Raw genomic sequence first — 70958 nt, 5'->3', positions numbered from 1 at the left:
AGAGTTAGCTGAAACTGCTGAATATTTTAAAAGAGAGTTTGAAGTTAAAGATTTAGGTAAAACCAAACTTTGTCTTGGTCTAGAGCTTGAGCATAAAGCAAATGGAATAATCGTCCATCAACCAGGATACATTGAAATATTGCTTAAACGTTTCAACATGGACAAAGCTCACCCATTGAGTACCCTTATGGTTGTAAGGTCTCTAGATCCCCAAAATGACCCATTTCATCCTAGAGAATCTGATGAAGAGATACTTGGTCCTGAAGTACCATATCTCAATGCAATTGGGGCTTTGATGTACTTGGCACAATGTACGAGACCAGACATCACTTTTGCAGTAAATTTATTGGCATGTTTTAGTTCTGAGCCAATTCAGAGACATTAGAATGGAATTAAACATATTTTCTGTTACCTTCGAGAAACCACAGATTTTGGATTATATTATTCCAAGGATTCCACTAACTATGGTTTAGTTGGATATGTTGATGCTGGTTATAGATCCGATCCACATAAGACTCGCTCTCAAACCGGGTATTTATTTTGTTATAACGGCACCGCTATTTCTTGGCGTTTTACGAAGCAATTGCTAGTAGCTACATCTTCTAACCACTCTGAGATTATTGTTTTACATGAAGCTGGAAGAAAGTGTATTTGGTTAAGATCCATTATAACACATTCATAATTCTTGTTACTTAATACCGGTTACAAATTCTCCCACTATAATTTATGAAGATAATGTTGCTTGTGTTGCACAAGTCAGGGGAGGATATATCAAAGGTGATAGAACCAAGCATAACTCGCCAAAATTATTCTATACTCATGAACTTCAAGAAAGTCGACAAATTGATGTTAAACAGATTCGATCCATAAATAATTTTGCAGATCTTTTTACCAAATCATTGCCAACATCAAGTTTTGAGAAATTAGTATATGGCATTGGTATGCGGCGAGTTCACAAGATGCAAAATTGATTAGCCCCATAGTGGCTACATGGCTTAATTGAGGGGGAGATATTATGAACTATACATTGCAGCATTGATATGCGGCGAGTTCACAAGATGCAATAATGATTAGCTCCAGGAGTAGCTATATATGCATTGCACTCTTTTTTCTTTATGTCCGGTTTTTTCCCATAGGGTTTTTCCGGTTTAAAGTTTTTAACGAGGCAATTAATGCATCCATAAAAGGGAGAGATCATAACATTTGTGCTCTGCACTCTTTTTCCCTTTTGTCCGGTTTTTATTCAACTGGGTTTTTCCGACTTAAGGTTTTTAATGAGGTAGTATCATTTGATACACATTCGTAATGAATATGATGAATATTCAAGGGGAGTGTTATGAAATACATGAATGAATATTCATTATATTCATCTTATCTAATATACTTATTATGGTACATTTGTATCATATATTCTAAGTACATCTCTCTATACAATGAATGTTCATTTCCCTTATCCAGTACATGTATCATTCGATACATTGATATTAATGATTAGTACATTCTTGTTCTCCTATAAATAGGAGTTTAGTTTTGATGTACAAGAACAACATAGAATAACAATCACAATACAGTGAAATATCTGGCTTTCTCTACTATCTCTAATGTTCACTTGCTATCCCTTCTTAATATGTTTTCTATTATATATTCGCAACGCAATATTTTACAACAATTAGTTTCGATTTGACTTTAGCATTGAAAATTTTGCAAAAATCAATTAAGAACATTGTTTTTCGAATTTTTTGGTTTTAGGTTTAAAATAAGCCAAAAATAAAATTACTTCCGTTATAGTCATAATTAGGCTTAGTTCATTCTACGACATTTAACCTAGGGACCATTAGCCATTCATTCATTCATTCAGTTTTGAGAACGGTCATGTCTTTTTCATGATTCACGAGCAGACACTTACATTCCCATCATTTTCTTGAGATAAGTTCGAATCCAGGATCCATTTTAGGAGATTCATTTGGGAACTTTTCAATTTAAGGAATTCAGCCTTCTTAAATATAGGAAAACCAAGCTAATAACTTTAATTAAAGAAATTTAAGTTGACCCATTTGAGACTAAGGTTTAATTTCTTGAATTAAGGTTCAATCTCACCATTAAACCTTGGTTCATTTTTAGCATAAGAATCGTGGTATCAATTCACAGTCAATTTGGACACAATTGGTTACCCTAAGTATGGACAATTAATCCAATAGATTTCTCGCGATATTAATAGAATTCAATTTTGATTAATTTGTAATTTCGATCTAGAAATTACATGAAATAGTCTAATATGGCCTAGAAAGTCCAATTGCATATATACATGGTATAGGTCCATTATTTTTCATGTTAATAAAGTAATTAGGTCAATAGAAAATTAGCAGATTGCTTTTATATGATTTAATTAGCCTAATCTCTTTAGAATCGAATAGTTTTTCCTCAAATTGAACAAGTTTTCCTTTCACTTTGGTCCTTAAGGAACGAAATTGCACAAAATTTAGAATCCCAATGGCCAAGCTGCCCAAATCATGATTGAACCGTTGAACTAGCTTGGACTAGTCAGGCCCGTTCGATCGATCATTGGTGGAGGAAGCCGATTCAGCCTTCTACCGGTCGACTCTTGGAGATTGGCGGCCACCGGGGGTTTTTTCATCGTGTATATTTTGTTCCTACGCTCTCAACTTTCCATATTTGGCAAAACCCCTGGATTTTGTGAAATTACAAAATTGCCCCTAATTACGCCTTAATTGCAAATTTAGTTTAAATTTTCGATTTTGGTACATCGACACCATCCAGATGATCATGTGATACATTTTGACCATGATTAACCCCTAATGAATTTAATTAGGCCAGCCAATTAAAGTGTCAACCGCCGGATGCAACTGACGGCCGAGATTTGATCTTAAAGGAGAAGTATATAAGCATTTTTCCCTCCAAAACTTAGGGGGATTCATTTTACACATTTTCTAGATCTAGAAACTCAGATGTTGTCTCAAATCTCTCTCTCTCTCTCTCTCTCTCTCTCTCTCTCTCCCACCTCCGATGCCCTCTATCCCTGTCATGGTTGCCGTCCCCTCGACCCTCACTTTGGATTTGCCTAGCCAAGGCCGATCCTCCTCTCGGCCAACAATTCCAATTGCCAATCCAGCATTTATTTCTTGCTCTTGATGTTAATCCTTGACAATTCATGAGGTTTGATGAAGTTTCGATGATCGTTGATCGGCGATCATTCAAGCATAATCGTTCATGTTCAAGCTCAAGTTTAAAGGTAAATAATCTAAATTTGAATATGATGAAGCGAAATTGAGATAGTTGATCGGGGCTAGGATTTGAATCCTAGGACTATATCTCATGTTTAGATCTATGACTTGAATGTTATGTGATGAGATTTGATGATGTTGTGTTGATTAAAGATGAGATTGAACATGATTTTACATGTTTTACTTAGTTTTGCAAAAATCATATGCTTTGGAGTGACTTTCTGTTAGGGCTGATCTGAGGTCCTAAAACTCATTATTTGGCCTCGACATGTTCAAGACATGTGATCTACGTTCAATAAGATTCAATTCGATATGTTACGAGCCTCGAATGGAGTTTGTTTGATACTTAAAATCCATCTTGGAATTTCGATGATTTTGTTGGATATTCATGATGTTGTGGTTTTTGAATGGATTGTCTATTTGCTGATTTTCTATTGATTTGTATGTTGAGATTTTAGAGATGGTTTCTCATAAAAGTTGTACGAAATTGTGTTGCTCATAACATATCTTTTTTCTAGAATTTTTGGAGTAGAGTTGATTAAGCAAATCTTCATAAAATTGTCACTATATCGTTCTGTCATATTTGAGTCCGGCTCATGTTTGCTCCGAAATGAAGTAATAAACTTGTTCGATTGGATTTCCATCCTTCACCAATCATAGAATGCATCATAAGCTTTCTAACTAGATATAATTCATGCTAAATGATCGTCGTTTTTTAGGTCAATCGCCTGTGTAAAGACATGTTCAAACTGCTGCAATTTGAAACATTGATTGCATTGTGCTGTTTTATCATTTTCGCGTAGGCTTTTTGTGAATCAAACTAGAATTTGGTGTTTTCACACAAAAAAAAAAAAAAATCATGACATTGCATTCTACATGCAGAAATTTTCATACAATTTTACCATGTGACTAAATCATCGAAAACCATTCATATTTTGTGTAATCCTTGCTACAATTGCGGCTGATCATGTACCTATAAAAATATCTTCGTTTGAGCTCCTTTAGAGTGAAATTAGTGCATGATATCTTCTAGGCATATCTAGAGCATATCATAAGTTTTGTAATGATGTATGGCATGCCTCATTTGAAGATCGTTTACTATGTGAAAACCATACGCCAAGTTGACATGTCACGACTGAAATTGTTATGCATGTTGTCATAAGTGCTCATTAATGGTAAGTCACTTATCAATATTAATGAATTTGTGTAACTTCTTGTACATTGATTTAGGGTTAAATGTCTTAACCAAACTTGTTCATCACATTCAATCTTACGTCATGTTCGAATTTCACAATTTTCATGCATTGTTCAGGTAGCTTAATAAGCCAATTATCATGCATCGTGTTCAGCCATGCTTATGACTGATTTGCACACTTTTGCGATTGTCATCATTTGACCATGAATTCAACCCTAATTGAACTTGGCATCTTTCAGAAAGTCTTAGGGCACATTTTAATCTTCCAATGACGCTAATTTTGCACCATTTGCATGTCATTTGTCTCATTTGCCATTTTTGCAAAATTTGCCTTGAAGTTTGCTATGAGTGAAATTCGGAATGCTTGTTCTGCCCTTGTTGAGTCAGACCTCTTTTTATTTTTCTGTGGATTTTTCGGTAAGGATTTTGAGGTCGGTTCCTCAACAAAATTTGTTTTTCTATCTCATGATTATGTCATGGTGAAATTTCAGAATTTTTGGACATTATTTACTTGGAAAAATTGTTGTTGATCTGCGATGATGTCTTGCTGCCCTGTTCTGTTTCTGATGTGATGCTATATGTTCTTGAATTTTTATAAATTCATCTTTGGCTCATCTTAGGAAACTTCTTTCATGAAAATTGTTCTTTATTGCGTGCTTGATGTTCTGTAATTTTCTTAGAGTCAATTATCCATAGATTTTATTCTATTTGCTTTGATCTTGGTTACCATGTTTGATGATTTCTGTTGTAATTTTCTGCTATTATTCTTTTCTAGGATTCTTTAAAAATGTTTTGCATATTGAATTCAGACTACTTGTCTTCATGAGTTTGATCCTCGGTTTCTGAACTTCGTATACACATGCCCAAAAAATAAGCGTGAACTATCAAGAAAAGTCTTCATATAATTTTAGTAACTCTTAAAACATGATTAGTAACCTTGAGCTAATAAGGTTCAGCCCAACTAGAATTAGTAACTACTCCACACCATACCAATTTACATGTACATCTCAACAATCTCTTCCTCAAAGTGTGAGCTTAGTATTAGTTTTGTTGTCATCTGGATGATTATGGGATTCCTTCCTTGAGACATTTACTATACATTGGATCAGATTGGAGCCAGCCAATTAACCATTAGTTGTGATATCACTTATTAAGAATCCAATTCCGAGAAATTGAGCGTTTCCTGGGAACTCCTTATCAAAACTGGGATATTCACTGAAAAATCAGCCTCAGTGACACTACAAGCGTGACTTTTAACATGCTGCCACAGTGCGTGCCGTTCCAAATTTTACTGGATGTCTCTGATGAGACATGCTGCCTCAGTGTGTAGGGATGAGGAAGTAAGGGCATCCAATTTGCTGGAGGAAACAGAAAAACACTGGGACTCAAAAGGCTTTTCAAAGACCTTGATAGACATGAGCAAAGAACTGAGAGTTTTATTCATCTTAGGAGTCATTATTTCACAATTCATTGGTCATTTTGGCATCTGCGAAGTGGAAAATCTTCTTGGACTATTTGGGCCATACTATTTTCTGGAGAGGCAATCCTGAACACGGTAGCATCCTAGGTAAGTGTGTTTCGGTGTGGAATGTACGTGGAATTTGTTCCATTCTATCGCCTTCAATGCTTTCATCACAAACAATTCTCAAGTCAGGAGAAGAAAGCACAGTGAAGTTGAAGATCTTATTGAATGATTTGGTAATCCTTCAGGTCCATAGAGGGAGTTGTATGTCCTCATCACTAAAACAGTGTGATGAGATCATTTTGATTTAAGAACTGGGTATACAACAACGCTAGATTGGTGTTCCATTTAACCAGCGACTATAAAATTCCAACGCCTCTTGTGGCTTGTTTTGAGGGACCGTGTGCCCAGCTCCCTGCACCAGTGAGATAAGCGGTAGAATCGGAAGGTTTATGTCTGAAGATTTTAGAAGGAAAAAACAAGGCAATTGTATATATCGTGCGGCCTTCTATGAAGTTCCTTCCTCTAATGGAATTTCACTCGCTAGTTGGCTTTCAACAAAATCATAAATGATGAAAGAAGAATACTTATAGTGAGAGTTTTTTGTACATAACCTTAATTGTTAAGAATGTGAAGTTGTTGTCATATCCTTGCAGATACCTGAAACAATTCAAGAAAGCATATATAATCTTGACCAGCATAGATTAGTTCCACTACAAATTGGAGTGCTTAACAGTAATGGGTAATGAAAGGAAAAGGTTTGACGAGGAGTCCTGTGGGCGAGGTGACTGAAAATTATCTAGGTCAAACTTACCCTGCGACTTGATCATTGGTCATCCAAGGCCTCCATTCATCAATGATCTTGTATCCCAATTGATCTGGTCCAAGCTTGAGTCCCAGTGAAAGGTACTCTTCTATCATGATCTCCACTACCAGTACACCAATTTAAGATTAATCCAAATCAGTCAATGCGTAAACAAAATTGTATTGATCTATCCTGTTAGCAAAATGTAAAGATGCCACAACACTATACTAAGTTGGTGTCTAGAAAGATCCATCCTAGATTTCTGGTCAGATGCTGATAATTGATGCTCTGTTTTAGCTCAGTCGACAAAAGTTTCAGGTCACTACTAGCGTCCTTGATTCACAAAAAGTTGGACATTTTTGTGGCCCTCGTACCAGTCTATCTTCACAGTATGAATTTAATTTCAGCCAAGTCCTCCTCAGCTAGTAAAAAGTGTATATATGCGGTTAAATCCTACCTTTTTTCTGGAATCCAATGGGGTTCATGTTACCATGTGCAGGATTATTCTGTCAGGTATCTCACCTGTATATGAGCACTCAGTATCCCTGGAAGTTAAATTTTTGTGGTAAGGGATCATGCTTCCAGTATCTTCTGAATAACTACCCTTGACTCTTGTGGCACATAGCCACCACAAACCTGCAACGCTTGCCTATTGAATGTATTCCATATTGATCAGTTATTTGACACTTGATGCAGTGATAGGAAATGAGGAAATTATTTTTATTACCGGTGCGACATGAATAGCTTTGCAAACTGCTTCATCATTCAACCATGCAACTGCAACTTCATCATCCTGTACCATCATAATTCAGCATATAAAACTTGGTAAGTACTGGAATCAAAGGGAAGATTGGGAGCACCAAGTGAAGCCAAAGTCTGGTGAGGCAATTCATTTTTTCTCCAACGATCCATAGTGTTTTGTTCATTGTTCCCAATCCCCTTCCACCCTCCCAAACCCCCGAAAAGGAAGCCCTCGAAGAGTGCTGATAAAGCAAAATCAGATAATACATAATAAAACTTTGACTAACTCACCACACATTTAATGTGAAACTCATCTGGTGATTTGGTGCTTGAAACTCCAGCGTCTCTAAGAGTCCAAAAAGGTGAAGCTCGGCCAAACATTCCTGTTCGCTTAGGGAGAGGCTCCTTATTTACCACCTCACGAAAGCCCAACGGCATACTTGTGTTCCCACTTTCATACTTGGTCTCTGAATTTCGGAAGCAAGGTTCAAGAATGTGATCCAAGTTTAGACCTGAGACAGGCTAGAAAGTGGCCAAAGCACTTGCGAAAATTAGCATCTTGATTCATTTATATCTACTTGAGTACTTATCCTCTTCCTTAAAAATTTATAGAACATGTACATAGAATTCCAGTATAAGAAAGTACAGTGACATTCTCACCAGATAAACTTTCTGAATATTTTCCTCACAAGCATCACTAGGAGGATCATAAAATTTCCCACCACGTGGATTGGCACGCCTGAAACAATCAAGTATGATCCATAATAAGCTCATTGTTAAATAGCATAAAGATTTCTTTTGGCATCACACAGTAATCTGAACAATTAATGCTTGATCTGAGGTTAGTTTTTGTGTGGCAGAATTAGTCATGCAGGTGTTAATTATCTTCCTACAGCAGCTTCAGTGCACTAAAATCTGTGAGTGAAATCCCTGATCAAACCAACCTCATAGATGTCATTTGAGATCAGCCCCATTCCAAAAGCAAAAGGCACAAGAGCATTGCCATCAAATTTTTCATCTGTGAGCCCGTTTCCCACCTGAAACCCTGCAGTAAGCCATTTTTTCTGAGATCCTAACTCTCCATATCAAATCTATGATCATTCAACAATGCAGTGCCTAAACCATTCAGTATAGAGTATGAAGAACATACCTTGAAATTGATAAGAGGCTTTTCACCAAGTTGAATTCCTGCAAGGAGGGGTAGTAAATCTCCGATTACTTATTCAATCCAACACAGGGACCTGGCCTTTTGTGAGTTAGCATGTGTTACCTTTTACCACTTCAGAAGCAAGAGTTGGCACACAAACTCTGGCATAAGACTCTCCCGAATATAGAATGGATTTGAAAGCAACTCTGGATAAAGTTCAAACCACTAGTGGAAACAAGGATTTAGTTTTAGCAGTGACATATTTTTTGGCGGGCTGGTTTCTCCAATGCTTTTCTAGATCAATTCAGGACCTTATTACCTTGAGAAGAAACGCATGTGAATCAGAGGCTGTCTGTAGGTCTCCCGTCACATAATTCTTTGGATTGTCAGAGTAAGATAAACCAACGCCACATGGCGAATCCAGATATATTATGTTGGAAACCTGAAAGATGTGCAAGAATATGGTATTATAGACTGCAGGAATGTGTTACTGAGTGTCCAGCCAAGAAGATGATTGATATTAGATGTTCCCATTGTATTCAATCCATGAGTCAATGTGTAATGCTTGACCCATATTGTTCAGTTTTAATCTGAAGCAAAACATACTGCTTAGTTGCAACCAAAAAGATTAAGTTTTTGATGACCTTGGACCAGCCAAACGTGTTGAGGTGCAATACCGGCAAGCTTCCGTTTAGCTTTCGTGCTTGGAAATTAAATGGTCCTCGAAAAAGGCACTAAGTTTTTAAGCAGTGCACGACATGTCCAAGTGAAATATGCTCATCTCATAAAATATGATCACCAGGGATTAACTTACGTACCATGTTCATAGATGAATCCACCAAAGCTGGAGCACCCTGGTCCACCATTAAGCCACAGTACTACGGGGTCTTTTGAAGGATTCCTTTCTGACGCAATGAAATAATAAAACAAGTTCTTTTCTCCAGGACTTCCATCTATAGTCACATACCTGCAAATTCCAAATTTTAAACTCTTGTAATAACAAAGAGTCAAGTTGAAAAACAGCTTCTCACAAGTACATTTATAAGGTGACATACCCTGCATGATGTTCAGAGGGTAGAGTTCCATTGGAGTTGAAAAACAGCTTCTCACAAAGTACATTTATAAGGTGACATACCCTGCATGATGTTCAGAGGGTAGAGTTCCATTGGAGCCTGGTAACGAAGTTATGAGAGATTCCTTAGGAGTTGCTCTAACAAATGAAACATTGAGAAGCAAAGCCAGTGTTATGCTGCATATGAACTTTAAGATTGTCATTTCTGCACGAATTTAGAACTTCTCAAAGCTCATATATCCTGTGTAACCTATGAAAATTTTATAGATGGAATCAGGAGTCGAATTAGAATGTGTTGTCACGAGAGAGAGAGAGGGGGGGGTGGGGGAATTTATAGATGGAACCAGGAGTCGAATTAGAATGCGTTGTCGTGAGAGAGAGAGAGAGAGAGAGAGAGAGAGAGAGAGAAATAATAGTCCCTGAAATGCTTTGCACTTTCATTTGGTAGGGAAAAAGTACCTTCTGTCCGGGAGATAGCAAGGTCGACTGATTAGGTCAACTGATTAGGTCAACTGATTAAAACAAGGAAGAAGAGAACTTGAAACTAGTTTGGAACAATTAATAGATGAAAGAGACAATCAGAATGAGTTGTTTGACATGCTTCGGTTCAATCGTTCAATTATTTAAAGGAATCGTATGTATCAAAAGGGATGGCAGCAAAGTTGCACTCTGTTTCTGGTTCTAGCTCCTTGTTAGTCCACCCTCATCTGCATCTTATCTGGTATCGATCGTGACGTAGGAAAACTTATGAAAATGACAAATACCTGTTTTTATTTACAATTTCCCCTTGGCCGCCCTTAAATTTTCTTCTGCCTTCTTATTTACAGCCGGAAAATTTTTGGTATGCCGCCAGCACACTTAGGTCCAAACGCAATTCTTAACCACCTAAAGATTCAGGGGTATTGAACTTGTGTCAATCTGGCACTGCACAATAACTTCTCACCAATCAAATTGTTTGTTCGAACTATGCTGCTCCCCGGTGCTAAAAAAAGTAAAAAATAACGAGTTGGCTGGATAGCACATCACCAAACAGAAAATTCAGAGAAAGGTAAAATCGACTATGACCAAAGAAGGCCTTTAACGAGCCCCAGGCGAAACTGAAAGCTGGAAAGTGCATGGTGCAAAAAAGGTAGATGTCTATTGTTTTTGTAAGATTTTGTTGAATTACTATCAACGGTTCTAAAAGCTTAAATTATTATATGAAAGTATGGTTTAATATTTTATTACTCTAACATTCCCCCTCATGCTTAATTTGGTCTTTTGCCTAGTACTAAGAGTAGAAATTAAATTGAAGAGACAAATGAGATCTGGAAATATTTAATTACTTTAGCAATAAATTTTGTTTGTAAAGACTTCATAAAAGTAGTGGTGTGGAAAAACTTATGCTTTCTCCTGCAATTGAATCTATGCTATTACGTACAGAATTGTTACATGCTATGCCACGTCATATGGTCCTTTGAAATCACTGTTACATAGAAGAGAGCTACCTATTCACACACATCATGTTAACAGCATAATAAACGGCAGTTAAGGTGGAAAAAAAAATGATAATGGAATCTTCTCTTGGTGTGTTTGCTTATCTGAGAAAGTAACATAACTTTCTTTAAAAAGAAAATTCTAGTTGGTTGCAATCACACAATATTCTATCCGATTGAATGCTAAAACTCGTAACTTCAAAGATGTATTAACAATGAAACACCTGGGAGACGATAGATGAAAGGATGAAACAAACAATAAAGAGAGGGATGAATTTAGTTTATAGTTTTTTTTTATCGATTAAATAAGAGAGTAGTCTCGCATTCCTATTCGTGGTGCGGAAATGAATTTAACTCGTGATAATCTGGTTGCAAAAAGAGCCGCAGATTCTATATTCTAGCCTGAACTACACTTCATTGAAAAATCTCACAAGCGGAGTGGTCATCAAACAACTTTGCTGCCACGATTTTGATTGCATAAACTGGCGCTTCCCACTTTTGAATTGGACAACGCGAGAGGCCATCGACCGACCATACTAGCTGCCACTGTCTTGAGTTGCCCCGCAGTCACACCTAGGCAGCACATGCTACATAACATGCATACTGCATGTGTCCAGGATATGAGACCACTTGAGAAATCCCTTTTTTCAAATTATTTCCCGTGGCTCACGGCTCTCGCCTAGATCTGGCGAGGGGGCAAGGAGGAGGAGGGGAGGCAGCCAGCAGCTAAGGAGGAGGAAGGAGGAGGAGGAGGAAAAATGGGAAAGGAAGAGGACAAAAAGGGGGAAGGAGGAGGAGGGAGGCAGCCGGCAGCTAAGGGCTCAGCCCTCACCGCCGCTGCCGCCATCTCCCCTCCATCACTGGGTTGGTGGGGGAGGGTTGGCCGGGGCCACCGAGCCCTAGCCGAGGGCTGACGGCCCCAGCCGACTGGTGATGAGGGCCCGTGTGCCCTCGCCCCAGATCTCCGTTGGGGGGACCCTCCAGCAGGCGAGGCCCTTGGGTTGACCGGGCGAGGGCTGGCAACCCTCACCCAAATTTGGGGTAAGGGTATGCAGGCCCTCGTCGCCGGTCGGCTGGGGCTGCCGGCACTCGGCTAGGGCTCGACAACCCCGCCATCCCCCACCTTCCGACAATGGTGGGGAGGCGGCGGTGGCAAGGGCTCAGCCCTCAGCCGCCGATTGCTTTCCTCCTCCTCCTTCGTTATTATTATTTTTTAATAAATAAATATACATTATTATTTTATTTTAAATTTAATTTAATTAAATTTTATATTATATTAAAATTCAATTTATGCCAAAACGACGTCATTTTGGCTAACTATAGAAACGATCTCGTTTTGGGTGAATTAGAGTAGAGTCAACTCCCCGGCGAGCCACCTCAGCGAGAAATATTAATATTTAATTGCCACGTATGATTTCTAACCGATTTCATTGGAAGTGGCACTCAAGTGTCCCGCTTTTCTTAAAATGTGGCACTTAAGTGTTCATTGCTTTTCTTAAAATATGGCACTTAATTGTCCATTTGTGCTAACTTATGGCACTTAAAGCGATCTTGTGCCCTCTCATCTATATCTCATATGGCATGGATAAGCGATGGAGGAAAACTTATGGAAGTGAGAAGTAATCAGCGGCACTCACTTGACCGTCATAATTTTTTTTCCAATCACTTGAATACCATGACTTCTAAAACAACATTCATTTAAGTGTCATAACTTTCAATTAATCACTTGAGTGTCATAACTTTTTAAAAACATTTACTCAATTGCTAGAATGCCGGCATGGCATAACACTAGTGGTAAAAGTTCTTAGAAATGTATGGCACTAAGTGAACAATTAAAAAGTTATATGACACTCAAATGATCAAAAGAAAAATTATGGCACTCAAGTAAGCTACATACAAAAGTTTTTTTTTTTTGGTAAAGAGCTACATACAAAAGTTATGCCACTCAAGTGATCGAAAAAAAGTTATGACATTTAAATAAGTATCGTATAAAAGTTATGTCACTTGTGACGTGCTTTTCCCCTATCTTTTACCATTTTCTCCTCCTCCCCCACCCCCCACCTTAAATTTCCTTTTTTCCTTCTTATTTCAATCCGGAGAAGTTCTGGCGTGCAGCCAGCACACTTAGACCTGAGCATCTTTCTTGACCACTTAAAGATTCGGACGTATTAGACTCGTGTAAATCTGGTGTCGTGCAATAACTGCTCATCCATCAAATTGTTTGTTCTAATATGCTGTTCCACTGTGCTAGGAAAAATAATGAGTTGGCTTGACAGCAGATCACCAAACAAAACTCAAAGAGAGGTTAAAATAACTATGACCAGAAAATGCCTGCCAGGTTAGTGACAACCAATTCTCTTGGAACAGCTGTAGTAAATGAAACAGTGAAAAGAAAGCCACATAGGAGCGTTATGATTCTCATGACCGCACCAATTTGGATAACTTCACAAAGCGCTGTAGAACCATGCAAACCTATGAGTAAGCTGGTAGACGGTTTGTGCATGTGCCAGGGATGGAGAGAATGAGAGAAAAGCACGGACGTTCAATGAAATACATAAAACAGATGATGAAGAAGAAGACAGAGAGAGGGTGGGAGATGAAAGAGACAAATAGAGGAGACACATGAATGCTTTGTGCGATAATCTTTTTGTTTATTCGAAAGGCCTTCTTTGCAGGGGGAAAGTTCATCAAAACCAATGGAGGAAATGACTCGATATCGCCATAGAATAACAAGTGAAAGATGCAAGAGACAAACAGAAGAGTCATTACTTTCATTTGTTCCAACCATTTTATGTTAGTAGGAAATTTAACTTGGAGAGGGCGATTGGCAAAGTCACAGTTCACTTCTGTAGGTCATTCAGTGTTGATCGAGGAAAACTTACAAAAGACGTAATATGATGAACAAGGTCCCTGTCACATGAGATCTAGCAGTTCTTGATTAGAGCTCCATGTCAAACTTCTTTTCTTTTTCTTTTTTTCATCTTCTAGAATGTTATGATTCTTATGGTTCTATTTTCATTTGGAGTTGCAGGTTCATCAATAATGTCTGATTTAGTCTGGCCTTCCTGAGTTCTTTCCTTAAATTGGGCAGATTTTTTTCTTTGTTTTTTGGACATAGTTAATACCGGGGTTTGTTACTACGTATATAGAGGAAAAACGGACTTAGCAAGTTTCTCCCTGCTGGATTATCACCTGTGCTGTCCACCTCAAATATACAACAAGAATTTTGGTCAATTAAAGCAAGAAAGTTTTTCCGGACTATAGCTATTCTTAAAGAAGGCCTTCAAACCTTCTCTATTTTGAGTGGCTTGTTCCCAAATCCAAATAAGAGTGTAATCTTCCTTGTTGGAGGCACGCCGTCCTTAAGAAACCAGATTATCTATGAGTTGGGCTTTCACGAGGTAACTTGCCGGCTCGCTATTTGGAGGTTCCTATCATTACATCGAGACTCACTAAGGCTGATTGTTGTACTCTCGTCAACCGCATCACAGCGAGGGTTCAGTCTTGGACTCATCACTTCCTTTCTCTGGCTGGGCAGTTGCAACTCATCAGGTCAATTCTTCAAGCAATCCAAGCATATTGGGCGAGTATTTTTGTTTTACCTGTAGCTGTTCTAGATTAGATTGAGAAAATCCTCAGACAAATCCTTTGGAAAGGCCCAAAGCTAGGTAGAGGGGGTGCCAAGGTTGCCTGGGAGGATGTTTGCCTTCCAAAGAAGGAAGGAGGGCTTGGTATCAAGAGGCTTAAAGATTGTAGCAAGGCTGCCATGTTGAAACTTATATGGCTCTTATTCTCAGATAAAGAAGCTCTGTGGTGCAAGTGGATTCATTCCACATTTTTAAAGGACAAGAACTTTTGGGTCGCTAGGAAGCCAACCTGTTGTTCTTGGGCCTGGAAGAAGCTTCTAAGTCTTATGAGCGAATTTCGAAACGCCTTCTTTTGGAGGATTGGGGATTGCTGCTCGATCTCTCTTTGGTTCAACAACTGGCACCCTAAGGGACCGCTGAATTTAATCTTCTCATACTCGCTTATCTACAGCTCAAGGTTATCTAGACAGGCCTCAGTTGTAGATCTTTTCTCTGATGCTGGTCATGCTCTCAAAATAATCCTTGAGTCGTGGGATTATCCTCTTCCAACCCCTACTCAACTAGTGGATTGCCGTTGTTGGCAAGAGAACCCATCGAGCCGATTCACGGTAGCAAATGCTTGGGAAACCATCAGGAGCAAGCAGAACATCGTGTTTTGGCATGATTTCATCTGGGATAATGCAATCATGCCAAGGTGTCAGCTTAACCTTTGGCTTATGGCCAAGTGGAGATTGCCCACACAATCTCTGTTATTGGCTCATGGTAGAATAGAGAGGGGATCTTGCGTGTTCTGCAATGGGTTGCCTGATTCCATCAATCATTTATTTTTTGATTGCTCTATCACGGCCGGTATTACTTTCTTCTGGGCTGCGAGATGCAATTTGCCTTGGCGGAACAGGTCTTGGGGAGAGAATCTCCGATGGGCCACCTCTTTCTTGAAGGGTAAGGATTTCATTGCTCACTTTTCCCTTGAGGCTCTTTGTCTCATTATTTGGAAGAATAGGAATAGCATCCTATTTAGTGAACAACCCCTTATTATCTCGGCTATGAAGAACCATTTTCTTAAGGTGGTCAAGGATAGAGCTAGCACCTTCAGAAATGTTGAGGATAGCTTTAGAAACAGAAGGTTGCAAAGGAGTTGGGGCATCGATCCCATTAAATTCTCAGGAGACCCGTAATTGACCTTGGTTTCAATTGACACTTCAAGGAAATGCTAGTGCTCTAGTGCACTAGTGCTCTGGAGCCAACATCTCTTCTCCTTCACTAAGATGTTTGTTTCTTTGCCGGTTGTTCATGCCGTGCCTTTCTAGTTTGTTGTTTGCCTTCTTTTAGGCGTTGCATTGTGTTTTACATCATGGCATACTTCCACTCATTATGTTTATTCATCTTGAGTGCAAGTTTTGATGCCGTGATTTTTTGTACTTTTGACCTTTCCTCTTTATATTATTACCTTTACCAAAAAAAAAAAAAAAAAAAAAAGAGATTTCATCAATTTGGAGTCAACACACCGGAGTTCCATTGTTCATGAACTTGAATGCAATGCTTTGAGTACAAGTCCATTACAATTCCACAATAAAGTCGTTTCTCCTATAGACAACAGCTACTATAGAACACTTCCTTTGGATTTGGCATGCCATTGTGCCTTTAATTTGCAAAGCAATTAGTCGATTTTTCTATATGCTAGCAATATCTAGTGTCCGATACCATATATCACCCAGATCATGTGTATGAGGATGAAGCATTCACAGATTGCTCACTGTCCCAGATCATGTGTATGAGGATGAAGCATTCACAGATTGCTCACTGTCCCTAAGATTTGTTCCCTTCGACTGGCTTAAAGCATAGAGAATGAATGTTGCTATCATAAGAAATCGAGCAATCTAGTAGAAGCTGTCCAGCTACTAGATCGGGTTTCCATCCAGCCAGCGAGTATAAAAATCCAGTGCCTCCCTGGGCTTGTATTCTGGGACAGTGTGCCCTGCTCCCTACCCAATAAACCTCAGAATAAGTCAGAAGATTATGAGCATGGGATGTTGAGATATATTTTCTTTGAAAGGAGAGGAATGAGAGGATATATAATGGAGGTACTGCCAGAGCTGATAGAGTCATCAAATGTGTTGCCTTTGGAAAGATTAACATAACCCGTTGTTATTAGCAGACTTCGTTTGAGAAACTGTATCACAGTCCTCCCATAGTCATTGGTTTTGGACGATGAAAAACTTGCTTGTTGAGAAAAAGAAAAACATTTCTTATTCCTAAGGACCCTAGCGATCCAGTGCAATATGATGCAGGAGTTGAAAATAAACAACTACCACAGTTTTAGCAAGCGAAAAATTTGGCATGATTTTACTGCATTGCAACATTTGAATATGGACAAAATTGTTGATGTAGTTTCGTCGACATACCTTGATGGTAAGGAATGTGAGGTTGTGATCATATTCTTGTAAGTACCTATAGCAAGTCAAGGTCCAGTTTTAATCAGCTATAGTATAGTGGGATTTCATTATGTTAGCAAGTAAAGAGACTCCTGACAATATCTACTTAGTGCTCATTACAGGGTTAAGTATATCGTCTTGAGTTTGCTGGGGGATTATTATATGTTCTCTAAAGCAATAATGCTATCTGCGAAATCTCTCACCTTCATTCTTTTCCTTTTCTCTATCATGGATACTAGAATTGAGACATACAGGTTCAGAAATTTACCCAGCTACTTCGTCGGCCGACATCCATGGCCTCCATTCATCCATAATTCGATAACCGAGTGATTGAGTCCATGCTTGGCTTCCAGTAAATGGCACACACATGTCATGGTCTCCACTGCCAGAGAACAGGATTTTTACATTTTTCTGGATCTTAGGATTCCTGGTGCCGCTCAAGAAACAAAAGAAAAACCAGGAAAAAGGAAAAGAAGATCGTGTATTTCATGCTACTTTGGTAACCAAAAAATCACATTCCTCTACAGTGTGTCAACCTGAGGATGAATGGCTATTAAGAAGGAGGGAAAATGACCGCTCTAGTCTGTAACTTTTTAAATGGCTCAATTATTTAAGGTCTTGGCCTGGGGTTCCAATCACGTACAGTCAGAATGCCACTAATTTGAGATGACCGGAAAAGGCTAGTCAAATAGACACGAACGGAGCTCAACAAGGTGGCCCTAGAAGATAAAATAATGCTACTAGATGACAAGGAAAAAGCTAGCCAAATAGACGCTAATGGAGCTCAACATGGTGGGCCTAGAAAATAATGCTGTCCCTAGGATACAGATAGCAAGAGAATCATCCTGAACCATGAGATAAGAAAGAAATGATTGTTTCTCTTTGACTTCAAAATATTTCAAATCTGCAACATGGAAGATATCTGATGGAATAACCCACAAATTAGATCCACAAATGATGGCCCTTATTTGACCTGGAAGATTACCTAAAAATTAATGCACGGAAATTCTGGGTCGTCAGATTCTTGTGATAAGGTATCATACTTCCAGAGTTCCTACGATACTTTATTCTTTCAGTGCATAGTTCCCACGGACCTGACACATTTACCTGCATTTTCATTCACAAAGGATACAGTTGAGAAAACGCTCATTGTAGAATGAATGTATCGATTCCATATTTTACAGATCAAGTCAAATTACTGATGCTGCATGAATAGCTTCTCTAACTCGGTCATTGTTCAGCCAGGAAGTTGCAACTTCATCGTTCTGTAATTGAAATAAAGAATTCATCATAATAAGCATCGTATAGACACATCTGACCCTCCAGTAAAAAAAAGAAGCGGGGTGTAAATGCACAAGTCTCTGCGCCGTATAATATATCAGCATTTCGTGAAAGTAGCTTACAACACAGGCGACGTGAAACTTTTTAGCCAGTTGAGGCCATAATGGAACAGTGCCATCTCTAACAGGTAACCACAGAGGCCAAGCACGACCAAACATCCTCTTCCTCACGGCAAGAGGCCTCTCAGTTACTCCCAACTTCTGGAAGCTTAATGATAAGATCATGCTCCCATTTGTATCTTGCGCCGGATCATGAAAGCACGGCTCAAGGACATCATATATGTTCAGACTGCTGATTGCCTGAGAAATAGCAACCTTTATCAGCAGAGAGTACACCAGTTTGTCCCTTCAAAAGTAACTGCCAAGATCGCCATGATACCTTGTCCACTTTACCCAGGCTAGCCAAACAACCCTCACTATTGTTGTTGTAGTAGACTTCCCCGCAATTTGCATAAACTTCCTGCATTAGTCATATAATTTCTGAGAAATGATATCGGACATTTGTAGTGCCAACAGAGAATAAATTTGGTTGAATCTGGGGGAAAGATGAAAGAGATTAGACATAAATAAAGATCATTTTCTGCATGTTGCTTCCCAAAGTAATCACTTAGAAATTGTTGCGAAATCTGGTACAGCCAAAGAAGATTGAACCCACATGAAAGATACCATTTGAAATTAGCCCCATTCCATGCGCGAATGGTACAAGGGCGGTGCCATCAAATTTCACATCTGTTACTCCGTTTCCCACCATGTAACCCTGTGCAAGATGGAAAAGTCTCAAAAGATGATATCGCCATCACTATCTAACTCCTAGCAGAAAGGGGGTCGCTTAATTACTTACCTTGAAATTGATAAAAAGTTTGGCACCTTCATTTATACCTGCAGAAGGACCACTTTCTAAACCTGAATTTCGTCTTTGAATACATTAAAAAAAATACACATCTGCTAAGCAGGCAATAATTACCCTTTACTACTTCAGCTGCGAGAGTAGGTACATATACTCCGGCATAAGACTCTCCAGCAATGTAAAATGGGTTATTGAGGAACTCCGGGAATAGCTCAAACCACTAGATGCAGGAAAATTTAATTGGTCAATTAACTCCACCAAAGTCAGGTCAGCCACACCAATCAAGTATGTGGAACTCTTTTGGTGTGATGCTAATTTCTTAGGATTATGCACTTTAGAATACTTATGTCTGAGTAAAGACTAAAGACGACAATACCTTCAGTAGGAAAGCATGAGTAGCAGCGGCTGTTTGTAGGTCTCCTGTATTATAATTATTAGAGTCCGTCGAATATGATAGGCCAACTCCGCAGGGAGAATCCAAGTATACAATGTTTGAAGCCTGAGAAAATGAAAAAGATCTTCTTCATAAGGAAATTAAGACTATGTGGGTGGGAAGAAATGGGCATTTAAAACCTAGGCTGCAAAATAATTAGGACATTATCCCTCCTCATCAAAGTAAAGAAGGACATTGCAGTACAAAAGTAACATAGGACCTTGGACCAGCTGTAAGGATTCAAATGCAATGTTGGAAGAGCACTTGTAGTCTTTCCTGCTTGGAAGTTGAACGGCCCTGTGGGTACGGTCAGCTTAATTACCAACTTAATGGCGTAATTCAACTCATAGACGAGGACAAAGCAACAAGAAAAGTCTAACAGACATGGATCTCATTGGTGTAATTGTGCACGGAATATGTAGTCATCTTTGTGCATTCGTAACTATTTAATTCAAAATTATTAAGACTGTATACTGAAATAGACAGTTACTTTACACGTAATCAGATCTTCTGCTTATGAAGTATCAAGAAGCGGAGAAAAATCCTCGTAGGAGGAAAACCATAAGTTTAAACCATGCAGTCCACCTTCAGAGAGCATCTTAAAATGAGAAAATGAAGAGAGTAGAAATGAGAAGCGAGCATACCGTGTTCGTAGACAAAGCCATCGAAGCTGGAGCATCCAGGCCCGCCATTCAACCATAACACAACTGGGTCTATGGTGGAATTTCTTTCCGACACGACCAAGTAGTAGAAAAGATTTCTTCCCGCTGGATTGTCATCTATGTTCACGTACCTGCAAAATCTCAAACAAGATTTGTATTGCTATTATAAATCCAGAAGAAAGAGACTTTTTAACGGTTATTAATTTATATGACCAAATCATCTCGCACAATACATCTATAAACCTACAAAGAACCAACCCGGAGTAGTGGTGCGAAGGGAAAGTGCCAGTGAAGCCGGGTAAAGATGTGACGAGGGACTCTTTCGGAGCTCCTTCAGTAAAAGCAACACTCAACAGCATGCAAAATAATAAGTTCACGTGAGAGTGGTACTTCTTCTCCATGGCTTTTTGGAATGCAAACGATCAATGTTGTGAATTGATGACTCTTGATAGCTCAGAAGGTACAAACACGGAGTAATATAGATTCATCTGAACAAAGGACAAAGTAGTGCTTGGATATTAGTGGACCAAAAAAGGAGGAGAAAAGACAAGAGCAAAATCTTTCTTTTGGGCTGTCGACTGACCAATCATCAGCCGTGACAGTGGTGGGCACTGTGAACGCAGAGAACGTGCGGTCGATGTAATAATTGAGATTTTTCAGGTTCCTCCGCTGCTGCTTTGAAATAACTTTGCTGCTCTCTCTCTCTCTATCTCTAGGAAGGTAGTAACACAGAGACCAAAGAGAGGGGAAGCGCTGCAGGTGCAGTCAAGGGGCAGGAGCAGGAGCAGGAGCAGGAGTCAGGATTTTGATGAGAGAATGATGCGGGCGTAAACTTCAATGTAGAGAGAGAGAGAGATGGATAGGACAGTTGCACTTATCACGTATAGTTTGTTGTGTAATTATGGCTTAATTCTTGAATGGTTTGGTCTACTGTTGAATCGTCAGCCACTTTTCCTACCTCATCTTTGACTTATGGACTCCACTAAAGTAACCAGGTGAACAAACACAAAAGAATCAGACAAAAAAAAAAAAAAAAACTAACACAAAAGAAAAACACCCAAATAGAAAAACCTTTTTTTTTTCCTTTTGTGGAGGGTTGAGGGGCGGAGCAAGATCCAGAGGTAAAAGGTGAGCTTCCAGATAGTGGAATGCCGAGAGTATCTTAGCACGCTCTAGTGACCCTACATGTTCTAACCCCGTTAAAGGTGAATGACCTAATACTTTCTCTCGTGTTTCACGAGTGAACATGATTGATCTAAAGAGCAAACACTTTTATCGTGGCCGGCTATACCATATCTTGAATGCGAGGAAACTATTCTCCCACTCCGTGAGAGGCCGTAGGGTATAAAAGAATATGCCATGGCTGCATTTCTGTTCAAAGTCACACTTTAACCCCGTCATCTCTGATTGATTTTGCCATCTTAAAGCCATACCTAACACCTCAGCCATGCCTTCTTTATTAGTACTCGTCCCTCCCAGTTGCGTTCAACCAATTCTCACCAGGGCGAATTGTTCCTCTTGCATCTGCATTAATTTTACTTACTGCTCGTGAGATTTCGCCTTCCTTGTGCCCCTGTTTGCATTCCATTCCCATTAAAAAAACAGGTCAAAGCTTTCAAATGGGTAGAAAAACATTTTCTACACACTTCCTAAATTGACATTTGAAAAAAGTAGTTTCCATCTGATTGCCAACTCTTTCCCGAATGCCAGTCAACACCCAGATAATTCATAATCAGGACCCATAATCAGAGGAACCCATAGAAATAGATGGATCCTTCCGATTTAATCACCCATCTGCTAAATGATGCTTCTTGATGCTTCACCTCATAAACACCTCGATGCGCAGTTAATCCAATTGCCTGAGTTGTATGGTAAACTTTCATGTCTTCGCTGTATATAGCAGACTAGAGGTAGATTACAGTATCATGGACACCAATATAATGGTGGATGGGATGTGCTATACAGCACCAAATCAACACGATATATGTACCAGAATACACTGTCAATGTGTTGGGCCACTTGTGGCAAAGCCAGAGAAATGGTGAAAGAAAGCATTCACTATAAAGAAAGGTTTTAAGGAGTCAAATGGACCAGTTAAGATCACTATAATCAGCAAATTGGTATGCTGTGTGTATGCCTTTCAGAAGAAAATATTTTACAGAACAGAGATCCTCGTACAATCCTCAAACAATCGCGAAAAAACTGTGACCCAAGGTAGTAAGGTGTAAAAAAGAATGCAAATCTTCGTAAGCAATCTTTGTATTTTGTTTGGTTGAGACTTTGAAGTTGTTAATCTGCTATAGGAGACTGTGCAGCATATACACGAACAATGACAAAACCGGGAATACTTGTCCCATGACAAGAGTGGTACTTGAACTCAACTCATGCGCACCCACAGAATACACTGCTCCATTATCATCCTTCACCTTGATGCTCGAAGAACCTGAAATTAGAATAGAAACATTACTGCAAATCCAAATACTTGGTGAGTGCTTGTATTGAAGCCTTTAAGATGAATCTGATCTAAATAATTTTCTTATTTTTCCCTCTGGAGAAAATTGTGGTGGATCTTTTATTATTTAAAACTTGAGGAATAACAAAGAAGTGCCAGCAGAAACTATTGTAAGTCCAACTTCCCCCTAAGTAACCACCAAAGCAATCCCATGCAAACAATTTGGACTGGATCTCATTAAAATTGTACCTTGAGTTACTGATTTATTGTTGGTTCATATCATACCATCAGTGAAATACATATTATGAAACAAAAGGAAATGATAAAAGTTCAAAGAACTATGGGATATGTCATTCTGTCACTTCAAATCACAAAAAGTTGCAAAAAGCTATCAGAATTGCCAGTCTAGAAGGACAACAGATCATCTAGCCAGAGACAAAGACATCTCAAATTAACATGTTAAGAAAAAAAGGACCAGTCACTCCATGCACAAGAAAATATAGAGGACAATGAATAACTGTCTGATCTATGACAAGTTAATTGACAAGACCTTGTCAGTTATCCAAGACAAAGGTTTAATGTTATACAGTGGAAACTTTCATATGGATGTAAATGCCTTGGTTGACACAGTCAATGACTTATGTTGTATTTGAGCTCCCTTTTGGTTTTGGGAGCTGTTTTGTCTATGACCTAGTTTTTGGGCTTTTTTTCATAAGGCTTTGCACCCTCTGAATGGCTATTTTTGAACTTTCTAATCTGTGAAAATAATGAAATCCATAATAAAACACAATTTCCACCAGTGTAAACGATTAAAAGGACATCACTCACAGTTGTACTCTGTCCATCCAATTGTCTGAGTCTCCAGATCATACAAAACCAGTTTATTTGAAAGCACCAAATCTGCATTTAGACACACGGGTAAATCATCAATATGTGATCAAATCCTGTCATGACGTAGTGTTTACTAGTGAGAGTATGAAAACAATGATCCCACATGGACTAACCTCTACAAAGGAGGGAGAGGGGGAGAGAGAGAGAGACAGACAGACAGACAGACAGACAGACAGACAGAGATGTATGTCTGGCTGAGTAACTAGGTGAAAGCTTCTGTAGCTAATGGCAAGAGTTGTTAAATTAAAGGAACAATTATCCGGTTCCTCCTCTTTGCCAGAAAGTGGCAAACCCACTGTGGCGCACTGACAGAATGGTCAGTACATACATACATACATACATACATACATACATACATACATATATACAAATTCAGTGGGCAAGAACCATAGAAATAAGCCCCATTTCATAGCCATGTGAACCTAAACAGCAAATCCTGGTGACTGACTAATGCTTTGAAACTGCAAGAAGTATTAAAGGTTTATTAAAAGTAATTAGCAGTACCTCCCAGAAGGGTCATGTCCTTTCCATCCTTAGATTGGACCCCGCTGTTCATCCAACCAAAACACCAAGCATCTTCCTGCATATAGGTCATGAAACAAGTGATGTTTTACCAGAACTAATTCAAGAGATACTCACAATCAATTTGTCAGTAATTTCATGGAAGAGGAAACCAAAAAAATCTAGTACAATAGCCATTTGATCCTTGTGACATCAACATAAGCAGCATAAAATTAGAATATCCTCAACATACAAAGCTTGGAAGGAATCAACAACCAAAGTGGCTTAACGATATTTCCATGTCTGAAACAACTCTAGACTACAAAGCTAATTGTTAGTGTGTGTAGAATATATTACTTACACGGATCTGGAACAAGTAATCATGAGGATAAACTGTCAAAGTCAGAGAACCAGCAAAATGAAACTTGACCACGGGAAATTTATCGTCAACACTGCAATCACAGAGGAAGATAAGATAAGAAGCACTCCTTACTACTCTGTCCAACCATGACCCTACAGAACGATAGAATGACAAAAATTGTCTTCAAGCGACAGTAAAGTTAGAAACAAGGGGCTTCAGAAACATATACAGTAAGCAGAAATTCCTCCAGGTATGGAGATAAGATAAAGAGCTGGCACCTTTCAGCAAACTGGAAACAAGAGAATTGGTCTTCGACAGTATGTAATTTCAGTCCAGGCTGCTTAGCCATGATCTAATCACACAAAATTAGTAAAATTAGCATCATAAGGAAATGACATTCGGAAGTTAAGGGGAGAACTAAGTAAGAAAGGTAGAAAATCATATACCGCATTCATAAGTTGCTTATAAACCTCATTTGGAAGATAGGCTAAAGTTGTGCCACTGTCAATTATTGTTCCCTTTGCATCCCCACCATCAAAAACATCTGTTGGAAGTGGTAGAACATCACCACCCACCTCAACTTCCTTCATAATAACATTGTAATGTGGCCTAGAATAGTAATAAGGTACAATTACAAAGAATGCCAGGAGCTGATTAAATGGGACACAAAAGATCATCACAGAGATGCATTCTTTGGTGAGCAATTGTCAAAGAGATGCATACCTAAACACTTTACAGCCAAAATCTCCAAAAAACACTTTTAAGGGATAAGTCCCACAACAAATTGAATAAGGCATAAATATTTTTTATTGAAAACCATTTGCTTCATAAATTTTACAAATTAAAAACTTCAACCTAATGACAACAGGATAATAATACCACAACAGAGATGAGAAGCAGAAACCGTGCAACATACTGGTCTGGTACCAAAGGAGTAGTGTTGACTTTTGGCTGCACAACATCTCCAATAGCAAAAATTCCACCACCATTTATACTATCCAAGCAGTGTGCAAAAATCTTTTTCACCTTGCCTGATGAAGCAAGCTGAGAAAGCATGGATGAATTCGCTTGCCCAAAACCGAGAATCCCATCTAGAGCTTCAGAGGATGAGCCAAGCTCTCCAGATTGTTTATCCCCACACCTATTAAAGGGAAAAGAAAAATCCATGAACAAAGAGAGCCAGGCCAAAATTGCCAGGCATCTTCACAATAGAAGAAATGCCACATGTAAATTGCCACAAACCCAAATATGACACTCCCATTGGTGGATGACGTTTGAAGGTTTCCAGTCACTTGATCTAACTGCACATAATCCTTCACAAAGTATCCAGTGGTGGAGCTTCCATCACCATATACCACATTGTACAGGCACTGCACATTCGGCCTACATCCTTGAAGGGGACCATTGTATGTGGAAGTGCAGAACCCTTCATCACACATCACCAGGTCTCCGGTTGATGAGCTCTTAGGGTCATAAAGTGAGAGTTTTATCTGTTTCAGAAAAAACATAATGTATCTGAGCTGAACGAAGGTAGCTAAATTAAATCTGATGACGATAGTTTGAATCTTGGGAACTGAAGAAAACATACCCCTAGGTCACTTTTCCTTGGACAATTGTCACAGCCTACACAATTCACCCACAAGATGTCACTTCCTGTATCAACCTGCACATAGTAGTCCTTTGAGGGAGTTCCAATCCCAATCTTAGCGAAGTACAGCCTGCAGGAGGCAAGAGGTCACGCGACTTTAAATTGACTATGCCAGACGACTGAATCACTCAGTTAGCTCCATGGGAAGGCTGTGGCTAGAAATTTAAATCCTCAATCCACATTTCATCAAAGACAGAAAAGCACCATGAGACAAAGTAAAATTCAAGTGCTGCTTTGTATTGGAGGAGAACAAATTGGTGGACTTGAATGAAAATGAGCTGCCAATAAGCATATATATACCTTAGCACTATTGAAAGTAAAATAACCACAAACATCATATTTAACATTTTGTCTTTCAATGAAAAACTAAGTAGATGGCCTTGAGCATTCCACAGAAAAAATAAAATAAAATAAAATAGAAGCCAGAAGAAGGGCAATAAAAATGGAAAGCTACTCTGCAGTCAAAATAATTTAAAGAACTACCCATTGAGGTTAGAGCAGTTACCCTGATTAAACATGGAGTGAAAAACAATAAAACGAAAAATGGCTTTGAACAGAGTGGAAATTCAATTATGAAGAAGGACCAAAGGAACTAGTGCTCTACCAAAAAGTGGCTAAAGGAAGAACAGGAATAGAAAATCCAGGTATCAGAATTAGCAGATAAACTTAAGCACAAGATTACCCAGCCACTTAGCCATATCGCGTGTTCTTCTTTCCAAATTAAGAAGACAGAAACTTAATGCCAACATTAATCGCCGCAAAACACGGCCTTTAGAATGTGCCTTGAATGCAGGAGAGAATGCACAAGGAAGAAATCTATTCTAGCAGAAACCCATATGAAGATTGACAAGCCCGGGCAAGAAATTCAGGTGGGTCCGATCCAAACAATGCCAAGAAAAAGGCGCACAGCAGATCAAATGGATTAACAAGAAGCAACCGAAAGGAAAGCAAGATTGGAGACCCTGAGAACTAGACAAGCTCCATGTATGTACACAAGAGAGAAGCCGAAAGAAGAGAGCGGACCCAGTTTCGGAAGGTTGGCCATTGCCGCCCAACTCGAGATCGATGTCGGAGAGGAGCCTCCCGTGGCGGCGAGCGTCGTGGGCTCTCATGGCGGCGAGGCTCCTGTCCTCGCGTCCCTTCAGCTTGTTATGTACTTCGAACACCATATTCCCACAAACCACCGCGGTCAAACTCGACGCCGTCGCGATGGCCAACAGCAATCTCCTCAGATCCATCTTCCCGGTCGAACCCAGATCGTATGCAGAAAGCACCAACCCACAAATCAAGAACGAAACTTTCCTCTTTCTTTGCCCCGAAGATTGGTGCTTTCTGCAGCTAAAGCATTCGGGTCGGGTTCATGGATGCCTCAGAGGCGGAACCATCCCTACACGAAGAGAAAGAGAAAGAGAGAGAGAGAGAGAGAGGAGGCGTTTACTATGGAGGCGACACCGACGCCGGCGGTGGGGATGGTAATAATGCGAAGGAGGGGGAAAAAATAGTAAACAACGGTCGTTCTCCGCAGTTTATGTCTCCACCTTAATTTCTCCAACCAAGTCTGGTTCTTTGATTATGCTTTGCTTGCTCATGGTCAATACGTCATGCATTCCCTCCCTCCTCCTCTCTCTTCCCGACCTGTTAGACGACAATCAACCTTTCCCTCTCCGAATCTTCAGGGATATTTCGTGAAACTTTCCATCTTGTTTATGCTGCGTCGGCTTTGAATTTTAAGGTATTATCGTGCGCGAGCGAACCCACCCTCGACCAAAACGATGAGCAGCTAAAGGTTACGGTACGGTCATCTATTCACCACGGTTTCGCACGATCGCGTCGCTTCAGGCCATCATCTCTTAGGATCGATTCCTTCGAAGGTACTCAAATTAGTGGGCGAAACTTCACCAAATGGGTCGAACCAGACCGCCCTCCGCAGCATGTGCACGGATTGCAATGAGCTGTAGACGGGATGCAAGAGGCCGGCCATTGCGGGCCCCACGCGTCGCATCGGCGTTGACTACTGACAGCTGAGCTTGCACGGCGGGTTGATACCGTGTTTTCTTTTTTTTTTTTTGTCTTTATTTCGATGGCCATTCGCTTAAGCGTCAATGCAGAAGTCCGCAGCACCGACAACTTCCTAAAGTCCTGGAAGCAAAGGGCTTCGTGGCCATCGATCGACCGGCTTTCGATGCCATCGATGCCCTCTTCCTCCAGCTACTAGCAATGCTTTCACGCAAGGCTTCAAGGCCTCGCGTTGTTTCGATCGGACCAAGCAAACCCGACATCTAGAACGACAACAACGAGGGCGGTTTTCGTTAGTTTTAAGAATCTCGGATCGCGCCAGTTAGTCGCATAAATTCCCCTAACGTCCGCCGTTTCTGTGGACGGTCTTTAACTCTCCGTACGGGTATAAGGTGAATGTTCGAGCTAGCGAAGTGGTTTGCAGCGAGGAGAGAGAAACGGGTGGTTTTGGGATAATTATATTATGGCCTCGGCGATAAATAAGCTTTACCTAGAATCTTTGAAAGAATGATGCTGTTAATATTTATACTTTGTACCCATTTTAGCAATTGAATATCTAAACATCCCCTTCGTTCGGTCAAGTACCTCGGACTTTTTAAATGTAAGATTACCTTAAAAACCGTGGAGGGATAATGCCAATTTAAATGCTATCATTGTTTAATAAGCACGCGTCTGCAAAGATATATTAAATGGTCAAAATTGTTTGACTCAATGCTTTCCCTCTCTTTCATCACCCAACACCTAAATGGAGTTGACGTGATTTTTACTCAGTATGCAAGCTACGTCGCGAATTGTGCTTAGATTTTAATAAGCAAGCGAGTCCCATTAGCAAAATCACATGACATGAAATTTTATTTACTCACATTAAATCATATCTAAAAGTTGAGATACTTAATTGAAAGGTAATCAATTAAGAAAAAAATCTGAGTACTTCCCTATCGTTTAACAAAATAAATAAAGAAAAGACAATTATCTTACGATCATGATAAAAAAAGCTTGCAAAAATTACAAAAATGTGGTCTTATATGTATTTTAAGGCCTCTCTGTTAACAAGTGTCCCCGAGTCTTGTTAACCATACCTAATTTTAAACAATTCAACTTCCAAAGCACCGATTGCAAATAACAATCAACGCATCAAAAATTGCAAAACTTCTCTACCCGAATGCTTAAACAGTGCCCTGAAACTACTCATTGACAAAATCCTACTTATTTCGGCCGAAAAATGGGTGACGGTTAAATTACCTCCGTGGGCTTTTCTCCGAAATTCAGGCCCAAATCATCCCAGCATCAAAAAGCCCAAAAGCCCAACTAGCACTCATCTCTCTCCTCCTCCACCTCTCGTTTCGGGAGTGGAAAAACTCAGAGCGAACTGACGAAAACAGGCCTGGCGTGCGCTCGACAGGTCCACAAGCCGAAGCCTATTTGCGTCCTTCCACCAGCTCTTGCCCAAAGAAAGATCGCCATCGCCATTGCCATTGCCATTCACTCGTTGACGAGAACTAGTATTGCCACTCTTGCTCGCTCAGCCATGGCTCTTCAGCTCTCTCTCTCAGCTTCCTCCTCCCTTCGTTCCCAGAACTCGGTGCCTTGCCTCTCGAGCTCCGGCTCCAGCTCCAGTCCAGCTCGAGCGCGATCTCCAGCTCGAGATGGTGCTGGTTGGGGTGCAAGAACGTGAGCTTGTTGCGAGCTGGTGGCAACGTCGGTCGTGGCGGGAATGGAGTGGTGGTGAAGTGCAGCGTGGACACGACGGGGGTTTACACGGTGGGGAAGGTGACGGAGGTGGATAAGGATACCTTCTGGCCCATCGTCAATTCTGCCTCCGACAAGACCGTCGTTCTTGACATGTACACCCAGTGGTACGTGCTTCCTCTCGCTGATCCCATCCTCATCTCTCTTTTCGTAAGTTCTTTCTTGCTGTCTGTATAATGCGGTAACCGTTAGTATCTCTAGGATAAGGAGTTGATTGCTGTTGTTGTTGTCGTCTTTTGTGACATTCGTGGTATTTTGGGTCGGGGCTCTTACGGAATGCAATCTTTTCACTTTCGAGGAAAGATTAGTGTTTCTGTGACTTGTTCTCTTGCAATAGTATGGAGTTGCGAGATGCTCTTGAAAGGGTTCCTTTATCGGGTGTTGAGATTGTTGATCCAACTGCCTGGGGAAAGTTTGAGATGGCTTGTGAAGTTGGACTGGTGGTTGCTGGGTCGTTTTGGAGACGGGAGTTTCCATCATGCTAACTAGGATTGCCTGTACTAGATGAATTTTGAAAGCGTGTTCTCTATCTACGGGTTTTGCTCCTTCTGAGTGGTGAGCTGCTGATGAACCTATTTGAGACCAGTTGCTTCTAAAGGAGTATCCCCAGAATTCATTTTGCCCTCTAACTTGATCATTTGAAGAAGCAGCTCAGACAAGGTAGTCAGATTGGTTGCTGGAAACTTAGGATGGATATCCATAATGTTTTGGCCTTTTCTTGTTTGTTCTTGTCTATAATGCTGTTTGTTTATGTAGATACCGCAAGAAGCATTGAATGAGCCTCATAGAAGGATTTTCAGATTACAGCCTGATGATCTCAGTAGAATCAGGACAACATTAATCCAAAAAAGAAACTAAACGTGTCAGGTCTCATGAAAGTTGCAACAAGAAATTCTCCTTTAACATTATCTTGGGTGCTGGTTTTGCTGGCCAATTTCTTATATGGTTTGTGGTTGGTAGTGTTTTGTAGCAATCGATTTCAGTGATTTTGCTATTATCAGAGAACGTGTTGGGACTGTGTTTAATGACTCATCCCTTTTGCTGTATACATTTGAGAATATTCTATCCGTGTCTCTGCCTCTTGTTTGCAGTAGTGCAATGTGCAAATTTATCTGCCTAAGAAAAGAGCAACTTTGTTTTGCATGTGTATCTGAGGCAGCATGCCCTGGTACTTGCATGTTCCTTTTCAGTTTCTTTGTTTGAATAGGACTTTCATTTCTGTTGAGCACCTCTGTTTCACAAGGCTACTGGTACTTATGGAATAAGTACCTTTCATATATCTTTTTATAAACTTCAAGTTAAGTGGCCATGCTTATTATTATTTTTTTTTTTGGTAAGTCGTCATGCTTATTATTTTTTTTTTTGGTGAAAGTCGTCATGCTTATTATTCAAGTAGTCTATATTCAAAAAAAAATTCTCGTTTCAAAATGTCTATAGATTATTATTGTGCTGATTCTGATGAATGTGACCACATCTATGCACTACCCGTCTGCCCTTTTCCTCTGCTTCATTTTGACTGCTTGAAAATTGCAGATTCCTTGAAACTCAATGATGACATATTGTACATGACAAATCACAAATCAGATCCAGCTAACTATCATGGGTCGCTTCAAGTTCCCAACTTCTGACCTTAGATCTTTGCTGGAGTTGTAATAAATTGTAAATCTCTCTCGCTTTGAACAACGGTACCATATATTTTTTACTTCTCCTATCTTTGGAGAATGTAAGAAAGTTTGTACCGTAGATATCACCTTGAAGGACATTAATAAGGTGCTGCATTATTAACATAGATCCCTGGAATATGTGGCTCCTATCTAATTCCATCTCCTCTCTATTTTTCAAAGTACACGTATGCCACATTCAACTGTATGTAGTCATAAAAGGCCCGGTTTGCTTTCAACTTCTTGCGTGCTGTCTTTTGTCTACTGCGTTGCTGCTTCCCAGACTTCATTTGCATAAATACATGAGAGTGCTTGATAGCATATGCATGTATCAATTCCTCTAGATGCTGAGTTCTTGTGCACTCGCTTCCACTCATGTACATGTCATTGTGGAGCTAGCCTCACATTTCTCTTGGAGTCATTGCTATTGAGTTTGGGTATTAATAAGATTTAGACTTTTTCTTCATTTGCCTGATTCTAATGGTTGATATTTCTTGATTGATAATTTAATAGGTGTGGTCCTTGCAAAATCATTGCTCCAAAGTTTCAAGAGCTAGCTGAGAAGTATCTTGATGTTGTTTTTCTGAAGCTTGATTGCAACCAAGAAAACAAGGTATATTCTTGCCACCCCCAAGAAAATGAAGAACCTCCTCCCCTCTCTCTCTCTCTCTCTCTCTCTCTCTCTGAGATTTCTTTGTTTTCCTTTTATTTTCTGGGAAAACTTGAGGGCAGCCATTGGCAAAGGAGCTTGGCATAAGGGTGGTTCCCACATTCAAGATACTAAAGGGAGGCAAGATCGTGAAGGAAGTGACAGGTGCCAAATTCGACGATCTTCTTCTCGCCATAGACACAGTCAGATCCAGCTGAAGAAGGCCCTCTTTTGCGACTGTTGATATAGTACCATCGCAACTTGTCGACCTCAAATCCGATGCTCTTCAATTAATCTTATCGAAAGTGAATCTATTGAATTCAATGTCTGGTATAAGGACGAGTGTGGTAATTATTGCACTCTTCTCATGGATGATGATTTTGTGAAATTCCCTTCCTCAATGGCCTTCCCGGTTCCCAATTCCCACGCCCGAAGAATCACTTGCTATTATCTCAACCAAGCATGCACTGAAGCAAGTTTGCAATCGACATTTTGTTGTGTCGAGATGGATACTTACATCTTGGCTGGACTGAGGCACTGTAACAGCCGATGAATACTACTTGTACTCGAAATGTCTTACGCACCAGTTCTACCGGGAAAAAGAGAAAGGAAAAGAAAACGCTACAGAGTAAACTGTCCTGGAACTTCATAGCTCAATATGATAGCTTCGCTCTCGAGTCAAGTAAGTTACATAAGTGACATACAGATCCTAAGGCCCTGGTGGAAAAAGAAATTAAAAGAACAAGAACCCGAGTGGACCACTGCCAAACTGGATAGAGTCACAACAAGTCCAAGACAGCTTCTTCGCAAGCTTCCGGCGATGCCGTATGCTCGGCCATGGCGGCCGACAGCCCTTTCCGAGCCACATGGTTTTCTTCTTCTTCTTCTTTCCCCGTTTGTTGGGTACGAAGACATGGGGCACAAAACCAAGTCCAGGGCCTCAAGCCCCACAGCAATAATGAAGGCCAGGAGCATGCGTTGGAGACAGAGAGGGTCGTGTCATGTGGCCCCAAAGACAATCCCGCCTTCGGATGGAGACTCCTCACATGAAGTTGTCAAGGAACATGTGCTGGTTCCATTTTTAAATTCCCCATTCGGAGCGTCCGGTGCGTGCCTCAGCCTCTCATTTGACCGTTCGTCGCGAGCACGCTTGACGTAGTCCGATATTTCGCAAATATTCAAAAGACGCGATAATATCAACATGAGGACGGTTGGTTCTCTTCGAATGTATATTAAAATATTCTATATTACTTGACTACATGGGAAGAATAATTCTAAATTTTTAAACTTTACCAATCAGATCTTAAATTTTATGCAAAATTTCAATATAATCTTTCAAGTCAATCTGACAATCAATATGATGGATTAAGAAAGAATCTAGAATAGAATATTTAAGTTATTAATGAGAGAATTGGAAAGTTTAGGATATATATCAACATTTATGCTATATTTCCGGTGATCTATAATTCCATTTTATTTTTTTATGCATAATATGGAAAGAAATTGCTTTTTTTTTTTTCTTTTTGTGTACAAAGTCAATTTACAATTTTGTTGCTCGATCTGAAACTCTCGTGGGCCGACGCGTCAACCGGGCCAGTCAGGAGGCGCCACGGCGGACGAGCTGATGCGCGCCGCAATGACCAGAATACCCTCCGTCCTCGAGCAGCCGCCTCGGCCTCGGGGAAACAAAGCCGAGGCCCCAACCAACGCAAGACGACGACGCGTTTCGTTTTCTTTTTACCCGTTTTCCGTTTCGTTTCCGTTCGAAGGCACTACCAGCGTCGTTGGTGGCGACCGCCTGCACCGGATGAGTCCTCCGCTGACGAATCGTCATCGCCGTCGCCGATCCTCCACCGACCCTTCCGAGAAGACGACGAAGGAGAGCAGGTCAAAGTGCAGAAGCGATCTCCATCTCTGACCACTTCCTCCTCTCTCGCGCGCGCGGATTTTCTACCTCTCTCAATCTCTAGCGGAGAAGCCGGAGGTGCGGAAGCGGCGGAAGAAGGCGGGGGGAAGAAATGTGCGGGATATTCGCGTACCTGAACTGCAATGTGAGGAGGGAGAGGAGCTACATCCTCCAGGTCCTCTTCAACGGCCTCCGCCGCCTCGAGTACCGCGGCTACGACTCCGCCGGCGTCTCCATCGACGCCTCCTCCGTCTCCCTCCCCCCTCTCGTCTTCCGGCAGGAAGGCAACATCGAGTCCCTCGTCAAATCCGTCTACCAAGGTATTACCCCCTCAATTCCCTTTCTCGCGCTCGAATTTTGTGATCTGACGAAGCGAGCCTTATGAAATGGAGATTGATTTCGGAAGGATCGGTTGACTGCTTAGTTCATCTTCCCCGCTTGACATGATTCTTGTGGAACAGGTCTCTCCTTTTTCGTTTCGTTTGTTTCCTACTTGTCTGATTAGTTATGGAAGTGTACTGTTGTGCTTTGCCGATCATGGTCGCTGCATATGATTTTCATGCGCACCTCGGATACAGTTCATCTTCTCGATCTGGTTTAGTCTCTTTTTTTTTTTTTTCTTTTTTTAGTTAATTCGTTTTTGTTTGTCCTCGTAAAGGTCGTTGTTCTGGGACTAGACAAGCGCCTCGTCCAAGAAGCCTGCTGTGTCGTTTGTCATTTTGTCCCCTTTTGGTCTAATTTCGAGAGAAACCGTCCACATGGTCAGAATTAGGATTCCTTTTTGGAGATATACGAATGTTAAGCAGCGGTTTATATGTTCACTGTCAAGTTTAAATGCAGTTTTTGGATTGAAGGAAAAATCATTACATAGACCATGCGTATTCACCTTGAATCCATTTGTACCATTGAATCTATCGCGCCTCATTTGTAAATTCTAGGGGTCCCACTGGATTAAATGCTGCATTTTTATATGGGTGCATGCATTACCCAACATTTTTTAACTTGGAACGTATTTTTGTGCAGGATTTTTCTCGTTTATTCTGTTAAACAAACCTTCTGTGTGGCTGTTCTACTTTGTTATATTTGTGTGATGGATTGTTTGACATCTCCATATTTCAAGTCTTGCTTTTAAATATCCCTCAACCAAGTTCAAGGAACTCACTGTTGATTATATTATCATCAGAGGTTGATGCCACAGACTTGAATTTGGAGGAATCTTTTCTTACTCATGCTGGAATAGCGCACACACGGTGGGCGACTCATGGAGAGCCTGCTACTAGGAATAGTCATCCTCAGACCTCTGGTGCTGAAAATGAATTTCTGGTTGTACACAATGGGGTCGTCACTAATCATGAGGTTGGTTAAGTCTTAACTGGTAACTATTTGGACTATAGTATACTTCTATTTATATTCGGGTTGCATTTTGCTATATAATTGATGGAAGCTTTCTTTCACCTTTGAGATGGGTTAGCTTTCAAATTTTCATGTAGGCCGAAAGTTCATCCTTGTCATTGATTATTGTAACATTACGACAATGTAATGCTTACATCTCCTGAGGTATTGCAGATCATATTGCGTGTTTGGATGATTTTATGCCATAAATCAGTTTATGCATCTTAGAGGTATTTAATCTAGACAACTACCCTTTCTTAGAATGTGAGTGAAGGCATAGCTGCTGACTAGAGGGAGAAGTTGATTCAATCAATGAAGCTTTATTTGATTGGTCTAGTAAGGGGTGTTACGAATAGGTCACATTAGTCATTGTTAATAATAAACTGAGGCCAAGGCTTATCCTTCTGTCATATTATCATAGACCTTTCATCGAAGCCTTCACAAAGAACATGCAGCTTCAAGTATGTATCATTAGCAGCAAATGTCCTGTGTACCACAACCTTGCGACCGGCTATGGACCTCATTTTACCCCAATGAGAAGCATTGTTAGAGACCAAGACGCTTTCCTAACGAAACTATATGATGTGCTCTTAAATTATATGGTACTCTGTCTGTGATGATTCTGTAAAATGGTGTACAATCTCAATGGTATTTCTCTCTAGCTTAAAACTAATGAAGAAATTTTGCCGGTAGATTCTTTTGAGGTTCTTACCTTTTTATTTACATTTGCAGGTCTTAAAGCAAACGCTAATTCGACATGGGTTCACATTTGAATCTGATACTGACACTGAAGTGATTCCTAAGCTTGCCAAGTATGTTTTTGATAAATTTAATGAAGATTCAGGTAATAGCTTATATGCAATTAAGGTCATCATTGCATTTTAATGAGCTTCTTACTGAGTTTGTGTGTGAAGAAAAGGGCACCTCAGTCAACACAATTTCATGTGACACTGAAATTAAAAAAGATGTTGAAGTTAATCATTTTAGATTTTTGCTTAACAATCTTCCAATTCAAGCTATATTAATCTATGGATTTTCAATTGAATCTTGTGTAACTATACGAAGGTTGTAGTTTTGGAAATCTGTTCAGCTCTTTGTAAACACTAAAGAGCCATCTGATGGATAAAGCATCTGTGACATCTTTCATTGAAAGTATCATTTATGTATGTCAGGCCCATGTTGGGCCAATACTTTTCCCAACAAATGTAGGGGCTCAAAACAAATTGCATTGGTGACTCATTTTCTTTCTGATGGGCCTCAGTAAATGGATACTTAATTCTGCAAAAGCATTTTAGCATATGAATGACATCATTTTGGGCAAAATTTGATTTTATTTCTCCAATTGTTTGCTTGTAGTGAATAAACTGGCGATATGGCCACCAATGGGATTGTGCTCAAAATATATACATATTCCACATAATTTGCTTTGTGTCTTGAAGTGTGCTCTCATGTTACTTTACCCTAGAGAACAGTGTTCAGTGACACTATATTTATGAATGGTATATTATTTGGACTGCAGGTGACACTGTCACATTTAGTCAAGTTGTGCTGGAAGTCATGAGGCGTCTTGAAGGAGCCTATGCCCTTATTTTTAAGAGCCGGCATTATCCTAATGAATTGATCGCTTGTAAGCGTGGTAGTCCATTGCTTCTCGGTGTCAAAGTAAGTTCCATTTAAAACATGGGCGGTACTTGTTGCAAATGAGTTACTTTTGATCACATCTCATGAATCATTTTCTATTTTCAATTGCTTTGTGTCCTTTCAGCTTCACTAAAATATATGCCATGTGTGTTCTTCTAGAACGGAGTCTATTAACCATACTTCAATCAAATGTTTCTTATGATACAATATTTTCTGCAAAGTGTTGAATAGCATCCGTCTTGCTTGGTGTAGACAGTATATTGAGTTTTTACTTTGGGTCTTAGAGTGCCTTGGAATTGGTAAGCTGGATGCACATTAATTTCCTATCAGAACCAAGAATTGGAATAGCATTGTTACTGCTGTCCACCATGGCACATATTTTTGATCTTGATACAATAAGTTTGAGAAAAGCTTGTGGTTGTCTATGGTGCTGAACTCTTCATTTTTAGGTCTCCATGATGCATCAACTGTAGCTTAGGCTTAGGAGTTCTTTTTTCATATGTGTAGTTGTCCGTTCCTGTGTATGTCTTAACTATGCATTTTCCTTGTCATTTTTTTTTTTTTTTTTTTTGTCCTTGTAATTTATCATAATTGTAACATAGTCATTAATTCATTCAGGAATTGACAGAAGAATCAAGCAAAGGATCATTATTTCATGATGACAAGTACCCTTCGCAGAATGGGAATCCCAGGGAACTGTTCTTATCGAGTGATGCAAATGCTCTGGTTGAGCACACAAGAAAAGTTTTGGTTATTGAAGATGGTGAAGTTGTTCATTTGAAGGTAATTACATAGTTGTTTTGAGGAATTTATGTGTTTTCTTAGCCTTTATGGCAATGGCTGCCTTATCGGTCTCTTGATTTTATGTTTTATTGATCTACCAAATGTATCTTAGTTGTTAAGATTTTAGGGGTGGGGGCTACTTCAGTTTAACTTGAGTTCTATTGATTTCGTCTCAGTATCAATTTGTGAATATACCATTGGACTGCATAGCAACACGGTAAAATATGCTCAATATCACTAGTACTAATAACCAATTTAGTTGTACTGAGAACCTTTCGGCTTAATGTCACCAGAATTCTATTTGGCTTGATTTCTTGCATATAGCTGAATAGCATTTTTGTCCTTGTGCATTGGAGGAGCATGTTGCCTGCATGGGAGGTGAACTTTGATGCGGAAAGTCTTGCTATATCACCTCAATTGAGGGCTGATAACTATGATCGTTTCTTTCCAGAGTATTTTAATAACATAGTACTCATGAGAAGCCGAATGCTGAATTTATTCTACTAATGCCGGTTGCGTCAGGATGGAGGGGTATCTATCTTAAAGTTCGATGGTGACAAAGGAAAACACGGTGTACTTTCCACGCCAGCATCTGTACAACGTGCACTTTCTGTTCTCGAGATGGAAGTTGAACAAATAAATAAAGGAAATTACGAACATTATATGCAGAAAGAAATTCATGAACAGCCAGAATCCCTAACAACCACAATGAGGGGCAGACTTATACGTGGAGGCACCTGCAAAGCTAAGACTGTCCTTCTGGGTGGATTGAAGGATCATCTCAAGACAATTAGGAGGAGCCGGAGGATTGTTTTTATTGGTTGTGGTACGAGTTATAATGCTGCTTTAGCTGCAAGGCCCATCTTGGAAGAACTTTCAGGCAAGTAGTGGATGATAGCTTATGTGGGTTGGACATGTTAATTTATTTTTACCAACTCTTTTCTTGTTTGCTTGCTTTCAAAACAGGAATTCCTGTGACAATGGAAATAGCAAGTGATCTTTTGGACCGTCAAGGCCCAATTTATAGAGAAGACACAGCAGTTTTTGTCAGTCAGTCTGGTGAAACAGCAGATACCTTGAATGCACTGGAATATGCTCTCCAGAATGGTGCATTATGTGTAGGAATTACTAATACTGTTGGCAGTGCAATTGCCAGACATACACATTGTGGTGTCCATATAAATGCTGGTGCTGAGATAGGTGTGGCAAGCACCAAGGTGAGAGAGTACCTTTTGATATTCTGTTACAGAAACGATCCCCTCTTCATGGTTTTCTTGTCTTTTTTTCCATGAAATTGATTTAGAAGTGCTTTTTGAGCAGGCATATACAAGTCAAATAGTTGTCATGGCCATGTTAGCTTTGGCAATTGGAGGTGATGCTATTTCTAATCAGGCAAGAAGAGAAGCAATAATTGATTGTCTTTTTGACCTTCCAAGTATGTGTTACTTCCTATCTCACCTTCACAATTTCTGAACTTCTGTTGGATCTGCCTTTTCTGTCTAAACTTATGTTGATGAATTGTTTGTATGAAACATTAAATCCCTTGTTAATATTTTGTAGACAAAGTTAGAGAGGTGCTGAAGCTTGACCAGGAAATGAAAGATCTTGCTAAGCTACTGATTGCAGAGCAGTCACTTCTCATGTTTGGCAGAGGATACAATTATGCTACAGCTTTGGAAGGTTCTTTAAAGGTAAAGGAAGTGGCATTGATGCACAGTGAAGGAATACTTGCTGGTGAAATGAAACATGGTCCTCTGGCTCTAGTGGATGAGAGTCTTCCCATTGTAGTGATTGCTACTCATGATGCTTGCTTCAGGTTAGCTTTTGTTGGACAGGTTTACTCGCATCTGTGAAATATCTGTTTGTTCTAAAGCTGAAGGTGTGTCAATGTTAACAGCAAGCAACAATCAGTTATTCAGCAACTCCATGCCCGAAAAGGACGCCTAATCGTCATGTGCTCAAGGGGGGATGCTGCAGCTGTCTCTCTTGGTGGAGCATGTAGAGTCATAGAAGTTCCTCAGGTGGAGGACTGTCTTCAGCCTGTGGTCAATATAGTTCCTTTGCAGGTACAGAGTACTTCCAATAGTTTTTTATGCTTGCGAAAATGCTACATCTTTTTCTCTTATTCTGCTGAATGCATTATGACTTGCTGAAGATGAAGCTATGATGTAGATGAGGTGGAACTGGATTGGAGCATCTACCTTTCTGTTTCCTTGATTTGTTTTGTGCTCTTAGTGTTTGCTTTTGCATTAAGAGTTCCAAAATTCTCTCTATGATTTGGCGTTTAGTTCTAAAAGAGAGTATGTTTTTAAGTCTCAACAAAAACAAGAGAAATCAATTTTATTGATTGAGCCTCCTACATGCTGATGCTCACAATTTTGATAGCCATACCAACATTCTTAAGACCAAAGAGTTGGGCCAGAAAAGGAAAACCGGGGGTGGTCACCGGCGACCGAAGCCCCGGTGAACAGAAGCCGTGTTCTTCATGTGGAAATCAGGACAGGGGGCCGCTGGCAATTTGAATTGAAAAAGAAATGGTTTTAATGCAATTTTTTTTCTTTCTCTTTATCATTCAGGAAAGACAGAAGAAAGTTTCAGGATGGCAAATATTCTCTAAAATTTCTCTTAGACTCGAACCCATAGCTGATGATTATTTTTTGAGGAATCCTTCATCAGTGGTGGTTGTGAATGACTGATTTATTTATTTTTTTCAATCTTTTCGACCTTAGTTCCATAGGAGCAAGTCAGAATTTTGCTGTTTTTATTTCTTTATATATTCATTGCTTATAGAGTATTTTCAGATTCCTGTTTTTTCCTTTCAAATAGCTGGTTTTAGTAGATTTTGCTAATTCGTCTGACATGAGATAGTTTTTAACATTTGGGGTGTAGTTGTTGGCGTATCATCTCACGGTTCTAAGAGGATACAATGTCGACCAGCCCAGGAACCTCGCAAAGAGTGTGACAACAGAGTAGAAGCCCACTAATAGATTTCTTTTGATTATGTTTACCCGGCAATGAAATGGATAATGTCATGAGGATGTAAAGCATCTTTCCGACACAAAATATACATTCTGTTGATCACTTGTACTTTATTGAATGGCAGCCCCTGCAAGATCTTTATTTATGATCAATTAGGAAAAATTATCGCAACCCACTTTTTTGTGCGTTCCCGGCTCGTTATGCAATTACTAGTCAATTTGCCTCGAAGTGTCACACTTATGGTACATGAACATTGTTTCATGATGGACATGACTACGACAACTACAGCTTAGTGTCATTTGGGATCCTATGCAACTTAGAGTAATATGTTGTTCATTATTGCCTCCATCTTAATGGTCACAAAAAAGTTATATTGCTGAAAATATTAGTTATCTTATTTAGCATTTAGTCGGGAATTCCATTTTTCTTTTTATGATGGACTTTGATTAAAGTATCTTTTGCCGCATCATGAGATGTAAAAAGAGTCTAGTGGAGGTTGGAAAAGGAAGATTGTATCTTTATTCGGGAAAATAGGATCGATCGAGTATCTGAGATATGACTTGCTTCTTTAGCTGTGACCGGTTTTTGGCATTACGTATGTCTGTCACGTCGTTTGTCCAACTGTTGGTTAACTCCCGGTTTGTACATTTCTTGGGAAATAGTCCGAGGTAAATTGTATTGCGTTTTGATTTTCTTTTTTAGTGTGGTATTTAACTCCTGATATGGTCCAATTTGTTGACTCACATAGGTCTGTATATCCAAAGGGAAAGAATTTCAATGTCAACTTGCTCTGGACCAGTTCATTTTATCAATTAATCATACGTGGAACATATAATGTGACTCTTGCTAGATACCAACAAAAGGAAAATCATAAGCTCCTATTGTCGCTGTTATTCAATGCGACTCTCGCTAGACACCAACAAAAGCAAAACGATAAGCTCCAACTGTCGCTGTTAATGGTTGTCGAATGCAATGTTGTTATTTTTTTTCCCCCTACTCGTGTTACATTTTCCGGGGGTGTGCTAGGGGTGGGCACCCTCTAGGACATCTGGGGCCATGCCAACCTGGACCGATTCCTGATTCCGGCACGAAGCGCACGCATCCGTGACTGTACAAGGCAAGAGCGGTGGGGCCACCAGTCGGCGAGAACGGAATACCTGGACAAAAATAGATACAATCTTGTGGTGAACCCTTACGTAAAGGTTTCGAGCGAGACGGCGCAAGAGGACCACGACAAGCAACACGAATGACAAGAGATAGGGTAATGATTGAAAGGGGCCCGGGACCAACAACGATGCGAGGGACGCCACTGAGAGCGTGGCGGCGAGCATCATGAGGATGTGGAACGGTTGGGCACCGCAAGCAGGAGCCAACGACGGATGAGTGAGGAGCGCCAGTGCGCTGTAGAACAGAAGACAGAAGACGGCGAGGGAGGTGGCAAAAGGGTGGGTCTCGAATGGGGACTCGTTTTTCACTTCGAATTTCACCTCGACGAAGTTGACAAGCACGGAAACAAGGGAGGCGAGAAGGGCGTGGGGGGAAGTGAAGGCAAGGGAACCTTGGACGTTTGTGTCGGGACGACGGGCGGTCGGCATTGGGGTCAGCTTCTTGAGGATCCGGAGTCCTATGTAGAGGATGATTATCGAAATGATTGGAGAAAAAGATGGCTAGAGTGGGAAGCAGAACTCGGGGATTTTAAAGTCGAAGTCTAGGAAGGCCAGGCAGTTTCTGGGTTGTTGCTTGGGAACTGGACGACCCTCCCCACGTCTTGTCGTTTCTTTGGTCCGACAAAACCCCGTTGACGAGCGACAGCGACATACCCTTTTGAGAGCGCATTTAAAGCGCCTTACGATCCCGCGAATGAGCACGTCGTCACGCCCTACGTCGGCGTACTCGCTCTCACGGCGGGCGGACTGCGGACACGTGAAGCTCGCCTCGCCGAAACTGATCCGAAAATTTTCTCCAATAGGATTAATATCCTGAAATGATCTTTTGTCCCATAAAAGTCATCCAACTTTAAATCCACTCCCAATTCTACCCTAAAATCTTTAAGTCCAATCTCAATTTTCCCCTTAACTTTTTTGTTTTATAAATCTATCTCCATTGACCCTTGGTCTAAAATTCTTGAGCGAATTGTTCGAAGGAGCTTCTCGAACATGGGCTCTTCGACCGCAAGAGATTGAAGACTCCCAAGCGTGAGAGATTGAAGATCGAGCCTAAAATTGAAGATCCCTCATGAGATGGAAGAAAGACTCTTAATAGTATGAACAATTAAAGAAAGTCAGCCTAAATTTGTCTAATTTTTGCCCAAGTACAATATGCAATAAGACGCCATTCAGGCCGATATGAAAATTCATCTCTTTTAGGAAAAAAAAAATATAGCAATAACGTGAAAGGTAGCGTCATTAAGGGCAATTGGATGGAGGGTTAATGGTAGCAATTATGGATTCAAGTAAAAGTTTATGAATTTTTATAGGAATGAATATAAAGTTGGTGATTTTTTTATAAGAAAAAAACATTTTAAGGTACAATTAGAACAAGATCAAAAGTTGAGGGCTTTTCATAAGGAAAAGAGTGGCTTGTGTTCTTATCTTGGTTGTGTTTTCCATGGTCTCAAAGGGTTCAGCTCCATCTTTCTCAAAGCTTCGATAATACGGCCTAGCCTCTTTGGACTAAAAAACAAGTGGGTGCAATCAGTTGAATCTATTTCTCTTTTCTTATGCATGTAGAATTATGTACTTGGTTCAAAAGCAAAAAAAAAAAAAAAAAAAAAAAAAAAGAAGAAGACTTTTGTGAAAGAATTGAGCTGTGATTTCTCTAATTTGCTTGGGTTCCCAGCAATAAAATGTGAGTTCTTTAGTACTATTCACACATTTTGTTTCATAGAACGATATAGGGAGACGACCACTTAGCCTCCCACATTAGCCTCTTGCCTCACCTTGTGATCTTGTGATTGAGGGCGTGGCCACACTCCACCATATCAGCATAATCCCTCTCCACTCGGTGAGTGACACATGGAGCCATGTCCCGCCGGTACAAATCTATACTCTCTAATATTTCAAAATTTTGGTCTCCCTCTCGTCTTCTCTCTTCTTCTTTCCAAAATTGGCTCTCTCTCGCCTTCACTTCCAATCCGATGTATTTTCTAGCTCGTCGTTGCAGCATAATAAATACAAATTCATTCAACTATTGAAGTGGGTTAAGCCACATCAAATTGTGGCGAGACTGAGCGGAAAGCTTCCGAGTACAACTAGAAGAGAATGCAATAATGATTGTCATTTTAACCTATCAGGTATATGTCAATCCCTATCTCACCCTAACAATTTCTGAACTTCTAAGTTGTATCTGCCTTTTCATCTAAACTTATGTTCAAAGAATTTTTGTATGAAGCATTGTATCCAGAGAGGTGCTGAAGCTTAGTGACCAGGAAATGGAAGATCTTGCTAAGCTACCGATTGTAGAGCAGTCACTTATGATGTTTGGCAGAAGATACAATTATGCTACAGCTTTGGAAGGTTCTTTAATAGTGAAGGAAGTGGCATTGATGCACAGTGAAGGAATACTTGCTGGTGAAATGAAACATGGTCCTCTAGCTTCAGTGGATGAGTCTTCCCATTGTAGTGATTGCTACTCATGATGCTTCAGGTTAGCTTTCTGTCGAACGAGTTTACTCGCATCCATGAAGTCTTTATTTGTTCTAAAGCTGAAGTTGTCAATGTTAACAGCAAATCATAGTCAGTTATTCAACAACTCCATGCCCACAAAGGACGCCTAATTGTGTCTCTTGGTGGAGCATGTAGAGTCATTGAAGATCCTCTGGTGGAGGATTGTCTTCAACCTGTAGTCAATACAGTTTCTTTCACAGGTTAAGAGTACTTCCAATAGCTTTCTAGGCTTGCCAAGATGGAACATCCTTTTTTCATGCTCTATTGAATGCATTATAACTTGCTGAAGATGAACCTATGATGTAGATGAGGTGGAGCTGGATGGGAGCATCTAGCTTTATGTTTCCTTGATTTGTTTTATGCTCTCGGTGTTTGTTTTTGCATTAAGAGTTCCAAAATTCTCTCTAGGATTTGGCGTTTAGTTTTAAAAGAGAATAGTTTTTTAAGTCTCAACAAAAACAAAAAAAATCAATTTTATTGATTTTTTTTTTTGTCGGTCCTACTCTACTCCTATTCTAATTCTCACTCTTAGACTTTTGCCCTGCCTCCTTGCAGGGTGTGGAAGTCGAAACCCACGCTTGAAACTTAATTCATCCCCACCCCAACTCTCCTTGAGAAGGTGGAGATTCAAACCCCCCACCTCCCCCTTTCATGTTGGAATGGTGGCCACTGGGCCAAATGCTAGTAGTTAATTCATTGCTTATAGAGTATTTTCACATTACCATTATTCCTTTCAAATAGCCTATTTAATTTTAGTAGATTATCTAATTTGTCGGACATGAGATAATTTTTAACATTTGGGTTGCAGTAGTTGGTGTATCATCTCACGATCCTAAGAGGATACAATGTTGACTAGCCCATGAACCTCGAAAAGAGTGACGATAGAGTAGAAGCCCAATAATAGATTTGTTTTGATTGGAATAATCTCGTAGCAAAATGGATTACGTCATGAGAATGTAAAGCATCTTTCTGACACAGAGTATGCATTCTATTGATCACTTGTACTTTATTGAACAGCAATCCTTGCACGATCTTTATTTATGATCAATTAGGAAAAACTCTTGTAACCCACCTTTTTTGCGTGTTTGTGGCTTGTCATGTATTTACCTATCAATCTGCCTCAAAGTGTCATATTCATGGTATCTTAACATTGTTTCATGATTGACATAAGAGTGATGACTAATGATTGACATAACAACGATGACTACAACTTAGTTTCATCAAGGATGCTATGCAACTTAGAGCAATACATTGTTCATTAATGCCTTCAATTTAAAGGTCACGAAAAAGTTCTATTGCTGAAAATATTAGTTATTGTTTTTAGCATTTAGTGGGAAACTCCACTTTTTTATGGTGTACCTTTGATTGAATCACCATTTGCTGCATGAGATGTAAAAGGAGTCAAGTGGAGGTTGGAAGAGGAAGATTGTATCCTTTATGGGGAAAAATGGGAAAATTGTCCAAAAAGTCCTAAACCTATTATACTTCTACCAATTCAGTCCTAAACCTTTTAATTTTGCCAATTCAATCCTAAACCTTTTTTCACTTTTTGCCGGTTAAGTCCATTTGGCTAATTTTGGCTTAAAAATGCTAACGTGGACGCTGGTGGTGCCACATAGGACCACCAGGCGACGCGTGGACAGTTTTTAATAATATTTTAATATTTTTTGAATTTTTATTATTTTTCCCTTCTTTTTCTTTTCTTTTTGGCTTTTTTTCTTCCCTTTTCCGATGGCTGGCCACAGCCACAACCAGCCGGCTGGCCTCGCCCGCCACAAGCGAGGCTCGGCCGGGCGAGGAGGAGCCCCGACGAGGGGAGCCCTTGCTCAAGCGTCGGCCGGTCAGGGGCAAGGGCCGGCCTCGCCAGATCTAGTATGGGCGAGGCCGACGCTCACCGGGGCAAGGGCGAGCCCCAATGAGGGCTCCCTCTCCCGGATCTAGCAAGGCTGGCCCTTGCCCGAGCCAAGGCGGCCTCACTTGGCATCGCCGTCACTCGGCCGATGCGGCAAGGCCGGCTTGGCTGGGAGGTCGGCCTCGCCCAAGCAACCCCGCCGGGCCGCACTTGAGCAAGGGCTCCCTCGCCGGGCCGAGCCTCGCCTATGGCGTGGAGGGATCGGCTAGCCGTGGTCGGTGGTCGGCCGTCACTTGTGGCGAGTGGCTGGCCACCAAAAAGGAAATAAAAAGCCAAAAAGAAAAGGAAGAAAAGAAAAAAAAACAGAAAAAAAGTAATAAAAATTCAAAAATTCAAAAAAATATTAAAATATTATTAAAATTGTCCATATCGGCTCACGGCCCGATCCTACGTGGCACCGCCGTCCACGTCAGCATTTTTTGGCCAAAATTGGCAAGATGGACTGAATCGACTAGAAGTGAAAAATGTTTAAGGATTGAATTGGCAGAAGTGTAATAGCTTTATGATTTTTGGAAAATTTTCCCAAAAAAAGAGCAGGCAGTTCAACAAAAATGTGTCATTAAAGGTGCAATATTTTGTTAGAATCGATCGAGAAAGGATACAACAAAAAACTTGTGTTTCATACCATTCTTGGGAAAAAGTTCCAGGCAACATGTACCATGTTCTAATTTATTTTTTCAGTGTGATATTTACTCCACGATATGGTCCACTTTGCAGACAAGCAGAGTATTCAATTGGAAAGAATTTCAATGTCAGCTTTCTCTAAAGCTGTCCATTCTAACAATTAATTGTATTTCGAAAATACAATGCAACTCTAAAAAAGCAAAACCATAAGCTCCTGCTGTTGCTATTATTGGTTGTCAAGCACAACGTTGTCAGGTTTCTTAACTAGTCGTGTTATCTTTTCTGGGGTTGTGCCAGTCGTGGGTACCCCCCCTAGCACATCTTTGGCCGTGTCAACACGCACCAATGAGCGCACGTCCATGTTGGTACGAGGCAAAGGCGGTGGGGTTGCTTTTACAGCATGTAGTCAGCAAGAACGGAACATGGGGACAAAAATGGATACAATCTCATGTTGAACCCACATGTGAAGGTTTCGAGCGAGACGATGCAAGAGGACCACGGAAAGCAACATAAATAACGAGAGATAGGGGAAACAGTGAAAGGGGCCCGGGAGTAACAACGATGCAAGAGGACCACGGAAAGCAACATAAATAACGAGAGATAGGGGAAACAGTGAAAGGGGCCCGGGAGCAACAACGATGCAAAGAAAGCTACCGACGGTGACGCTGCGAGCATCATGAGGATGGGGAATGCTCGGGCACAACAATCGGGAGCCAATGACAGGTGAGCAACGGGGGCCAATGAGCAATAGAACAGAAGACAGAAGAAGGCGAGACAGGTGGCCAAAGGGTGGGTGTCGAAATGGGACGTGGGTTTCCCTTGGAATTTCACCTCGACGAGGTTGACCAGCACGGAAACAAGAAAGGCGAGAATTATAGTTTTTATTATTTTCTATTTGGTCGAAAGGGGCTTTAGCGATGGATCATAATTAGCGGACATAACGAAGGAAGGGTTTTGCAGTTGGAGGGGGGGATAAATGTCGGCTCTTTCATTGTTAAGAAGTTACGCGGTGGGTGCGTGAGACGGTTTTGACAATTCCGTGACCCCTTCCTTCGACACGAAGGCTTTTCCCTTTGCGAGCGACTTGACTTTCACCTCGACGTCACGTGGCCAGAGTAGAACCCAGAAAGCCGGGTCTCCTTCGAATCGGCAGCGAGATTTCCCCCGTGAAAACTACGTTTGATGCGACGACCCTTCTTTTTGAGGACGACTTTTTAAGAGTCTTGATCCCCGATCAAGGACGTTGCCACGCTCCGCGACAACATCAGTGGGTCTGATGGGGACGGTTCCGGATATTCTCCCTAATATTTTTAATACCCTAAAAAAGACCTTCGACTTAAAATTCGCTCTCAATTTGATCTGAACTTTTTATCCCATAAAAATCTTAATCTTTAAGTCCATTCCCATTTCTATCCTATAATTATTTTTTCGTCACATGAGGACCCATTTTTTTCTTGAAAATGCACCATTTCTGAAAAATATTTTTTAGAAAGTCATTTTATAGGAAAATTACTTTATTTTATAATATTTAGAGGAAACCTAAAAAAAATAAAAAAATCTAGAAAATATTTTCATGTAATGGGGAAAATTATAAAAAAAAATCATATTTTTAAATAATTTTTTCTTTTTATATATTTTTTTCTTTTTTGCTTCTTCATTAACAATTGGTGATTGACTATAAGCGAACTTAAGTATTCCCCAAGGCCAACATGGCTCAAGCACATCAAATTCCAACTTTCTTTTTGCTTCTTCATTAGCAATTGGTGACAGTACAAGTGAACTCAAGTATTGCCTAAGGCCAGGGCTCAAGCTCGTCAAATTCCAGCAAGCTCAAGCCTTGCTAGCCTCAAGCAAGCCCCAAAGGCCACAAGCTCTCCCAATGCTCAATCTAATGAGACTTCAGCTTGCTAGCCTTAGGCATTGTGCTTTGCTGTCGAAGGCTGAGAGGTCACTCGATGCCTGAGCTCAAATTCTATTTTTTAAAACTATCTTTATTAGAACAAATGTTTTATTAACAAGGAATGAACCCAAGTGTCAAGGATGTGTGCAAAGCCTTTCTGGACCTATGCTTGAGGGTTAGAACTAGAGCTTGAGCATTGGTACCTCAAGCACGACCTTTATAGACGTGAGCTCAAGGGTTGGAAAATCAAGAATGGGCACCAAAGGTTCGGGCCCAGCCTTGATGGACTTAGGTTTGGCCATTGGAAATTTATTCCTAAACATGAAGACCTAAGAACTAACGTTGTAATTTCCATGTCCAAGTGTAAAGTTTCGAGTCAAAGTGTTGATATCTAGTCATATTTTTTTTTTCAGTTTTTTTTTAAGAGAAAATCATTTTACTCAATTTTAGTTTTGGTAGGAAAAACATTTTCCTTTCACTAGGAAAACATTTTCCTAAACTAATCAAATACCTGAAAATGAGAAAAATGTTTTTCACAAAATAAACGAACTCTAAAAAACTCTCAACTTTAAGTCTATTTTCAATTTTCTCCTAGAAAGTTTCATCCGGGATGCTATGCAAGGTAGAGCAATATGTTGTTCATTAACGTCTTTGTCGAAGTTGCTGAAAATATTAGTTATTGTTTTTAGCATTTAGTATGAAACTCCATTTTTTTTATGGTGGACTTTGATTGATGTATCTTGTGCTGCATCATGAATTGTAAAAGGAGCTCGATGGAGGTTGGAAGAGGAAGTTTGAATCTTTATTAGGGAAAAAAAGAGTAGTCTGGTGCGAGATTGATGGAATCAATCAAGTATCTAAGACAGAATTTGCTTCTTTTGTTGTGATTGATTTTTGGCGTTAAGCATGTCTCTTGAGTGGTGATTGTCACGTTGGTCATCAAATCGTTAGTTAACACTCAGTTTGTACCTTTCTTGGGACACAGTCTCAGGTAAATTGTATCATGTTCTAATTTCATTTTTTAGTATGACATCTAACTGCACAACATGGTCCGATTGGTAGACATGTAGGGTATTTAAATGAAAGAGCCTTGGGTGTGGGATGACTAAAGTGGGAGCAAATCTTGGTTTTTACAATTGAACCCGTGAAGAATGGGAATCTTGATCTTCATAAAGTGTGAAGAGGGAAGATAAAACTTGGGGAATCTTAATCTTCATAAAGTCGACCTTCCGGACCTCTGCATTCCGCGCTTAACGAAGCTTCCCCACCAATGCTGTCCTTGATGTGCTGACGACGTGGCCAAGCTCTGCCACATCAGCAACCATTCAGCAAGTGACACGTGGAGCCACGTCAGCAGATAGGTCCTGCCGGGACAGGTGTGAAAATTTTCCAAAATTTAAAAATTTTGGATCTCCCCTCGTGAACGAACAAGATTCTCTCTCTCTCTCCCGCCTTCGTTCCCAATCCACCGCACTCTCCGGCGCGCCGCCACTGCCCCCGCCTCCACTAGGCCGAGTAATCGAAGCTCTAAGGAAGAACCTCATGGAGGCCATGAAAAACACAACTAACATAAAAACACTAGCCACTCAAAGGACCAAAGTCCAAAACAATTCATCAACAACAGTGTTGATAGCAAAATGGATTTAAGGTAGGAAGTAATGACTTTCCACTGCCGATGAAGTGAGGACATTGCTGCATCATATTCCGCAAGATTGAACTCTCCAAGCCCTTCACAAGCATGAGCATAAACTTCTCTTGGAATGTGGGGTTATGAACTTTGTGAAAGAATTGTGGCGTGGTTTCCTTAATTCACTCAGGTACAACTAGTCCTAGGTTCTAACTTTGCTTTTGTAAAAAATCCCGACTGTTCCCGACTGTAGAATTATTGGTGTTGTTGTTGTCATCATTATCATCATAATTATTATTATTATTGTTAAGCAGGTTTGATTGCTGGAACAATTTGCTGGAAACTTGGGTGCTTGATAGTAGTGGCTGCATTTTCCATATCCACTTAGTCATTGACTCATTTGTGTGTTGGGGCTTGGCATGTCGTATTTACCAACTTAAAATGTTTTATTATCTATGGATATCATAAATTTTGTTCATTGGTGAAATATGAGCTATTTGCTTTTATTGAGAGTATTTATTCCTTCAAGCAGTAAAAATACTGCACAATTTAGTTGTCTTGGTAGTGACTGTTGCTGGCAATACACTAGTTCTTCTAGCTAGATTCTAATATTCTTAATTTTGCAAAGTAGGATACTCATCTTGGTAGTGTGAACAAGGCCTTGGCTTTTTCCTTTTAATTCTCAAGGATATTGTTACACACTTATAAACATTTGATACAACAGCTTTTGTAGTGACCATTGTTGACAATACATTAGTTCTTCTAGCTAGATTCTAGTATTGTTAATTTTGCAATTGACTAAGTGGGATACTCATCTTGGTAGTGTGAACAAGGCCTTGGATTTTTCCTTTTAATTCTCAAGGATATTGTTACACACTTACAAACATTTGATACAACAGCTTTTGAGATCAAAGCATAGGTATTTGTCCAACCATTTCCGTAAGAATGACATAGGCTACTTCCTGCAGCTGAAGTAATGGTGTCTTTACATATCCCCAAGGGTGTGAGAAGGGCATTGTTTAGAACCCTATATACTGCCAGGTAAGCTTCTATTCCTAAGCATCCTTTCGTGGTTCAGGGTCAGCTGAACTAATATGTGATCTCCAAATTATTGAAATCATGTTGCCCATGCATGTGCTATTGGAGCACTTGTCTGAGTATCTTAATATATTGTGGTATTAGTGAGTGCTACGATCAAAAGAACAAATTTGATGTGTGCTCCATTTCGTTCTCGGATGGCTTATCTACAAAAGAGAGTTTGAAACAATCTATGTGGGATTCATGAGAGATCGAACAAAATGGTTGGTAGAGGAAACAGACATTAAATTTGCTGGTAGGATTCATCTATCTTTACTATGCTGATGCAATCTAAGTGCTAGTCATGTTGCAGTTCTAGTGCTTGGTATAACCCTTAGACTTGGGGTGTTATTTTCCCATAAGCTCTAAGCCTTGAGTTTGATAACTTAATTGCAGCTTGGCTCTTCTTCTTCTTGCAGTCTTCGACAATTTAAGCGAATCCTCATCTAACTCAAATTGTAGTGACTTTCCATCTTCCAAGGTACCCTTTTCAGCAGTTGTTGCTTACACTAATCTTTACACCTCTTTTATTTATCAGGCCTTCCTTCTTCAAGGTCCTATGACTTCAGTTTTAGCTGGTGCCTCTGATTGTTGTTTACTCTCCATTCCTTCTCCCTCGAAGGAGCAAGCTTCTTGAATGAAACATTGCCTCTTCAGCTCTCTTTAGCAACGATAGTTTCCGTTTCCTTTTACACTTTCCATCCTTAGAAGATATTGTTTCTTCGTTCTGTGCCTCGGGATGCAATCAGACTCCTCCTCCTCCTCCTCCTTATCCTCATCCTCATTACTGTCATCCTCGCCTACATCATCTACGTTGTGTCTTAAGCTTCTATCTCTAGCTGCTAAGAATCCCTTGGATTCTGATTCTCCCAGTCAATCTGGAGTCCAAGCAATTCATCTTCTTTCTTGAAGTATGGTTTTTCAATTTCTCCACCTTCTGCATCTCCATCACAGCCAAAGTCAGGGTGCACATCTTCTGCGTTGTAATACTTCTCATCGAGAGCTTGCTTCATCATCCTATCGTATTCCTAGGATCAAAGTCATCAACAAGGTCAACTCCATCAATTTCTCCACCTTCTTCCTCTCCATGACTGCCAAAGTCAGGGTCCACATCTTCTGCATTGTTATACTTCTCACTAAAAACTTGCTTCATCGCCGTATCATATTCCTGACGATTGAAGTCATCATCAAGATCAACTCCATCCGATTGGCAGCCCTCATCTTCACCTATCCCAGCAATCTGCTTAACTTCGAGCTTTTGCTTCATCTCCTCCTTTTTTTAAATGCTTTAAGTGCTTCAACTCCTCGAACGGCCCAATAACCTGTTGCCTGTACTCTTCTCGTACCTGAAATTGGTTTTATAATCCTTGCTTCTCAATCTCTTCCTTATCCCTCAACAACCCATCCAATTCTTCTCATTGACATGTCCTTTCTTCTTGTATTCCTCATCAACCCACATCCTATACGAACAGAACTTTTTCAGAAACATCTCATTCTCACCCAAACCCTCTCTCCTGCCAAAATATAGATCCAGCTCCTGCTGAAATTCTGCAGCATCGCCACCTTTAACCGGCGCACCATCATCTCTCTTCTTCACTGTCAAAAAGTGACTGTTGTCGCCACCAGCCTCTGCAGCCTCTGCAGCTTCCAGAAAATGCCCTGCTCATCTCCTCTTGTGCCTCACTGCAGCTCCTCTTCTTAGTGGCTTCTGTTTGCTCATCCTTAAAATCAGGTCCCTCCTTGATCAGGTTCTTGGCCACCACATCTTTCAAGTAAAGCTTATGTCTTCTCTACTTCAGCTCTTCTCTGTCTCTGTCGCTATATTCAGACTAGAAAAGAGAGACATTTTTCTCTTTAAGACTTGGGTCTTGGCTTCACACCTTAATTAGTGCATTATAGAACTCAAAGTCCTTCTACTAACCTTACTCACATCAACAACATCATCTGAAGAGGATGAGTGCTCAGAGTAGGATTTGTCACCTGATTCAGTTGAACTTGAGTTTTGTCGATTTCATCTTGTTGTCATCTTGGGAATATACCATAGTAATATGGTAAAATTTGCTCAATATCACCAGTAGTAACCATGTGTTTGGTACTGCGAAGCTTTCCGCTCAATGTCACCAGAATTTTTATGTGGCTTACTTCTTGCGCATAGTTGAAGTGCAATTTTTTATTTTCCATTTTCTAGGGGATGAGCATGTTGCCAACATGTGAGGGGAACTTTGTTACAGAAAGTCCTGCTATCTCACCTTAATTGAAGGCTGATAACTATGATCCCTACATTGATCATTTCCTGTTTTGAGCCCAAGCTGCGCATTGCGGACAGCTTTCAATAATCACTTTGGGCAAGCATTTTGTGGGCACGTAGACTTTCTTACAATAATTGATTGTCTTTTTGACCTTCCAAGTATGTGTCACTTCCTATCTCACTTTCACAATTTCTGAACTTCAGTTGGATGTGCTTTTTCTGTCTAAGCTTACGTTGATAAATTGTTTGAGTGGACATTAAATCCCTTGTTAATGTCTAGTTGACAAAGTTAGAGAGGTGCTGAAGCTTGACCAGGAAAAGAAAGATCTTGCTAAGCTACTGATTGCAGAGCAGTCACTTCTCACGTTTGGCAGAGGATACAATTATGCTACAGCTTTGGAGGTTCCTTAAAAGTAAAGTGGCACTGATGTACAGTGAAGGAATTCTTGGTGGTGAAATCAAACATGGTCCTCTGGCTCTAGTGGATGAGAGTCTTCCCATTGTAGTGATTGGTACTCGTGACGCTTGCTTCAGGTTAGCTTTTGTCGTACATTTTTACTCACATCTGTGAAATCTCTGTTTGTTCTAGAGCTGAAGGCGTCAATGTTAACAGCAAGCAACAATCAGTTATTCAGCAATTCTGTTGATGCTGATCAAAGCAGCAAAGAAGCAGAAATGCCAGAACTATAGATATCGAGGAAGAAAGAAGAAAAACAGAGGAAACAGAGAGAACAGAGCATAAAAACTGCCTTCTACAGTTCTCAGTAAAAGTCAAGTACAAAACATGACTTAAACCAAAAAAAAAAAATAACTGCACACACACGTTCAGCTTGTAACTGCACCCGAACAAGTACTTAACTTCCTAAATAACACAACAACAACTGCATAACATAATTGACTAAGTAAGAAAATAAACTAAAACAATATAAAACAGAACAGAGAAGCTTTAGTCTAAAAACAGCAGCACGAGACATCAAAATCCAACAAACTCCTCCTTGGATCAGAGCTGCTGCATACTCCAATTTTCTTTCTCAATGCTTCAAATCTTCCAGCTTGAAGTGGTTTAGTAAAAATATCAGCAAGTTGATCTTCAGATCTGCAATAAACCAGCATGACCTCACCATTTTGTTGCACCTCACGTAGAAAGAAGAACTTGACCTTGAAATGCTTAGTTTTGCCATGAAAAACTGGGTTCGAGATATTGCAATTGCAGCTTGGTTATCCACATTGATCTTGATACATTCATTGGAGTTCAGCCAAAGATCTTTCATTATCTTCTTCAGCCATAAGGCTTGATTTGCAGCTGCAAAGAGCAGCTATAAACTCGTTTCTGCAGTAGATTGAGCTACAATTTCTTGCTTTTTAGAACACCAAGTGAAACAAGCTGATCCTAAACGAAACAAGACCCTGATGTACTCTTCATATCATCCATCGAGCCAGCCCAATCACTATCGAATAACCTTGTAGATTGAATTCTTGACTCCTTCGAAACTTCACTCCAAAAACATGGTTCCTTTCAAATACCTTAAAATCCTTTTAGCTGCAATCAAATGAAGCCGACTTGGATCACTCATAAACGGGACAGAACACTTACAGCAAATAGAATGTCCTGGTCTGCAGTTGCTGTGAGGTACATGAGACAACCTATTAGACTTCGTACATCGAGACATCCACGGCTTCAGTTCCATCACTCTTCGCAACTTCTCTTTTGCTGCCATAGGTGTACCGACACTTCGACATTCTTCCATCCGAAACTTCTTCAAAATTTCCTTTAAGTACTTCCTCTGACAAATGAAGATTTCATAAGGACTTTGCTTGATTTCCAGACCTAAGAAGTAAGCCATTTTTCCTAAGTCTATCATCTCAAAACCAGCAAATAATTCTTGCTTAACATTTTCTATCAGCTGAACATCATTTCTGTTACCAAAAGATCATCCACATATAGAGACAGAACTACCACACTATGATTCACTTTCTTAATATAAAGAGTGAACTCACTCAAGCTCCTTTTAAAACCTAAATCCAGTAGATATCGATCAATTTTTCCATACCGGGCTCTTGGAGCTTGCTTCAGTCCATATAAAGCTTTGTGCAATTTGTATACACTCTCTTCTTGCCCTTTAACATAGAACCCTTCAGGTTGTTCAATAAAATTTCCTCTTCAAGCTCACCATTTAGAAATGCAGACTTGACATCAAGCTGAAAAATAGTCCAACCCTTCTCGGCCGCAAATGCTAACAGAGTCTTCCGTGTCCAGCCTTGCAACCGGAGCAAAAGTTTCAGAATAGTCTACTCCCCATACCGAGCATAGCCTTTCACAACCAGCCTTGCTTTATACTTGTTAACAGAGCCATCAGGATTGAGTTTTGTCCTAAAGACCCACTTAACTCCAATTACATTCTTATTTAATGGCTTGTCTACCAATTCCCAAGTCTGATTTTTTTTAATCATTGTCATCTCCTCCTGCATTGCTGCAAACCACTTCTGATCTTCCTTAGCTTCAGCAAAATTTGATGGTTCGAGCACTGCCACATTACTCCTTTCATAGATCTCAGCAAGTGACCTTGTGCCTCTTACGGGTTCATCATCTATATTTTCTTCCATTTCCCGTAATTTCATTAGTCTCCACATCGGTTTCAGGTTGTCTTTCAAAGTGCTTCAATTCAGTGTTCCTTCCATTTAACCAATTCCATTCATCTTCCTCTAAGAACATAACATCTCGCTCACAAGTAATCTTCCTTGTCTTTGGATAGAAAATTCTGTAAGCCTTTGATTGAGAGCTATATCCAACAAAAATTCCAATCTCAGCCTTTTTATCAAGCTTATCCCTTTTGACATCGGGAATATGAGTATAACACAAACTTCCAAAACCTTCAAATTTTTCACGAAGGTTTAGTGTCTTGCCAACCCTCGAGAGGTGTTAGTTTCTCTAAAGCTTTTGTAGGTAATCTATTTAAAAGAAATACAGCAGTGTTGGTGCCTCAGCCCAAAAACTTTTAGGCAAATTCTTTTCCTACATCAAACATCGGCCATCTCCATAATGCTTCTATTTTTCCTCTCACTAACCCCATTATGTTGAGGTGAGTAAGGGGCTGTAAATTGCTGTACAATTCCAGCTTGCTCACAAATCAGTTTGAATTTGTTAACTGTATACTCAGATCCATTGTTTGACCTGAGAGCTTTGATTCTCTTCCCACTTTGATTTTCAACTAATGCTTTAAACTTCATAAATACATCAGCTACTTCAGTCTTAGCTTGCATAAAATAGATCCAGCTCATTCTAGTCAGATCATCAGTAAAAGTAATAAAATACCTGCTTCCATTTAAAGAAGGTTTAGACATAGGTCCACACACATCAGTGTGAACTAATTCCAGCTTTTGATATGTCTTCGAGACTCCTCCTTTGAAGGGAAATCTGGTTTGTTTGCCAAGAAGGCAGGTTCTACATTGTGGAAGCTCTTCCTTCAAGCTTGGTAAATCATCTACCAGGCCATTTCTCTGCATAACCAACATACTCCTCCTATGAACATGCCCCAATCTTTTGTGCCACAGCTCTATATTCTCTTATGTACACTTCAAAGCCATCTGCTGCATCTCATTTGGCTTGAACACAAAACTTTTATCCCTCATTTGAACTCTCAAGACTTCATTGATGTCAGTATCTTTAATGAGACATTCCCTTCCTTCGAACTTCACTATATAGCCCTTCTCCACTAACTGACCAACACTTAACAGATTCTGGTCAATGTTTGGCACAAAGAGGACATCCCGATTAACTTCACCCCCGGTTTCCTTTAACAAAGCAACTACACCTTTACCCCGAACTTCAATATGCTGTCCATTGCCAATTCGACTTTGGACTCTCTGTTTTGTTTATGCTCTTGAATAGCTCTAAGTTGCCGTCATGTGATTAGTACAACCACTATCTATCAGCCATGTACTATTTTCGATGAATATTCACCAGCTGAAGCAACAAATAAGTGCTCTTCATCAACTTCACTCACTACCACTTGTGCTTCTCCCGTTTTCGATAGGCTTTCCTTTGCAAATAGCTTCCATATGACCCAACTTGTGGCATCTTCGCACCTCGCATCGGCCTTTTCCAGCATCTAAAGGTGATGGTTGGTTCCACCACAAGATCGACACGGCCTTTTATTATTTTTCCATTTGCTAGATCCACCAGCATTTCCTTCTTTTGGTAAAAATTTCGAATCAGCAACATTTCCCTTAAACTGAATCCATTTCTTCCTTTGCCTCCATCATTTTGCTTTACTTTGGCTTGCAATGCCCCCTCAACATGATCTTCTCTCCTCATTAGTCTTCTTTGCTCCCGTGCTCGCAAAGCATTCAACAACTCGCAAGTTTTATATCGCCAAGTTCCTTGTGTTTTCCGGAGAAGCTATAGTAGCTTCAAATTTTCTGGAAGAGACACTAGGATCTTCCGAACAAGCCTATCATCCCTCAAGTCAGTTCCCAAAACTCGATTTTATCGCCCTATTCCCACTAGCCTATCTAAGTATTCCTTCACCGACTCGATTCCTTCATCTTTGTCTCTCAAATTCTCTCAAGAGATTCAGCACCTTCATACCTCTTATCTTCTCATCTCCTTCATATTCTTCCTTCAAGAAATCCCATATGACCTTCGCAGAGTCACACTTCATAATTCTAGTGAAGATGGTAGGCGAGACAGCAAAGATACATGCAAGATTTTGCCTTGGCTTTCCTTGTGGTTCTCTCTTTATGAAGCTTGATTTGATTCATGGTCGGATTATTTGGAAGTGGAGCAACTTCATAATTATCCTCCACAGCTTCCCACAAATCATGACCCTCCAAAAATGCTTTCATTTTAACAGCCCATGCTTGATAATTCTCTCCAGTAAATACTGGAGAAGCCATCATAGAAAAACCACTTGAACCTGTCTCCATCACCCTCTAACCTCTTTGCACTACAATACTTGCTTCACTTCACAGTCCCTCAAGATCATTCGATGCTCTGATACCACCGTTGATGCTTGATCAAAGCAGCAAAGAAGCAGAAATGCCAGAACTATAGATATCGAGGAAGAAAGAAGAAAAACGAGAGGAAACAGAGAGAACAGAGCATAAAAACTGCCTTCTACAGTTCTCAGTAAAAAGTCAAGTACAAAACACGACTTAAACCAAAAAAAAAATAACTGCACACACACGTTCAGCTTGTAACTGCACCCGAACAAGTACTTAACTTCCTAAATAACACAACAACAACTGCATAACATAATTGACTAAGTAAGAAAATAAACTAAAACAATATAAAACAGAACAGAGAAGCTTTAGTCTAAAAACAGCAGCACTGAGACATCAAAAATCCAACAAATTCCATGCCTGCAAAGGACGCCTAATTGTCATGTGCTTGAGGGGGGATGCTGTAGCTGTGTCTCTGGTGGAGCATGTAGAGTCATTGAAGTTCCTTAGGTGGAAGACTGTCTTCAGCCTTTAGTCAATATAGTTCCTTTGCAGGTACAGAGTACTTCCAATAGTTTTCTATGCTTGCCAAGATGCAACATTTTTTTTCCTGTTGTACTGAACGCATCATATCTTGCTGAATACGAAGGTATGATGTAGATGACGTGGAGCTGGATGGGAGCATCAAGCTTTGTTTCCTTGATTTGCTTTATGCTCTCGGTGTCTGGTTTTGCATTCAAGAGTTCCAAAATTCTCTCTTTGATTTGGTGTTTAGTTCTAACACAGAGCAATATTTTTAAGTCTCAACTAAAACAAAAGAAATCATTTTTATTGATTGAGCGGGAATATTTTGCCGTTTCTATTTGTTTATTTATTCATTGCTTATAGAGTATTTTTACATTCCCGTTCTTCCTTTCAAATAGCCTATTTAATTTTAGTAGATCTTGCGAATTCGTTGGGCTTGAGATAATTTTTAACATTTGGGGTGCAGTTATTGGCGTATCATCTCACGGTCCTAAGAGGATACAATGTTGACCAACCTAGGAACCTCACAAGGAGTCTAACAACAGAGTAGAAGCCCATTGGATGATTTCTTTTGATTGTGTTTACCCGGCAGCGAAATGGATTATGTCATGATAATGTAAAGCATCTTTTGACACAGTATACATTCTACTGATCACTAGTATTTTATTGAATGACAGCCCCTATAAGATCTTTATTTGTGATCAATTAGGAAAAATTGTTGTAATCTACCTTTTTTGGGCGTTCGCGGCTTGTTATACATTTATTTGTCAATTTGGCTCGAAGTGTCGTGCTCATGGTACTTAAACATCATTTCAAGGTGGAAGTTGGAAGAGGAAGAATGTATCCTTATTTAGGAAAAGAGAGTAGGCAATATAACAAAAAATGTGTTATTAAAAGTGCAAGATTGATGGAATGATCGAGTATCCAAGATAGGATTTGCGTCTTTTGATGAGATCGGTTTTTGGCGTTAAGTATGTCTCTCGGGAGGTGATTGTGACGTTGGTTGTCAAGGCAATTTGTACCATGTTCTGGTTTCTTTTTTCAGTGTGATGTTTACTCCATGACACGCGATGTATTCAAATGGAAAAGAATTTCAATGTCAACTTGCTCTGAAACAATCCATTCTGTCAATTGATAATCGTATGTGGAAAATGCAATGCAATGCGGCTCTCTCTAGATACAAACAAAAGCAAAACCATAACCTCTTATTGTCGCTGTCAATGGTTATCGAAAGCAATGTTGTTATTTTTCTTTCCTTGTCGCGTTCCATTTTTGAGGGGTATGCTAGGGTGGGCACCCCCGTAGGACGTCTTGGGCCAGGACAACCTGGACCGATTCCTGATTCCGGCACGACGCGCCTGCATCCATGACTGTACGAAGCAAGGGCGGCAGGGCTGCCAGTCGGCGAGGATGGAACACATGGACAAAAATGGGTACAGTGTTGGGTTGAACCCACGTGTAAAGGTTTCGAGCGAGATGAGGCAGGAGGACCACAACAAGCGACACGAATGATAAGAAATAGGGGAACCATTGAAAGGGGCCCGGACCAACAACGATGCGAGGGAGGCCACCGAGAGCGTGGCGGTGAGCATCATGAGGATGTGGAACAGTCGGGCACAGCAAGCGGGAACCAACGACAGGTGAGCGATGAGCGCCAGTGCGCAGTAGAACAGAAGACAGAAGATGGCAAGGGAGGTGGCCAAAGGGTGGGTCTCGAATGGGGACGCGGGTTTCCCTTGGAATTTCACCTCGACGAAGTTGACCAGCACGGACACAATGAAGGCGAGAATGGCGTGGAGGGGAGTGAAGGCAGGGGAATCTCGGACGTTTGTGTCGGGACGACGGGCGGTAGGCATTGGTGTCAGCCTTTTGAGGATCCGTAGTCCTGTGTAGAGGATGATTTATCGAAGTGATAAGCGAGAAAGATGGCTAGAGGGGGAGCATGTCTCGGGTTTTGTAATGATAAATGCGAAAAGGAGAGATAAGATGCAAAGTGAATTTCGGCTACGTTTTGTCGTCTGCCGAGACCAGGGCAGCGACGCCCATTTAAAGAAAACGGGGAAGATGAAAGGCGGAATGACTGTCTTGCGCGTGGAGTTTTCAAAGTCCGATTAAAAACTGTGCGCCGATTACCTCGATTAACAAAGAAGATATTTGTGAAGTCTGGGTTCTACGGCTTTCAAAGGGCCGCGCAATTTCTAGATTGTTCTTGAGCCTCGTCAGCATGCGACAGAGCCCCCTTTTTTTTTGTTAATGTTCTCTCTTTTTTCGGTCCGACAAAAGCAACTTCTCTTACTCCTTTTCAACCGCCGTGCGATCCCGCGATTGAGGACGTTGCCGCGGTCCATGTCAGGAAGAAAAAGCCCGGCGTGGGGGGAGGGTAGGGACACGTGGAGCCTCACCTAACCGACACTAAACTCTCTCCAATGAAATTAATATTCTAAAGGACCTTTAACTTAGATCCGCTCTTAATTATATTATAACTTTTTTTTATCTCATAAAAGTCATCCAACTGAATCCACCCTTAATTCTATCCTAAAATATTTCTGTCTTATAAAAAATCATTAACTTCAGGTTTAGTCTCAATTTTTCCCTAATTTTTCATGTCTCATAAATTTGCCCGCATTAATCTTATGTCTTAAATTCTCAAGCGAATTATTCGAGACTCCTTGACCTAGGTGCCTCAACGTGAGCTCTCCAATTGCGAGAGATTGAAGACTCTCAAGCACGAGAGATTGAAGACCGAGCTCAAAAATGAATATTCCTAGACTCTTTTTAGAGTAAGAACAATTGAAGAGCGGGCGGCATTGGGGTCAGCTTCTGGAGGATCCCGTAGTCCTATGTAGAGGATGATGATCGAAATGATCAGAGAAAGAGCTGGATAGAGTGGGAAGCGGATCTTGGGTTATAGTGGGAGAGCAGGTAGAGAGATGGATAGAGAAAATCTTGGTTTTCATGAGGCTCTTTGGTCCAAGATAACTTTCAACTTCGAGGTGGTTTTGGTGGTTTTGAACTCCAAGGCGGTTGCCGACCAAAAAGAGTCCAAGGTGGTTTTTGTCGGCGGTCTTTCACGCTGGAAGCCTCTCCCCGGAACTTTCCAGTAGTTTCCCATGGCCGTCATGGCCGCGGAGAGGTCCCCTCGCCTTGCGATTGATGACATGGCCAAGCTCCACCGCATCAGCATAATAGCTAACTGTTCATCAAGTGACACGTGGAGCCATGTCAGTGGATGGGTCCCGTCGGGACTGGTGTGAAAGTTTTCCAGTATGTCAAAAATTTTGGGTCTCCCCCTCGTCAACCAACAAGACTCTCTCTCTCTCTCCCTTCCCTACTCTCGCAATCCGGTGCACTCTCCAGCGCACCGCCGCCGCCGCCGCCTGGAGCCCAGGCGGCGGCCGGATAATGGAAGCAGCGGGTTTCGCACCAGAACTTGCACCGGCGATCCTAAACCGTACGCCAAGTGTTTGCGCAATCACTACCTTTCCCCAGATCTGGATACGGAGTTTTTGTTATAAGGGTGTGGTGGGTGAAGTTTCTGGTGCCGAGCTACTTGGGGAAAGCTGTGCGAATGGTGTGCCGACCGGTGCTAAAAAGTTAAACCCCACCTTTCAAGAGAAGTTTATGCTCGCGCTCATGAAGGGATTCGAGAGTTCAGTCTTGCAGGGTGTGGAACAGCAATGTCCTCACTTCATCGGCAATGGAAAGTAATTGCTTCCTACCTTAAATCCATTTTGCTAACAACACTATTGTTGTTGAGTTGTTTTGGACTTTGGTCCTTTGAGTGGCTAGTGTCCTTATCGTGGTTGTGTTTCCTTATGGAGGCCATAGCGTTCTTTCTCAGAGCTTTGATAATTCGGCCTGGCCTTTTCAGACTAAAAATCGGGCACAATCCATTGAATCTATTCTCCTCTTTTCTTATGCATATCAGGTTTAAAAGCAAAATACCCAAAAAAAATAAAAATTGTGAGAAGATGGAATACGTAAGATGACTATTGTGTAAGAATTTTAGTGTGATTTGTCTAATTCACTCGGGTATAACTAGTGCTGGGTTCTAACTTTGCTTTTGAAAATATATCCCAGCTGCCAATTTATTGATCTTGTTGTCATCATCATTATCATCATCGTAATTACTAATTAAGTAGGTTTGATTGCTAGAACAATTTGCATGTTCGGGCTTTTCATGTCGTATTTGCCAACTTAATATGTTTTATTGTCTATGGATATCATATGTTTTGTTCATTGGTGAAATATAAGCTATCTCTTTTATTGAGAGTATTTATTCCTTCCAGTAGTAAAAATGCTGCACAATTTAGTTGTCCCAGTAGTGGCCATTGCTGGCAATACACTAGTTCTTCTAGCCAAATTCTAATATTGTTAATTTTTTGCAATGGACTACGTAGGATACTCGTCTTGTTATTGTGAACAAGGCCTTGGCTTTTTCCTTTTAATTTTCAAGCATATCATTAGGCGGTTACAAACATTTGACATGACAGCTTTTGAAGTTAAAAAAGAGGGATATGACCAACCTTTTCTTAAGAATGACATAGGCTACTTCCTGCAGCTGAAGTAATGGAGTCTTTACATATTCCCAAGGGTGTGAGATGGGCGTTGTTTAGAACCCTAAATACTGCCAGGGAAGCTTCTGTTCGTAAGCATACTTTTGCAGTTCATGGTCAGCTGAACTAATGTGGGATTTCCAAATCGTTGGAAATCATGTCGCCCATGCATGTGCTGTTGGAGCACTCATCTGAGTATCTTAATATATTGTGGTATTAGGGAGTGCTATGATCAGAAGGAAAAATTTGATGTGTGCTCCGTTTCGTTCTCAGATGGCTTCTGTTTTCTCCTCATTAAAATCCAGTCCCTCCTCAATCAGGTTCTTGGCCACCTCAGCTTTCAAGTATAGCTTATGTCTTCTCTCATTCAACTCCTCCTCTTCGTCTCCGTTGCTATATTCAGACTAGAAAAGAGAGGCATTTTTCTCGTTAAGACTTGAGTCTTGGCTTTGCACCTTAATTAGTGCTTTATAGAACTCATAGTCCTTCTACGAGCCTTACTCACATCAACATCATCATCCAAAGAGGATGAGCACTCAGAGGAGGATTTGTCACCTAATTCAGTTGAACTTGAGTTTTATCAATTTCATCTTATTGTCATTTAGGGAATATACCATAGTAATATGGTAAAATTTGCTCAATATCACCAGTAGTAACCACCTATTTTGTACTGTGAAGCTTTCCGCTCAATGTCACCAGAATCTTTATGTGGCTTACTTCTTGCTCAGAGTTGAAGAACAGTTTTGTTCTTTTCCATTGGAGGAGGACGTTGCCAACATGTGAGGAGAACTTTGGTGCAGAAAGCCTGCTATCTTTGAGCCCAAGCTGAGCATTGCCGACAGCTTTCAATAATCGCTTTGGGTAAGCATTTTGTCGGCACGTAGACTTTCTTACAATAATTGATTGTCTTTCTGACCTCCCAAGTATGTGTCACTTCCTATCTCATCTTCAAGATTTCTGAACTTCTGTTGGATGTGCCTTTTCTCTCTAAATTTATGTTGATAAAGAGTTCGAGAGGTGCTGAAGGTTGACCAGGAGTGAAAGATCTTGCTATGCTACTGATTGCAGAGCAGTCACTTCTCATGTTCGGCAAAGGATATAATTATGCTACAGCATTGGAAGGTTCTGTAAATGTAAAGGAAGCGGCATTAATGCACAGTGAAGGAATACTTGCCGGTCAAATGAAACATGGTCCTCTGGCTCAAGTGGTTGAGAGTCTTCCCATTTAGTGATTACTAGTCATGATGCTTGCTTCAGGTTAGCTTTTGTCGTATAGGTTTGCTCGCATCCATGAAATGTCTATTTGTTCTAAAGCTGAAGGTGTCAATGTTAGCAGCAAGTAACAATTAGTTATTCAGCAACTCCTTGCCCGCAAAGGGTACCCGACGACAGAGTAGAAGCCCACTAATAGATTTCTTTTGATTGTGTTTTTTCTTTCTCCTTCTTCTGATTGTGTCTGCATGAAAGTGAAATGGATTATGTCATGAGAATGTAACACAACTTTCTGACAGAGTATACATCTGCTGATTACTTGTACTTCATTAAATGGCAGCCCATGGAAGATCTTTATTCATGATCAATTAGTAAAAATTGTCGAAACCCACCTTTTTGCACGTTCACTGCTTGTTATGCATTTGCCTGTCGATCTGCCTCAAAGTGTCGTACTCATGATACCTAAACATTATTTCATGATTGACATAATGATGATGACTACAACTTAGTTTCACTTGGGATGCTATGCAACTTAGAGCATTATGTTGTTATTCATCAAAAGGTCACAAAAAAGTTCTATTGCTGAAAATATTAGTTATCGTGTTTAGCATTTAGTAGGGAACTCTTTTTTTCTTTCTTTTTTTAATGGTGGACTTTGATTGATGTATTTTGGGGTTAAGTACACTATCAGTGCTAAAAGTTGTGTACGGCGCTCACTTTGGTGCCAAAAGTTTATTTTGGATCACTTAACTGCCAAAAAGTTTGAAAAACGATCATTTTAGTGCCAACTCCGATCAGATTGATCGGAAATCTGACGTGACACTTTTTTTATTAATTTTTGAAGCTGATGTGGCTCGCCAGAGAGTATAGTCAACATTTAAACAACAAAATAACGCTGTTTGGCGTCTCTCCCTCAATTCAAAACCCTAAATCCCCAAATTGAGAGAGAAAGAGAGAGAGAGAGAGAGAGAGAGAGAGAGAGAGAGAGAAGATAAGCCGGCGATGGGCCAGTAGCCGTCCTCAACGACCCCCGCGCTTGGTGGTCGTGGCTCCAACCTCAACCCCAACCCCGACCTCGACGACGGCCACTTGGCGGCCAAGTCGAAGGCCGTGATCTGGTCAGTGCTTGGAAAGGCTACCAACGAGTGCACTACCCTCGATCTCTCCCTCTCCATCTCCGATCTCCCTGACAAGTGCCTGAGTTGCGTCTTCCAGTAACTAGGCTCCGGCGATCGGGGCCGGTGCTCCCTCGTGTGCCACCGCTAGCTCGCGATTGAAGGCCAGAGCCGCCAGAGACTCGCCCTCCATGCCCACTCGGAACTGCTGGACGCGGTCTCGGCACTGTTCACGCAGTTCAACTTGGTCACGAAGCTCGCACTCAAGTGCGACCGCAAGTCATGGAACATCGGCGATGACGCGCTCGTGGAGGGTGTCCGAACAGTGCTGAGCAACAGCGACTGACCGAGCTAGGTCGGAAAAACCCTTATTTCAATCTCCAAATAAAAAATATATATATATTCCCCAAATGAGTTAAACGGCGTCATTTTTGTGAGGCTATCCACTTAGGACGGCAAAGCGACGTCGTTTTCTTAAGAATGATGGAAAACGACGTCATTTTGAAGCAACCGTAATTTTTTTTTAAATATAAAAGCCACGTAATTAATCTAACTGGAATCTCTTGCCAGGGGCACTAAAGTGATCATTTTTTCTCCGATTTAACACTTGTGATTCAATGAAAACTTTTGGCATTAAAGTGAGCACCGTACATAACTTTTGGCACCGATAGTGTACTTACCTCATGTATTTTGTGCTAGTAGTATGGTGGAGTTGGAAGAGGAAGATTGTGTCCTTATTCTGGAAAAAAAGAGCAGGCGGCATAAAAAGATGTCTGTCATTAAAGGTGCAAGACTGACAGAATCGATCATCTCAGACAAAATTTGCTTCTTTTGCTGAGTTTGGCTTTTGATGTTAACCATGTCTCGAGTGGTGATTGTCTCGTCGGTCGTCAAACCCGTTAGTTAACTCCGGGTTCATACCTTTCTTGGGAAAAAGTTCGAGGCAACTTGTGTCATGTTTTGATTTTCTTTTCAGTGTGATTTTTATTCCATGATATGGTCCAATTTGCAGACACACGATGTATTCAAATGGAAAGAATTTCAACATCAAGTTGCTTTGAAGCAGTACATTCTATCAATTAATCATATAGGAAAATAAATTGCGACTCTCACTAGATACCCAAAAAAAAAAAAAAAAAAACGCAAAACCATAAGTTCCGACTGTGGGCTGTTATTGGTCGTCAGACACAACGTCGTCATGTTTCTTCCCCAGTCGTATTTTCTTTTCAAGAGTGTGCTAGTGGTGGGCGTCCCGGAGGACATCTGTGGCCGTATCAACACGGGCCTATCCCCAATTAATTCCCAATTCCAGCACAGAGCGCGCATCCATGATGGTAAGAGGCAAAAGTGGCGGGGCTCGTCCACCATGGAGTTGGCGAGAACAGAACACTGACACAAACATGGATACGATCTTGTGTTGAACCCACACGTAAAGATTTTGAGCGAGATGATGCAAGAGGACCACGGAAAACAACACCAGTAACAAGAGAAAGGGGAAACTGCGAAAGGGGCCCGGGAATAATAATGATGCAAGGGAAGCCCCCAAGAGCAAAGCCGCGAGCATCATGAGGATGGGAAACGCTCGGGCACGACAAGCGGGAGCCAACGACAGATGAACGACGAGCGCCAACGAGCAATAGAAGAGAAGACAGAGGACGGCGAGAGTGGTAGCAAAGGGTTGGGTGTCGAATGGGGACTCGGTTTTCCCTTGGAATTTCACCTGGACGAGGTTGACCAGCACGGAAACAAGAAAGGCGAGAATGGCGTGGAGGGTAGTGAAGTCCTATGTAGCACCGACACGGACACGTGACACGTGACACGACACGACACGACACGACACGTCGACACGTCATTTCTTAAAAATAGAGAATTTCAACACGTTCCGACACGTTATATATTAAATATATTTTTATATATAAATACATAAATAAATAATAATAAAAATAGCCTAGAATTAATTTACACAAAAATATTAAATAATATCATTCATTATTTTAATTTGTTACAATAATACACAAAACTTAGAGGGAAAAAACATTGTTTAAAGAAAAATGCTGAAATGATATTTTTAAATTTATTTATTTATCATATATAGCATTTTTTATTACTTCTTTCAGAGTAAAAGATTTTTTAAAAAAATAAAACAATTCTAAAAAAAAATGAAAAAAAAAAATTGACCCCGTGTGTGTATATTTATAGCAATTTTATTACTTCTTTTGTGTATATTTATATTTTGACCCCTCAAGTATTAGAAATTTTTAAAATTGACCCCGTGCGTGTCGGAATCGCGTGTCGGAATTCTGGACTCGCGTGTCGGAGCGTGTTGGAAAGAGTTGACCACGTGTCGGATTTTTCGACACTCGTTGACCGCGTGTCGGAGCGTGTCAGGACGTGTCGGAGCGTGTCGGACACGTGTCGGAGTGTCGGACACGACACGAAGGCTTCCGGAGAGTGTCCATGTTACATAGGTGAAGTCAGGGGAACCTCGGACATTTGTTTCAGGATGACGGCGGATCGGCATTGAGGTAGGCTTCTGGAGGATATCGTAGTCCTCTGCAGAGGATGATTATCGAAATGATCAGAGAAAAAGATGGCTAGGGGCCCTCTCTAAGTGCCTGCAAATTGGGTTAAGTGGGAGAGAGAGATGTATGGGAGAAAGCAGTGAGCTACGGTTGTGTCTTTAAATAGGGGAGAGAGAGAGAGAGAGAGAGCTTAAGAGGGAGAGAGGGGAAGAGATGTCCCTCTCTAAGTGCCTGCAAATTGGGTTAAGAGCTCAAGTGGAAATAGGAAATGCGCCTCTTCATCAGACGACGTAGTGACCCTATTTGTGTCAGCCCCGCGATGCATGCCCATGTTATCTAATGACACTTTCCTGTCATTTGGCCCTCTTAATAGAACCCTCAACCCGTCCATATGTGTAGTGTAGCCTCTCTCTAATTCCAAAGGGAAAATGGAAAGAAGGAACACTTTCATGAAAAATAATGCTATAATTAGAGAAATCTCCTTTTGACTACATCTTTGATTATTGTATTACAAGTTTTGTATATCACGTATATACAAACCTAATATATTTAAATGTGCGTGATTTCTATATGGGTACTTCACCAATCAAAAGGCCGATGGAAGGAAATACCCTTCCGCATGGAATGGAGGAAAGTAAAACTCTTTTAAGAAAATATCCACCAACTAGATTGAAGGAAAACACAACCCATAAAAAAATAAGTACTGGAAAGCATTCTTGGTATTTATTGAAAATACAATTACATTAAAGCTTAAGTGGTAAACTATCTTTTCAAATTTAAATCGTTAGAGAATGACTGGAGATGCATTGATACACTATGTTTGGAATCCCGATGCTTGTGACTTCAATAAGATGTGTTGGAATAATTCATACATTTACGCTCAAGGCTAGTTCATAAATGGGATATGCGTGGAGCATGGGGAATCGAGAAACCGAGATTTCTGACTGGAGTGCCAAATCAAGCTCAAGAATTGCAATCACCTTCCTCATGAATTATAAACTGTCAGAGAAGATCAGGAACATGTATATTTGTATGCTGTAGACTCTAGTTTATTCTTTAAAACAAGACTGTCAGGGCTTCCGAAACTAGTTTATTGATTTCTTGGTACATAGGTTTTGCGTTCACATAATAATTGTAAGCGAGATATTCGTCCATGCAGCTATGCAAGAGTACCGCGAGCGACGCCATTTGACCCCTCATGCACATCCCGGGACCTGACATGGCACGTGTCGTCCCGTGAACTCTGCTCAAGACCTGTTTTTCTTGGCTGGATTGTTAAATTTGCATAAATGACTTATAATATATAAAAATATCGTAGGCCGTATTAGAGATCAATTGTACCCCTATAGTCACGGAGAAGAGGATAAGAAATTTCCATATTTAACGCCATCGATTAAAAGAGACGAGGGTCGAAATTTCTACGTCCGACTTGACATGCGATCACGATCAGCAACCTCAATTACATCAGAAGATTTTCTGAAAAATTTTCCAATTGAGTAATCGAGTACAAAACAGAATCAGGATCTCGTTTGACCTATTCCGAGTCAAGAAACAAAACGGGGGAGAGCTTTTTAGGTCCTATTTGTTTGTGTTTTTTTTTTTTTTTTTTGTTATGAACACAATTTCTGTTTTTTTTGTTCTGGAAAACAAAAAAAAAAAGAATAAAAATACGTTTGTTTGCGTTTTTGTTTCAAATCTATTTTTTTATTCCTGAGAACAAGTTTGGAATAGAAACAAGAAACACAAAAAAGCTTATTTCTTGTTTCTAGAATACTTCCGAGAAACAATTTTTCTATATTCTATTTTTTTTCTTTAATTTCTTCTTCTTTTCTTCTTTTTCTTTAGCCGATCGTCAACCTCCGCCATGACTAGCGACCGGCCGTCAAGGGCCGGCGACCTTGCCGAAGTGTTGCCGGCCCCTGGCGAGCCTTGCCTTGGCTGAGCGAGCTCGGCCTCGCTGGA

General features: G+C 40.5%; 4 protein-coding genes and 1 pseudogene across 6 annotated transcripts; 2 read left to right on the top strand and 3 right to left on the bottom strand.

The window, feature by feature from the left end:
- Nucleotides 1-6230: 6230 nt before the first annotated feature.
- LOC104416612 lies at nt 6231-9867 on the bottom strand (annotated as a pseudogene).
- Nucleotides 9868-16253: 6386 nt separating this feature from the next.
- Nucleotides 16254-21253, bottom strand: LOC104457082 (serine carboxypeptidase-like 21). Of its 2 annotated transcripts, none has more exons than XM_039299109.1 (15): nt 21027-21253; nt 20702-20931; nt 20426-20574; nt 20002-20078; nt 19725-19847; nt 19466-19568; nt 19343-19398; nt 19157-19258; nt 18881-18961; nt 18565-18801; nt 18361-18426; nt 18147-18268; nt 17430-17543; nt 17132-17177; nt 16254-16711 (listed from the first exon to the last, which is right to left on the bottom strand). In XM_039299109.1, the coding sequence occupies exons 2-15, from the start codon at nt 20842-20844 to the stop codon at nt 16628-16630; spliced, it is 1503 nt and encodes a 500-aa protein (XP_039155043.1). In that variant the 5' UTR covers nt 20845-20931; nt 21027-21253; the 3' UTR covers nt 16254-16627. The 2 variants fall into 2 exon arrangements, with proteins under 2 accessions (XP_039155043.1, XP_018715465.1); XM_018859920.2 differs by having other exon boundaries at nt 19343-19380; nt 21027-21252.
- Nucleotides 21254-22482: 1229 nt separating this feature from the next.
- LOC104457084 (aspartic proteinase 39) lies at nt 22483-28196 on the bottom strand. Of its 2 annotated transcripts, none has more exons than XM_018861902.2 (11): nt 27643-28196; nt 27320-27569; nt 26237-26366; nt 25891-26138; nt 25680-25789; nt 25095-25192; nt 24927-25000; nt 24649-24739; nt 24291-24366; nt 23724-23795; nt 22483-22886 (listed from the first exon to the last, which is right to left on the bottom strand). In XM_018861902.2, the coding sequence occupies exons 1-11, from the start codon at nt 27656-27658 to the stop codon at nt 22741-22743; spliced, it is 1311 nt and encodes a 436-aa protein (XP_018717447.2). In that variant the 5' UTR covers nt 27659-28196; the 3' UTR covers nt 22483-22740. The 2 variants fall into 2 exon arrangements, with proteins under 2 accessions (XP_018717447.2, XP_018717446.2); XM_018861901.2 differs by having other exon boundaries at nt 25095-25257; nt 25565-25789; nt 27643-28192.
- A 1584-nt stretch (nt 28197-29780) lies between these two features.
- LOC104457088 (thioredoxin F-type, chloroplastic) lies at nt 29781-32791 on the top strand. Its single transcript, XM_010072033.3, has 3 exons — nt 29781-30168; nt 32236-32335; nt 32455-32791. Exons 1-3 carry the CDS (start codon nt 30155-30157, stop codon nt 32587-32589), a joined length of 249 nt encoding a protein of 82 aa, XP_010070335.2. The 5' UTR covers nt 29781-30154; the 3' UTR covers nt 32590-32791.
- A 1284-nt stretch (nt 32792-34075) lies between these two features.
- Nucleotides 34076-41243, top strand: LOC104457087 (glutamine--fructose-6-phosphate aminotransferase [isomerizing] 2). Its single transcript, XM_018860917.2, has 11 exons — nt 34076-34597; nt 35461-35633; nt 36402-36513; nt 37189-37331; nt 37929-38093; nt 38616-38973; nt 39060-39310; nt 39414-39528; nt 39654-39909; nt 39991-40159; nt 40983-41243. The coding sequence occupies exons 1-11, from the start codon at nt 34390-34392 to the stop codon at nt 41064-41066; spliced, it is 2034 nt and encodes a 677-aa protein (XP_018716462.2). The 5' UTR covers nt 34076-34389; the 3' UTR covers nt 41067-41243.
- Nucleotides 41244-70958: the final 29715 nt, after the last annotated feature.

Source organism: Eucalyptus grandis, chromosome 8 (assembly GCF_016545825.1).
Source record: "Eucalyptus grandis isolate ANBG69807.140 chromosome 8, ASM1654582v1, whole genome shotgun sequence".
Lineage (NCBI taxonomy): Eukaryota > Viridiplantae > Streptophyta > Magnoliopsida > Myrtales > Myrtaceae > Eucalyptus > Eucalyptus grandis.
The sequence above is the reverse complement of the archived record's forward strand: the minus strand, read 5'-3'. Positions and strand labels throughout refer to the sequence as shown.

Coding starts and splice junctions, on each gene's coding strand:
- LOC104457082 (XM_039299109.1), bottom strand. CDS start 20,844: ATGGAGAAGAAGTACCACTCTCACGTGAACTTATTATTTTGCATGCTG. Junction 19,848..20,001: donor ATCCTTACAGCTGGTCCAAG/GTCCTATGTTAC, acceptor TCATTTTCTCAG/GCTTCAAACATTGTATACTT. Junction 18,802..18,880: donor GCCTGGGTAAAGTGGACAAG/GTATCATGGCGA, acceptor GCTATTTCTCAG/GCAATCAGCAGTCTGAACAT.
- LOC104457084 (XM_018861901.2), bottom strand. Junction 24,367..24,648: donor ATTACTTGTTCCAGATCCGT/GTAAGTAATATA, acceptor ACCTATATGCAG/GAAGATGCTTGGTGTTTTGG. Junction 22,887..23,723: donor TGGATGGACAGAGTACAACT/GTGAGTGATGTC, acceptor TTCTAATTTCAG/GTTCTTCGAGCATCAAGGTG.
- LOC104457088 (XM_010072033.3), top strand. Junction 32,336..32,454: donor ATTGCAACCAAGAAAACAAG/GTATATTCTTGC, acceptor ACTTGAGGGCAG/CCATTGGCAAAGGAGCTTGG.
- LOC104457087 (XM_018860917.2), top strand. CDS start 34,390: ATGTGCGGGATATTCGCGTACCTGAACTGCAATGTGAGGAGGGAGAGG. Junction 38,974..39,059: donor CATCTTGGAAGAACTTTCAG/GCAAGTAGTGGA, acceptor CTTTCAAAACAG/GAATTCCTGTGACAATGGAA. Junction 39,910..39,990: donor ACTCATGATGCTTGCTTCAG/GTTAGCTTTTGT, acceptor CAATGTTAACAG/CAAGCAACAATCAGTTATTC.